We start from the raw sequence: 72,089 nt of genomic DNA on the forward strand, positions 1-72,089 counted from the left end.
CAGGTATGTTTCCAGATGTCTGGTGCATTCACTCTACTCAGATGATTGTTTCACAATATTTTATTTCTCCTCTAAACTCCAGTCTACAGCTTCTCCCTAAAACATCATTCTAGAAATAAAAAGAGCACTCAGAAGATAACTTCCTCATCTCATTCCACCAAGTCCTTCAAGCTCAAACATTGGTTCTTTGTACACAGCTTCCTTCCTGAATGACAGGTGAACAGCCTTTCTCTTAGATAAAGTCCATTCTTCCAGCTATGTTCTGGATTCTAGCTCCTGAAATTATCTGTTTCATTTCCCCTTCCATCAAGTTTTCTCTGTTCACTGGATTATTCTCATGACACTGCACATATATGACGTCTTCCTGCTTTTAGAAATCCTCTTGCAACCCTACATATCTCAAATTTTGAACACATTTCTCCACTGCCTTTAGTGACAAAAAGAAATAAAATCGTTTTTATCCTCATTGCCTCCATTGTTTCATGACCCTCTTTCTCTTGAGCTCATCATCATTTCAGGTCTTTATCTTTGCTATCCCACTGAAACTAACCTTGTTCTTGGTCAATAATGACTTTCATATGGTTACATCCAGCGGTCATGGTTGGCCCTCTTCTCACACAATCTCTCGGGAGCATCTGACCCAACAGTTTACACTTTCTTCTTTCAAAAGTCTCCCTACTTGGATTTAAGGACTTCACATTTTTCTAATTATCCTCTCTCACTGGTCATTTCTTCTTTGTCTCTTTTTTTGGATTCTACATATCTTCCCGGCTTCTAATTATTGGCATACTTCAGGGCTGCACCTTGAACCCCTTCTATTCTCTGACTGCAGTCATTTCTGGACGATCTCATCCAGCACCATAGGTTACTGTCACCCACGTATTAGTGCCCCCAATAATTATACCTGGACTCCAACATTCCCTCTGGTGTCTATCCAACTGCCTACATGACATCTCTACTTGATGCCTACTAATCATATTAATAGTGGTATCTGACAGCTGAACTCCTATTTGCCCTTCTTAAGTTGACTTTTCCATAAGTTCTTCTCAACTCTAAGTGGTATCATCATCCCAGTTGTTCCAGTCAATGAGCATGGAGTACCCTGATTCTTCTCTATCTCCCACCCACCAGCTGTCCATCAACAAATCCCCTCACATCTGACCTGGATCTCTCCTCGCTTCCTGAAATGTTAGTTCAAGGCCATGTCATCTCTCACCTGGACAACTGAGTGAGCTTCTAGCTCTTCTCTCTTCTTCTTTTGCCTTTCCACATCCATGTACTGACTGTACTGACTTGAAAACAGCAATAATTGTATTGTCCTCCATGACTCTGTGTGATGGATGACTCAGCTCAGCTGAGCAATTATTTGGTTGGTCTCACTTGGTGTGTTTAACACAGCTGCAGTCAGACAGTGATTAGGACACTGAAAAACCTGGACCTCTCTTTTTCCATATGGTCTCAGGGTTTGTCCTTATTGAGGCCTCAGAGTAGGCCACTCCAAAACATGCCTCCATGGCATACTGATTATTTTGAATTGAAGTTTCTTAAGTAATGCCCAATGTAAGAGGGACACCCTGACTCTCCTTTCTGTCTCCCTGAAAGCAAGAGATAAAGCTCTTATCTGAAAAGTGCACGTCCTGCATCTGGAGGTGCAGCCTTATCACCAAAGATAAGAAATCAGGCTGAGAATCCTATATAAACAAACCCTGTTAATTTTTAAATTTACTAGCCCAAGCCCAAACCCTGTTTAGACTCCTCACTAATCGGGCACCTAAAACCTGTTTCATTATCCTATCAATTCCTTAGAAATGTATTGGGGTTTATTGTCTAAAAAGTATAAAAGCTGCCTGCTTTGCCACTTCTTAGGTTTCATTTCTATGGGACCTCCATGTGCATGAATTAAAATTTGTTCATTTTCCTCTTATTAATCTGTCTTGTGTCGATGTTATTGTTAGTCCAGTTACAAGAACGCTTCTCCACGTGATCTCTTCAGTACGCTAACCAGGTTTACTGCATGGCAGGTAAAGGTTCCCAAAGTGACAGTCCTCTGAAAAAGACCTGGAACTGATACAGCATCACATCTGCAACATTTTGTTGGTTAACATAAGTCAAAGGTTAGGCCAGATTCATTGTGGTGGGAGAGGACTGTATAAGAGAATGAATTCTGGGAAATGTGGCCCATTATCAACCGTCTTTGGAGGCTACCTGCCATGTTCTCCGGAGTGATTGTTTTAAAACATGCAACATATCAAATAACTCTGCTCTCGATGCTTAAAAGAATTTTCATCACATTCAAAATGAATTTCAAATTCCTTCGTATGCCCTAACCAGGTCCTACCTGATCTGGCTCCTGGGTGCCTCTCTAATGTTATTCACTGCCACTCTCTGGAAATGCCAAACACAAGTGTACTGGCATTCTAAATTATCTGGACACTTGCCTTCATGCTTTAATTCATCTTACAGTTAGAGTCTCTGATGAACTGTAAGAAATGCACATCTAAGCAAACTCACAGGTGCAAGATGAGTGGTTAAGAAATTAGCATTGTCCCTGCAGAACCAAGAGACCCATAAACATCATTTCTATTACCTTCTATGGTTTTGTTGCTTATGAAGGCAATCACATTTATCACATCCCCTGAACACTGCATTAACAGGCAGAGCGGGGATTGTTTTCTTAGTTTTCAATTTAATAACCCCAGTCTGCACGGTGACTTGTCTAATGTCAAAGATGTAGTAAGTGGTGGAGCCAGAACATAAACTCATCCGCTCTAATTGCTTGCTCCGTGTTCTGGCTACTTTCTCATAATAAAAGGCTTCATAAATACGAGAAACTCTGAGGTGTCAGACCATCACAAAAGAACAGAATAGGGAAACTGCATCAATTTACACTTGCAGTGTGCTCCGTCCCCTCAGTTCAGTTATTGGATAAAAGTTATATGGCAAGGTGTTCCTTGACGTTTTCTTTTCTTTATTGTAGACAAAAACCAGAGACACATGAGCACAAATTTATAGTCTTCACAGAGATACTCTTTTTAACACAGGCTGGAATGAGTTGGACTTCTCTCTATCCTGGTATAAATCCATTTATCCAATATATTCACATTTTCCTTCCTTCGTTTGCCCATTCAACAACATCTTTATGTGCCTGGCAATCCATGTTGATATAATGGTTTTGTAACTGGTGTTACCACTGCCAAGTAGATAGAAGATGGGCTCTCCCTAAAAGGAATTTGAAGCCCAGCTGAAGGGATGAGAAGGAAATATTTAGCAATGTAAGAACAAAGCAAGAAATTTAGCCACAATGCAAACTAACAAAAGTAGAAGTGGGTGTATGAAAGACGTTTTTAAGTTCCATTGCCTCCTATAGGAAGGTGTCAAATTATTACTGGCCCTTATAAGCACAGGCTGTTTCTCACACCACACCCAGGAATCGGTAAACGGGGCTTCTCAACTGTTACTGGAAAAGTTATCCCATACAAATATTTGAGGGATTCTAGAAGACATAGTTATTCTTTTGGACAACTTCTTACCCACTTATTTGATCTAAATATCTGCAACGTGTCATCAATTTAGTTCACACTGATAAAGTCTAGTACAGAAATAACTTGCTTCATTTTGCAGACAAACACCATGCTCACTTGTTTAGCACTAAAGGTTAGAGAGAACAGCCCATATATTTTCATCATTAGAAATCTAACCATCCATACCAAGTTAAAGACACCCAGAGCAACCTCTCATGTATAATTTCAACTTCAAAGTTTGTTGAGGTGTGTCTAAATATAAATAGAAGTTATAGGAACAGAGTCAGGTATATTTCCAAAGCAGTATATCCATTGATGTATTGCTTTGGGAACAGACTGACATCTTGTCCATCAACAGCCATGTGAATTGTCTATCCATTTTGTGAGAACCAGTGGGGCAAGGCATCCTTGGTCTCAGTAGCAGGAGGAGTTGTGCTTCTACAGAGAAATTAGTTATTGAACTTTGTGAAACATATAACTGTTTATGTTCCTTTTTTGCAAGTATATAGCATTTCATAGTTATGATGGTTAATTTTGCTTCAGCCGGACTGGGGCACAAGGCTGAATTATGTGGTCAAACATTATTCTGTGAGGCTGTATTTGGATTAGATTAACACTTAAATCGGAGGACTCTGAGTAAAGCAGATTGTCCCTAAAATGTGGGTGGGCCTCATCCAATCAGTTGAAGAAATGAATAGAACAAAAGGTTGCCCTCCCCTGAGCACAAGGGAATTCTGCCAGCACATAGTCTTCAGACTTGAACTGCAGCATTGACTGTTTCTGGGTCTCCAGCTTGCCAACCCACCCTACAGATTTTGGACTCACCAGTCTCCATAATCATGTGAGCCAATTCTTAAAACAAGTATATATTATTTATTATCAATATTCTTACATTTATTTCTTTGCTACATACCAGATGCCAGACAATGTGCAAATCACCAAAACAGACAAGGTCCTGCCCTCATAGGACTTATAGTTTAGACCTGTGCTAATCAGTAAATACAGTAGCGCTAGACACACGTGGCTATGAACCACCTAAATGCTGCTAGTCCAAACTGAGATGTGCTGTAAGTATAAAACGCATATTGGATTTCAGACACTTAGTATGAAAAAAAGCCAAATATCTCAATTTTTTATATTGATTGCCTGTTGAAATGATAATAGTTTGGGCATATTGGGAGGAGTAAAATATATTAATTTTTTTAAAAAATACTGCCTGATATAACTATCTCTACACATGCACACAGAGAAAGGCAACTCTGGCAGAAAGACAGTGGGCAAATGATGACACAAACACAAATGCTGAAATGTGGTCCCAGCAAGTGAGGGAGCAGAGACAAAAGAACTGTGGTGGCAGTGCATTCTGGGAAAAGTAGTTTTATGCTCTATAGTAAGTCAGAGTATAAAAGAAAATTAAGAGGCCAAAAACAGAGAAATTATGATAAGCCCTAAAACGAGCTAAATAAAGGAGCTTCTAAATAAAATTAAACGCAAATATGAACTTTTTTCCTTAAAGAGAATCTGCACTGTGAGAAAAAAATATATATATAGACCCATATATACATCCCTTATTAGTTCTGTTTCTCCAGAAAACTGGCGAATATAATGGTACACATTTTGCATATTGTGCATTCTTTCGGATTTAACAGACTTTCCTACCATTAAAGTTTCTTCAACTCATTTCTCTTACCTAGTTTTATTTTAATTTATCTGGAGAAAAAGCAATGTAGTCCCTGACAGCCAGGAGCCAGCCTGGCATTCACAGCCAGGCCTTGGCGACTTCCTATGGAACATCATTTCAGAGAACACCAATGTCACACAAGGCTGATCTGTGACTCTGATGGAACAAGGCAAGGACAAGACCACAATCATGTCTGAATACAAACAACAGTACTAACATTGTCCAAACCACAAAAAGGTTTAGACATCCCCTTATCTCAGCTAACAGGAATGAGTACAATTTTAGCCTCAGTCTAGTCTTTTCCCCTTTTAGACAAGATTTATTAAGAGAGAATTACTCCCACTCTCTGACAGCATCCAATTCAGAACAAAGTCTACTTCCTCAACCCTATTAAAAATCGATAAACCCAAACCCTTTAAAAAGTTATTTCCGAAACTCTTCTACTGAGATGACTCACAGCTCTTGATGGTGTGCATTTTCCCTTGCTGAAACAAGCAATAAACCCAACTTGTTTAAACAAAAGTGTATTTCTGATGGTCTTTGGCTAAAGAGCATATTGACAACTTATCATGTATCATCAGTTGCCTTAAATTTTTTCTGGATCAAGTCGAGGCAGCTGCAATATTTAAACAATGGCAGCATAAAATGTAACCAATAATAGTTTTGTATTCTAAACACATTCTCAATGCTACATTGACTGATTTCAGTGTTTATCTTAGTATTTTATGATTACAATCCAACATTGAATATCAAAAGCACTCTGCCAATTGCTGTCTGGGAGCAAATTAATCCCAGGTAGCTACATTGTTTCCTTTCCCTGAAGAAAACTATGGGTTTGTAATCCTTGTAATTATAGGTTTTGTAAGTTTTCTGTAGGAAATACTTTTCAAGTACCACTGTTAATGCAGCCACTGAAAGAAAAAAATGGAGGGTTATAAATTCCAATTCAATTTAGGAGAAAATGGAATGACACAGTTAAAAACTCGGTTGATTAAAAAAAGAAGAAGTACAAAGAGAAAAGAGAAAATAACATGACAAAAATCCAAATATATATAAAAAAATTTAAGGTTCTTCTACTAGCCAAAATAAGACTTAATTAATGTTCCCATTGAAGAATTAAAATCAAGATGGAATACATAAAACAAATGCATTCAAGATGTTGGACTATGGCAACAAAAGACAATGATTCCTGAGGTGAGCCCGACAATTGTCCCAGCTTACTAGAAACTGAAGAGTTTCTAGGCCACTGACCCAGGAAGGGGGAGCCTAGACCGAGAATCTGAGTTGTGGGGAGATACAGCTAAGGGTTCAGGTAAAGCGAGGCAAATAGAATTTACCAAACAGAATTCTTGAGAGGAGAGCGCTGCACAAAGAACTCTGAAATCTGCAGATGATCCTTCTTGGGTATTTTACGCAGTACTGAACAATGCATCTGTTGAGGAAAGCATCAAAGGTCAGGGAAAGAACCCCTCAAAAAGGATTAGAAGGAACTGTGCCTGACACACAGGGTTGAAAACAATGCCCGCTCCTACCAGCCAAATGAGAAAACATCCTACTTTACGGGGCATTGGGTGGGATATCCAGAAAGTCCTCTATTCTGGTATTTAAAAAACACACAAAAGTACATAGATTAGGAAAGGGAAAGATGTTCCTGCAATTTTATTTACTTTCTCAAAAATCAGCCTTTGTTTTCATTGGTTTTCTTTGTTTTCCTGTTTTCTGTTTCACTGTTTTCCTTCCTGACTTGTATTCTTTCTTTTCTTTTGCTTGCTTTGGGATCAATTTTCTCTTCTTTTTCTAATGTCTTAAAGTTGGAAACCGAGGTCATTGATTTGAGACCTCCTTTTTCCCCTATCATAGGACTATAGTGCTATATATTTCCCTCTAAGCACTGCTTTAGCTGCATGAAGCAAATTTTAGTATGTTGTGTTTTCATTTTCATTACTTCAAAGTACTTTCCAATTTAGTTCTTTGAATTCTTTGTCCTATGGGTTACTTAGAAGATCTTTAAAATTTCAGAATTTTTTTAAAAAATTATTGATTTTAATTTAATTCCATTATGCTTGCAGAACACAGTTTCTATGAACGGAATCTTTGAAAATTTATTGAGATTCATTTTATGTTCCAGAATGTAGTCTATCTTGTTTAGTGTTCCACATACATTTAAAAAATTGTGCAGGTTTTGTTGGAGGAATATTCTGTAAATGTCAATTAGTTCAAATCAGTTGAGAGTATTATTCAAGTTCTCTATACCTTGCTAGTGTTCTGTCTACTTGCACTGTTAATATTGAGAGTAAATGTTGAAATGTTCAGCTGTAATTGTGGATTTGACTATTTTCTTTGCAGTTCTTCCTGGTTTTGCTTGATGTATGTTGAGGCTCTAATAAGATTATTAAATCTTCTTAATGGATTTCTTCCTTTATCATTATAAAATGGCTCTCTTTATTGCTGATAATATTATTTTAAAATCTATTTTTTCTGATATTAATATAGCCACCCCAGCTTTCTTTTGATTACTATTACCATGGCATATTTTCCCATAACTTTCCTTTTAATCTGTTTCTATCATTTAAAAATATATTCTTTATACTATTTTCTTACTCCCTTCTACTTTGGGGACTCCATCGTATATATATTAAGCCGCTTGAAGTCTTCCCATAGCTCTCTTATATTACCTTCATTTTGTTCATTCTTTTCCTGTATTTCATTTTGAAAATTCTCATTACTCTGTCTATAATTCTCTGATGTCTAATCTATTGGTAATCTCATCCAATGTATTTGTCATCTTGGACATTGTAGTTTTTATCTTAAGAAGTTTGATATAAGAATATTTATATTTTTTCACATTTCTACTTACTATGCTCAATTTTTTCCCAGCTTCTTGAACACATGGAATTTCACATTGTTATATATTGGGTATTTTTGTGTTTCTATGTATATTCTTAACCTTTTTTCTTAGATAGAGACAAATTACTCTGAAACAGTATGATGATTTTGGGTCTTGCTTTTCAACTTTCTAAGGCAGGATCAGAGCAGTATTTAGCTGATGATACATTTTCCCTACTAGTGAGATGAAAGCTTTTGTGTGCATTTCTTGATGCCCTATGAGTTAAGAAGTTTTCCACTCTGGCTGGTGGGAATAGGAACGATTCTCAATCCTAGCTAAAGTACTTCTTTCTCTACTCTTTTCAGGTAATTCTTCCTCTGATTTCAGATAGTTCCCTCACATGCATGGTCTAAATAAATACACACCTAAAGACTCGAAGGGGAGCTCTACAGCTTTCTCTATATGCAGTTCTCTCTTCTCTGGTGTTTTGCCCTGTCAGCTCAAGCCACCATGGTCTCCATAGACCCACAACCCTCTCTTCTTAGTTGAAGGAGACCAGCAGATTCTGTCTGGGTTTCATCTCCCTGTATTGTATCCTCAGGGCTTTCTGCAAGCAAAACACTGGGGCAATGTTCAAGTTCATCTTGTTTGGTTCCCATCTCCCAGACATCATTGCCCTTCATTGCTTAATGTCCAAAATTTTAAAAACCACTTTCATATATTTTTAGTTATTTCCAAAGTTATTTCCAGTATTTTTTATTGCATCTCCACTGGAAGCAGAAGTCCCAGAATTAAGGATTTAAATTTACAAAATACTGATGCCAAATAGGAAAGGGATCCAAGTTTAATATAGTATACCTTGATTCTGCCCAAGTATGTAATTATTGGTCCAAGACATAAACGATTACTAAGAATGATAAGAATTGATATTACCTTAATTTCTTGTTTCATACACAATAAAAGGAAAAAGATGTCTGATTCTACCCCTATTTTTATCTTCTCAACTGTGATGGTCTATTAATTCTCACATCAGCTACATCAAAGGAAGACCATATCACTAAACGAAGTGACTGGGTAGCTCTCATTTGTTATGGTCACATTTTTCTGCATTTAGAACAATACAGAGAATCACATTGGTAATCATTTGGGGAAGCAGAGCAGAGTCCATGGTGTTTCCATTTTACTGTTGCTTTATGGACTTCATATTGTACTTGGGCTGAAGTTCATGGTGGTTTTAATAAATGTAAACCCAGGGAACTCATAAGCCACGTCCCAAACTCCACAACTGTAGTTGTTCTTTATTTTGCTCTGCTGTGAGGAATGCTGACACATAGCCATATCTCGAAGCAATTTCCCACTCCGTTTGACTTATGTGTTTATTTAAGGAATATTTATTGAGTACCTACTATGTCAAAGCACTGTGTGAAACACCAAGTGTGTATGAGACAAAGAATAGTCTCCGTACTAATGAAGTATATACTCTAGTGAGGAAATGGATAATGCAAGTAATCAGATAAATAAGTATTTAAATGAAAATTGTATTCATTGCTATAAAAGAAATTATCAAGGGGCTGTGCTAGAGAATAACAAAACAATCAATTTTGATAATACAGGGAAGTCCTATCTAAGACAGTAACATACAAAGTGACCCACCGAAGGAAAAGAACCAATCACAGCCACAGTGCAAAAGGGAGCCGGCAGAGAGGTATGTTTGTGCTGAGATAATACAAAAGGAAAGACAAAGTTGGTGTGCTCAAGGATCTGAAATAAAGCCACTGTGGCTGAAGTACAGCAAGGGAGAGAACGGAACCAGATGAGGTTGGAAGCAGAAGCCATAGCACACAGGGTCCTAAGTGAAATAGTCACTGAAGAGTTTAAATCATGGGAACACCAGAATCATCACTATTTTCTTAAAAGATCACCCTAACTTCCACACATATGATAGATTGGAGGAAGGCAAAAATATAAGCAAAGACATCAACTAGGAGAACGATGTAGGTGTCCAGATGAGATTGAAAGTGAAATACACTGAGGTGCTGGCAGAGGTTCAGAGAGTGCGTGACTGTGTGTTTGGACACAGAATTTGTTTATGGATGGATATTTGGGGGTAAGGGGTTGGGGGCAAGGAATAAGCCTTAAGTATCAAGGTTCTGGTTTAACAAAGATGTCACTTACAGAGACAGGAAAAGACTAAGAGAGAAAAGTTTTGGAGGTGAAATCAAGAGTTCATTTTTGGACTCATTGAGTTTGGAATACCCAGGAGTTATCAAACTAGAGATGTTAAATAGCCAGCTGAATGAATAATTCTGAGGAGTTTGAAATGGAAATATAATCTTGGTCATTGTTAAAATTTAGATCATATTTGAAGATATGAGACTGGATAAACTAGCTAAGGAGAGAATGTAATATTGGGAACCTAAGACATATCCTCAAGTGTGACAGCTAATATTACATGTCAACTTGACTGGATCATGGGGTGCCCAGATATCTGGTTAAACACTATTTCTGAGTATGTCTGTGTGTCTGTTTCCAGAAGAGATTTGCATCTGAATTGGTAGACTAAGAAAATTTCATTGCCCTCCCCAATGTGGTTGGGCATCTTCCAACCCACTGAAGACCTGAATAGAACAAAAAGGAGAAGGAAGAGAGTATGTGCCCTCTCCCTCCATCTAACTGTTGAGCTAGAATATTGATCTTCTCCTGTCCTTAGCACTTCTGATTCTCAGGCCTTCAGACTCAGACTGGAATCTATACCATTGGCTCTCTGGCTCTCAGGCTTTCAAACTATACCACCAGGCTTCCTGTGTTTCCAGTTTACAGATGGCCAATGATGGGACTTCCAGCCTCCATAATCACTTGAGACAATGCTTTTTCAACAAATAGATCATAGATGTTAGGTAGGTAGATAGATAGATAGATAGATAGATAGATAGATAGATAGATGTAGAGATAAGTTCTGTTTCTCTGGAGAACCCTAACTAATACACCAATGGACTCCATAATCTAGATTTCAGACAGAGGAAGAAGAGTACCATCAAAGACAGGGGATAAAGGAGGACAGTGTGATATCATAAAAGCCAATGGAGGAAAGGCTTTAAGAAAGATAATGTGAGCAGATTGAGGAAAGGCACGTGTCGATCAGCTCTAAATGCCAATAACAATCTGGTGAAGAACAGTCTTTATGAAGCATTAGAAGTGACAGCCAGATTGAATAGGTTGAAAAGAGATAGAGAGTGAGGAAGTAGAAACTGAATGTGCAAAAAATAACTTGGAAAAATGATTTTGAAGGAAATCAATAAAGTAGGGTGGTGAATAAAGGGGGTCATGGAGTCAAGGAAGGGGTTTATAGAGATATATACATATATGTCTTTCCCGACTTCTCTTACTCAAGTAGACCCTGAATATTTGCCCTGGTAAGCATACGCATTAGGGAAAGATATCAAAGTTGCCCAGCATCATCAAGGACAGAAGGTTCCATGGTAGCTCACAGTCCTGAAAGACACATTCAGCCATTCGGCCTATGGATATTAGTGCAAGCCAGCCTATATTAAAACCTTATTAGTATCAACACAATTTTACAAAACAACTATCCGATCAAAAATAGCCTCTCTTTTTAACAAGAAGAAACACTTTTGACACAAATTCTCACAAAATTGCAGTAATTCATATGATGTGTGTAACTACAGAAAGCTTTCTTTCTCTGACTGTATAAAAGTAAGCACCAGCAGACCAAAGACAGAGGGTTTGACCTCAAATTTAACTTCGAGATGTGCTTTTCCTGCAATTTTACTGCAAAAAGGGCCAAACTCACAGGATGTTTTCAGCAAATACAGTAATTCTTCAGTTCTTTTCCCACATACAGGTGAGATATGGCTAGGTGAACAGCAGATAAATAAGTACAAAGAAGAAATGAGCAAAGCCCCTAGCTGCAAGGGAGCAGTTTAGAAACTAGTCTTATTATTTAACATAAAAACATAAAAAGTTTAATAAGGGACTATTTTCTAATTTAGTAGTTTCCATCCAACAATACCAAACGTATTCCATTCATTCTTACTGAACACAATGAAGTTAACCTGGTTATTTCAATTTTAAAGATGAAGAAACTTAAGTTTTATGGAAGTTAAACATCTTACCCAAGTCTACATAGCTGGCAAGTTATCAGAGCTAGGCTTTAAGTCCAGATTTTCCAAGTCCAAAGCCAATATATCCAAAGATCTAGCATAATGACCAGCAGCAGAAGGAAGTCATTAGAAATGAAGGCTGGGAACCAGGATGCCTGAGTTCAATACCTAATTCCACTCCACATTGACCTGTGAACTTGGGCAAATTACTTCTTCCGCTATATTTCAGTCATCTCATCTATAAAATGGGGGATAATGGTAATATTTACCTCATAGAATTGTTATGAGAATTAAATGAGTTTAAACAGTGCTTGGACCATACACCACAGTAAATGACAGCCATTAGCATACTAACCTTTTTTAAGAATGGTTCTTCTGTATTTGGCAAGGTCTCCCTTCTATTTAAAAGTCATCTTAGTGACATGAGCAAAGATGCTTCAGAGTCAGATCCCCTTAAACCATTTTGATCTTTTATCTGAACACAGACAACCAGAACTTCAATTTCAAAATTCTAACACAATCTTCTCTAGCCCATCACTGCTTATGTATTTATTTGCTTGTTGTTCAAGCTTTCCCCACCCCAACCCCCAATAAGTCGTTCTTTATCTTCTTGTAAAGAGAAGCGTAGTGACTAAATCCATCAGCACTAAAGCTGGGAAAGCTTCCAGGTTCATTTGGAGAACACTCCACAGAGCTCAGGGGAGTGTGATCTGTCACAATGCTGTAAGCTTGCTCCAAGTCTGCAGTATAGAAATTCACTAGCTAAAGGGAAAGCAAACAGGAAGGAGCAGCTGGGTCAGCCGGCTTCCCCATTCATTGCACAGTAATGACTTTGCCTACACTAATTGCCCCTTTCTCCTACAAATAAGAGAATTCAGACAAGTAGATGTGGCAGAACTGAATTCTAAGATGACAGAAAAGGACTCCTGTCCTTTATATGCCCATAGCCCTCTGTCCTTGTGGTTGTTACATGCAATAAAGGTCATTCTAGGGCAAGGACTAGCCCTTACTTCCCATCAAAATCTTTTCCGGAAACCTGGAGCATACAGCTCTGGTATCCTCTCGTACTGTGGCAGAAAAGCAGCAGTACAAGGCACATAAGTGAAATGGCATGGTCCAAGGGAGGTAGAGCTGATTTGTTTTGTCATAAAAACCCTTTCCACTGAATTTTTTGGAAAAGCAGGGGTAAGGACTACTTGACACTCATTTCTTGAATATTATGCATTCTGCCTTGTCCCTGTGATGGAAGAAGAGCAGACAAAGGAGGAACAGCAAACTCATAAAGGGCAATTAACAGTTTTGAGGGTTAAATGACATTGTGGCACATGCGTGTGCATGTCCGTGTTTTCCTGCAGTGGCTAGAGAATAAGTGATATTGACACTAAAGTATGACTTTATAGAAATTATTTTAGAGTTCTGGTGGTCATGTCTTAGTTTTATTATACATTTGGAAGCTTAGTAAATGTAGGGAATTCCAGGGCTCCTAGCTATGAGAATTAAATATTTAGAAAAAATTAAACATCTGATTTGCGGGTGTTTAATCTTTGGTATCATATTTCCAAAGGGTTAAAGTGGCAAAAGAAAAGAGAAGAAAGCTTCAACAAATGAAGAGTTTCACAAACTTCGCTGTCTTCCAATGCTGATATAAACTACTTCATGACTATATGCTTACCTGTGTGCCTGTAAGGGCATCACACACACAAAGAATTTAAGGCCAAGCAATTCAAATTGAAATAATATATATGTCTCAATTATCTGGATGCTACAAGAAAAAGTAAAAATGTTTCTGACCACAATAACTTTCATAATTGCTTTAGTTTTCCATTTCAATCATGTGGGTGTACACTATTTTAAAATAAGTTTTTTTTTCTTTTTAAGAAAAATCTTTGGCAGCCATTGTAATGAAGAACAAAATAGGCCCATTTATTTATAGGTTTTTACAGATGGACTACTAATACAGATGGTGTTATTAAAATTATGTCAAAGCAATGTTCACAGAAAAGTGGGATTTAAGTTCAAATATTAGAAAAAGTTCATTCAGAATGAAAAACAGTGATACTTTGAAAATCAAGATAAGACAACCTTCCAAATAACTTATGCAGTACTTCAACTACCAGCAAAAGAATTTAAGTGGTTGAACTTCCATTTCCAAATGTAAAACCTTAAATATATCCTTCAGTTCTTTTCCTTATGCCATGAAGTCTCAAGGACACAGGTGAAGGAGAGGAATTACTGCATCTTTAGCACTTGTGTGATGGGACAAACTCAAAAATACTAACAGAATTGGCTTCTAGAATACAATGATTGCCTCAGCAAATGGTTTAATATGGGCTAAATAAGAAAAATATGGCAAACTAATGTTTTTTAAATGGGACTTAAATATTTGACAAACTTCCTGAATAATCTCAAGCAAGTAGAACTCAATAGAAATAAGCATTTGTCTTCTAATTGTTGTCATAATGGAAACTTTCAATACCTTATTAATTATTCAATTATACTGCTCAGACTGGAACAGTACATAGATCATCAACCTTCGGTCTAGATCATCATTGAATATATTGCTTTCATTTCTCTATGAGTTATTGAGTAGAGTAAGGTTAAAAATACAAATTTCAGAGCTCCCACTGTTGGCAGAACAGTGGCATATGTGAGCACACCTGATTTGCAGAGACCTTCTTTGGCATTATACTTCCAAAGGGTTAAAGTGGCAAATAATGCCACATTCTAGCACCTGTGAGCCGAGCCCGGAGTCTCACATTCAAAGGTAGATTCTTAGTCGAGATGGGTCTGTTTTGAACTACATTTCAACCAATTAAAATCTTTTTTTTTCTTTAAACTTATTTGTCCTCAGCAATGTTTAAAAATAAAAATAGATTCTATGAAATATTTTCCAAAAATAAATGAAATATGAGTGAATTTGTTTAGTAATGTTTATTGCTCAGTATCCTTAATCATTTAGCCTTCAAAAGAGAGGAGAGTTTTCAGGTAGGTGTTATCCTTGAGCTCTCAACATTTTGATTCTGTCTTTTCAAGGCAGCCAGAAATCCAGAGCAAGCAAGAACAAAGAGAGTCGTATAGAGAGCAACAACCAGTTGCAGGCAGAACACTTTCGAAGAATAATGTATGCAATTTTAGAGAGAATTGGGAGACAACTATGCACATTTAATTTAAATCGCCAGTATACATTTGTATGAGAGAATAATTAAATTGTACGAAAAATTCTATTAGCAATGTCATTCAAGTGCCTGAAATGATCAATGCATGTTGGCAAAACTCATGAAAATAAGTTTTGTGGATTTGTTCATCTAACAAATGTTTATTAAGAATTTAATTTCTGCCAGAAAAATTTCCTGCCTTCATGAAATTAATATTAAATGATTAAAAAAAAACAAGTAAAATATATAATAGGTTGAGTCATGATAAGTGCTAAACAAAGCTTAGTGGTATGTAGTAAAATGAAGTGGCAATGGTGTGTCTGTTAGTTAACTATTACCACAATATTGCAGCATTCAGCAATATGTGTTTATTGCATGAGTGTCAACTATGCTGATCTCAGCTGGGATTGGCTGACTGTAAGATAATCAGGGTTGATCTCCCCTGAGGTGATGGGGGCAACTCAGCTCTAATCCACTTATTTCTCAGCCTCCAGCAGGCCAGTCTGAGCAGTTCTCAAGGCCTTGGAAGAAATATGGGAAAACAAATGCAGGCAGCCAAGGCTTTCTGAGACCTAGATTTGGAACTGGCACTCTGTCACTTCTGATCCATTCTACTGGCCAAAGAAAGTCATATTACCAAATCTAGACTCAGAGAACAGTGTAGGGTACTCCACTCACTGGCAGAGAGAACTGGAGACTTAATAGTAAATGGTATAGACACAGGAAGGGGCAAAAATGGGGCCAATTATGCGTCTACCAACGTGGCGCGTACTTCAAAAGAGTGGTTAAGAAAGGAGTTATTGATCCCTTTGATCCAATGATCATACACCTTGAGATGAAGGGGTGAGCCATTGAGAGAAATACATCAAGTAAAATGGCCATGATACAGTATTGGGAAAATTAGGGGAAAGTGGTAGAATCTGTGGTTACAGAGGTGGTAGAAGGAGGTGAATTTGGGCACGGATCTTACACGGCCTTATAGGCCCTTGAAAGATTTTTGATTTTACTCTAAGTAAGATGAAAGGCCATCGAAAGATTATGAGAAAAGGCAGGACATAGCTTAATATTTACGGGCATTAAAACAACGAACAAAATTCTGGGCAGGCTAATGGTTATCATGAAAATTGAAAGATTAATTGAGAGCCATAGAGAAATATGTACTTACAGACAATGAGAGCAATTGGTAGATTTTATATGTGGGATTCTAAATATAAAACTATTGTATAATACCTTGAAGGAAATTTAATGGCTATTCAAGGTAAGGTGATTTACAATTGCTTATGCTGTATTTAAAAAATAGCCTAGCTAAGCAGAGAGTTCACAAGCTCCGACCTTGCTTGTATTACTGCTAGGCTCATTAAACACTGATGTCTTTTACTTTATGTAGTGTATGCATTTCTGGAAAATTTTCTGGAGTTTTGAATTTTTAAAGTGAAGTAACTTCCCAATTGCTATCATTTAAAATATGTAACCCCATGCAAAAATGAATTAAAATTCCCCAAAATAAAAAAAAAGTCATAAACAGTAAGGGAATTTAATAAAGTAGCAGGTAAAAAAGTCAACATGCAAAAAGCAATATCCTTCATTTTATATATATATATATATAGCCAAGTAAAAGATATAATGGAAAGAGGCCACATTTCAATAGCAAAAAGGAACAATAACAATAATATAAAACATCTAGGCTACACGTAAGGAAGAACTATCCACAGGTCCATGAGGAAATCTATGAAATACTTTTACATGATAATGTAAATGTAAGCAGATGCAAAGATGTACCACGTACTGAGATACGAAGAATAAAGATTATAAATAGCTCAGTTTCCCCTAAGGTAATTTAGAAATTTAATACAATATCACTGGAAAAACATTAGGTTTCCATTAGGTTTTTCTTCTAAAGCTAGACAGGTTAACCAGAAAGTTCCTTTGAAAAGACAAACAAAAATGCTGTGAGAGAAGCTGGGAGTGGCTAGTTTTATCAGTTACTAAAATACACTGTAAGATCTCATAACAATGTGGAATCTGTTGCATAAAAAGACAGAGCGACTAATGAAACAGAAGAAAACATTCGGAAATAAGTCCAGCTGCATGCATATACACACATACACACATACAAAACATAGAATATAGTAAATGCGGCATCTCAAGTCTGAAGAGAAAAATAAACCTCTCAGTAAGTGGAATTACAATAACTGGATAGCCATCTGGGTAAAAAAAAAGTTAAAAATTAGATCCATTCCTTACACCATAAATGAGAATAAATTCCAAAAGTAGACTTAAAAAAATTAAGCACACTAGTACTATAAGTCAATATGGCTAAATTCCTCTATAATTTGGGAGTGGGAAAATTTGCCTCCTAGTTACACAAATTCCAGAAGTAATATAGGAAAATATCAATAATTTGAATACATAAAATAAAAAGATGCTTTTTGCTTGGCAAAAGATACCTTGAGCAAAAAAAAATAAAAAGAGAGAGAGACAGATGACAAACTAGGAAAAATAGTAACTAAAGTTTTAATACCCTTAATATATAAAGACTTCCTAAAATAAAGAAAAAAGATTAACAATCCTATTTTTTTAATGAAATTAGAAAACCGAACAGAGAACACAAAGAAAACTAAAGTCAAATGGCTCAACTCTAAGGAAAGATGTTCAAACTCACTGAAAAGAGATTAAAAAGTAGGACTACCATTATGTACTATTTCTACTCTACTAGCTGACAAAAATGCTAAAAGTTGAAACCACTGTTGTTAAATCGATGAAGAATCAAGCTCTCTTTTCTGTAAGAGCTGCAAAATGTAAAATTCCTATGGAGATAAATTTAATAATATCTAGCAAAATAACATGAATTTACCCTTTGACTCAGCAATAACTCCAGGAATCTATCTGAGACACACTGGAAAAAAATGTGAAAAGAACAGGGCTATTTATTGTACTAGTATTTGTAATAGCAGAAGTCTGAAAACTCAATGCATTTAATGGATTCAAATATCCATTGAAAAGGGACTGGTTGACTAAACTATGGTACATCCACAGAAAGGAGTAACTTACAGCTATAAAAAGGAATGAATAATATCTCTGCATATACTCTGTGTTATCTCCAGGGAAACTTACTAAAATAACAGATTATAAAATAAACATGCAAAAAGTATAAAAAACTGATTAGGGGAAAACATTGTTTGTTATACTTACAATTATCTGAGAATGGAAGAGATGTACTATTAATTTATAATTAATGTATAATATATAATTGTTTATAATAAAAAAGTATGGAAAAACAAATTTTTTAAATGATTATTTTTTTTAGATTCTGCATATAAGTGATAACATACAGCATTTTTCTTTCTCTTTCTGGCTTACTTCACTTAGAATGATAATCTCCGGGTCCATTCATGTTGCTGTAAATGCATTATTTTATCATTTTTATGGCTGAATAGTATTCTATTTTATAAATATACCACAACTTCTTTATCCAATCATCTGTTGATGGACATTTATGTTGTTTTCATGTCATATCTATTGTGAATAGTTATGTATCTTTTCAAATTAAAGTTCCCTCTGGATATATGCCCAGGAGTGGGGTTGCTGGATCATATAATAAGTCTGTTTTTAGTTTTTTGAGAAATCTCCATACTGTTTTCCAAAATGGCTGTACCAAACTGCATTCCCACCAACAATGTAGGAGTATTCCTTTTACTCCATACAATCTCCAGCATTTACCATTTGTGAACTGTTTAATCATGGCCATTCTGACTGGTGTAGGGTGATACCTCATTGTAGTTTTGATCTGCATTTCTCTGACAATTAGTAATATAGAGCATTTTTTTCATGTGCCTATTGGCCATTTGTATATCTTCATAGGAGAATTGCTTTTTTAGGTCTTCTGCCCATTTTTGGATTGGGTTTTTTTATTATTATTATTAAGTTGTATGAGCTGTTTATATATTCTGGAACTTATTTACAAAACAGAGATAGATTCACAGACATAGAAAACAAACTTACGGTTACTGGGGTAGGGGTAGGGGATAGGAAGGGATAAATTGGGAGTTCAAGATTTGTGGATACTATTATATATAAAATAGATAAAAAACAAGTTTATACCATATAGCATGGGAACTATATACAATATTGTATACTAACCTACAATGAAAAAGAAAATGAAAACAAATACATGCATGTACATGTATGACTAAACTATTACGCTGTACACTAGAAACTGACACAACATTGTAAACTGACTATACTTCAATTTAAAAAAATAGAATAAAAAGAATCAATGAGCAACAGCAAAGATTTAAAAAATAATTACCTTTAAGTCAGGGAGGAAGAGGAAGGGATCATGGGTAGAAAGTACCTTAACTTCTTTAGGATGCACTTTTTATATTTCACTCTAAGAATTTAAATTGCTGATGAAACATATTTTAGTAAGTTTTAAAACTAAATTGAAAGAATTCATACTGAAAGTCATTTTCAAGACTTGAAATTCTAATTAACTTTTGTAGCATAACATTATTTTCTGCAGCTATACATAACAGATATTTCGGCATGTGTGAAAGCAAAATGTGTGTGGATTATATTTTCATTGTGGTAAGTGCTCTGTTGTGAAGTGAAGAAGGAGACTGAGTTTGGTGAAGAATTCTTCAATTGGAAACAAGGTTATAAGACAAAAAAAATGTTTAAAGATCTTTAAAAATAAAAACCTCAATTGTTAATAATTGTGTAAGTAAATAAAAATGTGGTAGGGGTTCATTCTCTTAATGGCTATGACCACAAGACTCAAGTAGAAATGAAATTCCAGATTTTAAGAAAAATATTTAGGCTTATGAATCACTTAAACTAGATGTCTAGATGAATTGTTTGAAAAAGTTTACTGAATTGGACTCAGACACCACCTTCAGGCCCTTAAAAGAATCAAGTTCTTTAGGGCTGATTTTATGCTATTAAATATAGCATAACAATTTCAGTAATTCTTGCTAATCTTCAGACCACATACAACAAGGTATAAAACTAAAAGGCAAAGGATAAATTCTTTCATATACAAGCAGTCTTGCAAAACCCCCTTTGAAGTTGATTCTCACGTTTTTACTCTACAGAGGAGGAAACCCAGTATCAGAAAGCATGAGTAATTTAGCTAAGTCACAGGAAGTAAATAGTAGAGTCTGGATTTCTAGCTGATTTCTGATCTAAAGTCCAGAGCATTTATCCACTCTATCCCAGATGTCTCTCTTAAGTTTATCAAGTTGAGTTAGTTGTCAAATTTTTGCCTGTTGGTTTGTTTTATTTTTACAATGTAAGTAAGAATATCTGTTCCATTTCTCTGGATGTTTAAGCAACAAAGCAGAGATCAAAAATAATATTGTATTAAAAAGACTTACAGTCTCATTAGTTATACAAATTTAAATATTGGATAATACAGAAAACATCCATAAACTAACATATAAAATGTTCTTCTAGTGAAAACTTGGATCTCCTTCTTATTTCCTGAGCTTCAAGCCACTGTAATAGTTTTATACACAATATTTATGTCTGTATTCCTCATTACTAGCTGCTAATCATGTGTTCCATTAATGGCCAACCTCCAAAAAATCAGAACTAAGCTATTAAAATAAGTTTGGGATGATGGCAATTATACGAATAACTAAAGCCAGGATATTTTGAAATTCAAGGAACAGGAGGGACTTTCAGCACTTGCCTATGATCCATCCTAGCTATTACTGAATGCATTGCTTTGAAGTAAATATTTTTACTTTAAAAATGTTGTAAGATATGGGTTTTATATCAGTGTTAAATCTTGACTGATTGATAGATACGTTTTTCTTTCTTCAAATAGAAAATATAGGATAAGCAAAAAGTATCAACAAAATGCATATATTCGTATTATACAGATATAATAAGGCTCAAGGAAACAAAAGGTTATATGGTTAGAATGCATGTTATATAAAATATTTAGACTTGTAATAAATAACTCCCTTATTTACAGTACACCTCCTTTCACAAGAGACTTGAAGTCTCATGTAGACTTGAGACAACTCTGGTAGAAAATGTGCAAATATGGAGAAAAGGGAGAATGCCCCATAAGGCAACTAATATATAATAAAAGTTGGAATTTGAAGTCTTTTTACAGTATGTATCAAGTGGTATTAATTTTTCCTATAAAAGCTCTTTTCTGGGTTTCTCAAGGTTGTCTTGATATTTGAAAGACAAATTAAATTTGTTCTGCATTGTCCCCAATCGTATATTGAATAGATGAGAGATACTGAGATATAGATGTTAATACAATTTAAGGGAAGACTTGCAATTATGTCCAGAAAATCCTGCGTTCAAAATTGAGATAATAATTCTCCTTAATGAAACTTGAGAAAGAGTAATAGAAAAGAAAAACATCAAATTTCAGTTAAAAATATACAGTTGAAGCACAAAGCTCAAATTCCTACTTCATAGAATGATTACAATTTTTATAAAACAGAATGAAAAACAAATACTGTTTCTGGAGAAGGGCAAAAATAACTGAGTTGCTCTCTGACGACAATTCTAGAAGAAAAGTCACATGGCCAGTCCATTTGTCTATACATTTAAGTCCTAGCTAGTTGACAAAATATGCTGAGTTTAAAAGGATAATAATGTTATTATTAAAGTATTATTAAAGTTGTTTTGTTTTTTAAATTGTGCCATTTAAAAATCACTCAGATTATTTTAGATGATGTTATTGTCTTAGTTTGAGCTGCTATAACAAAATACCATAAACTGAGTGGCTTATAAACAACAGAAATTACTTCTCATAGTTCTGGAAGCTGGAGGTCTGAAATCATGGTGCCAGCATGGTCAGGCTCTGGTAAGGGCCTCCTTCTGGGTTGCAGACTGTCAGACTGTGGTCTTTTCATTGTACCCTCACGTAGCAGAAAGAGAGCTAGGGAGTTCTCTGGGATTTCCTTTAAAAGAACAATAATCCCATTCATGAAGTCTCCACCCACATGACCTAACTACCTCCCAAACACCCCATCTTCTAACACCATCCCACTGTGGGTTAGAATTTCAATGTATGAATTTAGTGGGGGGACACAGCATTCAGTCCCTAGCATTTATGAAATCTGCTAATGATTTTTCAATTCAATTAAAACGTTAACATGTACATAGACGTGTATATTTAACACATAGAGCAGGAAGGAGGGAGTCCACAATGTAGTGACTGAGCCTGCCCTCAGGAAAACTATGGTAGAATACATAAAGCTGGGAGAATAAATAAAGTATGCAAAGTAGGACGCATGCATACAGAAGATGACAGAATCAGCATTCTCAAAGATGGTGTTAGATTTGAATCTTGAACTAGAACTAATTAAATGTAATTTAAAAAAAATTTTTTAAAAGCCTATAGTGTTACACTCAGATCCTTCTAAAACAACCATAAATTTATAGGACAGGAAAAACATGACTCACCAGGAATAAAAGGTAAGTCCCTGTGGTCAAAAATAAGTGTATCCAGCTTTTAAAATTTCAGCACCTGGTCCAAATTAGATCATTAATAAATATTTGTTGAACGGACTTGTTCATGTTTAAGAAATTTTGCCAATAGTAGACCTAAGGAGATTCAAGACAGCAATGTAACTTCAAAAATAAAAAGTGAAAGGGCCTTCAAAATCCTAGGTTGGCAGAAAGAGGAAGTTTATAATCTTGCACAATGTTTATTGGTCAGGCCATCCTTAAAACACTGTTTTAGGAGCAGATAGGCAAACTATAATGTGACTAGAAAAGAGGCCACACTCCTGAAAAAACTCAAAACTATATCTTGTAAGAAACAGCCTAAGGAAGCTAATGCTTAACTTGAAGAAGAGATTGTTCAGTTATTTTCAAATATACGAAGCATAATCATAATGAGTTATCATTTATTAAGTAAGTACAATTGCATTGTGTCTCATTTAATCCTGCTAAATGTCATATGAGATATTATCCTCTTTTATCCACTGATGAGAAAACTCTCAGTCAGGTAAAGTAACGTATCTTAATTCCTACAGCTAAAAAGTTTAAGAAGTTACAAATCTAAGGCTGGCAATATGATTTGACTTCAAGGCCAGGGCTTATTATACTGTGCTGATTTGTCTTACACTCCAAGTAAACTTAGCCTGGTTCTGTCCTCAGAGATGGAATAATGGCAGAGAGATTTTGGCTCAATGTGAGTGAATTAATATTAGTTCATAGAAGAATATGTGCTGAGGTATTTTTATTAGTCTTTAGGAGATCTCTGTAATATTTTATTGCTGAAATCATACCCTTTAATATATAAGAGTAAAAATGATACTGAACATTGGCCAAATAACCTATGACTAGCAGGGTTTGCTGGTGTTATTTATTTTCAAGACAAATGATAAAAATAATATTGGAATTAAATGTTCTTCCCAAGCTCTCTACCTCAGCCTTGTCCCTGCTCCCCAAAAGTATAACTTTCTACAACCATTTGGGGCTGTTTAATGATAACGTTTATTGTTAGGAGATACACACATAGGCAAATATACCCATGTATAGATATGGGGATTACTTCAGAATTAGTGTTAACTTTACCAAAACAAAAACAAACAAAAAAAAACCACCTTACTCCTAATTGATTTATAAAATAGAAGAAGCATTTATGGATTTAAAAGTGTGTTATCAAATTTTAAGACGTATCAATATTCCTCAACTTTGTGTGAGCCATTCCAGTTCCAGATGTCGATGCAGTTTCTCCTGGAATTTCTACACTAGAAAACAAAGAAATGAGGCAAATGTTTGGTTTTCACAATCTTCTACTGAGAAGCACGTGTAGGAAGTTTGAAGATAAAAATCAATAATTAGTAATTCCAAACCTTTGAGATTTAAATATGGAGTGTCACCATTATCTTTCTTTGACTTTCCTGAATACCACAACTCCCAGGTTTCTGTGCACAATTCTTATACCTCTTCCTCATCAGGATAGAAATCAGATGCAAATAAAGCTTCTACTCTAAGAGAAATGAGGAATATGGAATAAAGGGTTTCCTCTATAAAAGTTTGTTTCTCATTTCTTTTTCAGAGAAGGAATCACTCTTGTTTCAGGCAGGTTTGAAGAATTGGAAATCCTCATTTAGCAATAAGAAACACAAGGTTACCTTTTTTTTTTTTTTGGAAGGTAAAAGGAGGATTTTCTTCTTTTTGAAGAAGAGGATTTTGTGTACCCTACCCCAAATGATTGCTTAAGCAGTAAGGACGGAAGAGCACTGGGGGGTAGGCTTGTCAAGGCTGCATCAGGCCAATGTCTTTCCCGTCATGTTACACTGAGAAAACGGCGCTGGAAAAACAGTGCTGTCAGCCCCCTTTCTTATGCTTTACAGCAGCCAAAAACTAACTCTCTGTTTGTCTCACTCCCCACCCCTTCCTGGTTCTGCCCCTCCTTAAAACTGTTGGCACAGACGAGTGCGGAGTAGGGAGACCAACTCGTTGGATCGCTTTGCGCAAAATCCACTTCGTTCTCCTCCCGCCGCTCCAGCCTCCGGATCCTCACAGCCCTCCCTCCCTTCCCCACAGCGATGTGGGGTTCGGGATGGGTCTGTGTACTTCTAAGGTGGGAGGGGGCTACAAGCAGAGGATAATGTCAGAAGCTTAGCTCTTTCCTTCTGCCTGACGCTCCTCTCTGGCTCCGCCAGTGCTGGTCTCTGTAAGAAATAGCAGGGACCGTGGCAGCGGCGAGAGGAAGCGGCGGAGGCGCGTGGAACCTGAAAAGTCCGGGTGCTCGCGGTTACCTCACAACGTGGTCCCAGCCGGCCGTCAGCACCATGGACAGCAGCGCCGTGCCCGCGAACGCCGGCAACTGCACTGATCCTTTTACGCGCTCTGCAAGTTGCTCCCCAGCACCTAGCCCCAGCTCCTGGGTCAACTTCTCCCACTTAGAAGGCAACCTGTCCGACCCATGCGGTCCGAACCGCACCGAGCTGGGCGGGAGCGACAGCCTGTGCCCTCCGACTGGCAGTCCTTCCATGATCACGGCCATCACCATCATGGCCCTCTACTCCATCGTGTGCGTGGTGGGTCTCTTCGGAAACTTCCTGGTCATGTATGTGATTGTCAGGTAAGGAAGGCGCCAGGGCTCCGAGCGGAGATTTCGGCGGAGGATAGCGGCATAAACGGGCATCTGAGCCCCCAGGCAGTGTTTGGCGGGAGGATGAGTGAAGGGAGGTAAACAGGGGAGAATGTGGAAGTGCCGGTAGAGAGAGTGGTTGCTGTTTGAGTACGAAAAGCCTACTTTTCAATTCTTCCCTCCGTTGATAAAGAAAGGCTTCAAAATTTCAGAAACAGAGAAGTTGCCTTGGTAAAAGCCGTAAAGCTCTGGCAAAAAAAAAAAAAAAAAGAAAAAAAGAAAAAGAAAAAGAAAAAGAAAAAAAATGCTCTATCTTACAGCTTGCTCATACTGAGCCAAGAGGGCTCTTGGGCAGTGTCCCACAGTCCCTTCCTTAGGAGCTGTGGAAACAATAATTTGTGAATAATAGAAAAGAAATTCCAGCTATTTTATCCCTAATTGGGGGGAGGAGGGGAAAATTTCCCTCTCAGTTCTTTTCAGAGATGAACTTGGCAACTTTCCTACTCCTGCTGATTCCAGAGTTTTTGCTGCACCACTGTCCCATCCCTCCTCTTCCCTGATCATAGTAGCCCTTACCCTACTCTTTCTTCTCTCCTGAGGCCACATTCATAGAGGAAGTTTTCCTGGTGTCTTTCCACAGTAAATAGTGTTGCTTTGCTGTAACAAACATAATAGCTGTGTTGCATAGACGAGTTTGTAGTTGACAACTTGCAGACTTGCTTAGGGGAGTTACAAACTGAATCAAGAATAGGTAGGGTGGTTCAGAACTGCAGGACATGACTGTTTTTCAATGCCTCCAAAAGTTGGAACCAGTTAGATGTGACCAAAGGTAGCATAATTCTGGATTATAAACTAATACATTAGAAGTTGTAATGGTTGCTCTGGAAAAAATAAAGTGTCTCTATCCAGTAAAATTATTTCAAAGAGTTTGTGGTCCACTTTTTATTTGCCCAGATGTCCCAGATTTATCTGGCAAAGAGTGTGCAAACTTTCAATATTAATTGAGACTGATGTAGATTGTGTTAGTGTTGATATGTATATTCAAATCCTACGTGTTAATATGGAATACTATATTTTCACTTTTGTTAAAGTAGGTAATTATTTTAAAGTTTTTAAATGGCTCCTGATTTAGGATTTTCTTCCCAGTAAGTGCTCTATGTAAGTAGTGAACATGGCATTTTCATATTTAGCTATGATATTGGCTTCATCTATTCAGCAAGTATTGCAGGTTTCAGTGGAGCTCTTTAATCATTTAACAATCATTTTCTCCATTATGCTTTCATTAACAAGGTGCAGCAAGTGGCCCGTAATTGATTCTTCCTACTTATATGTCTGATTTCTTTAATTAATGATTGTCAAAAAGTAAAACCAATTTTCCTGACCATTTGATGAGGAATAAGATAAGCAGTGTCTCTGAGAAAAGAGCACCATCTATTGAGAAGAAGGCTAATAACAGAAGGAAAAACCTGGAGGAGAATCAATGGAAGAACTGATTTTTAAAAACATTTAGTTCATGAAGTTCAATACGAAGGTTCATATCAAAGATCAAAACTGTCTCATTTTGCATTTACGATAGTAAAAAATCATTAAAGGCCTGACTCATAATGGGAAAATATGTTTTTCATTTCACCTAAGAAAATTCATAGAATTGTAAGCTTATAGGACTACAAGGGAACTCAGAGCTTATCTATGCTAAGTGAGTAAACTGTGGCACAGAAAATATAAATGATTTCTCCAAGGACAGATAGTTCATTAGTTCAGTATCACTGAATTGCTCTTAGCCAATACAATTTTCTGTTCATTAGAGTAGCAAATCATGATTTGAGTTAATTTAACTAAAAGATTGCCAGAGTAGGTTTAGTTAATAATGTGGAAATAATAAATTAATCCAAATTTGTGTCTGGAATCCTTGACAATAAAGGATGAAGAGAATTACCAAAGCATCTAGAAATCCTGCCATCTCAAGCATAATCTTTCATGCCCTTTTATTGCTTTTCTTGGTATTTTTCTTCCTCATTTTCCTCCCCTTTAGTTAATTCTTTTCTATAAAGAAAGAGCCACTAGACAGGAACTGGCTGTGAAATAAGCAGATTGGTTTTATTCTAGTGTTTAAGAGATTGCTGGTTGCAGTTCATCTTAGAAGCATTACCTCTGACCTTTTGATGACTGGAAAAGGATGATGACATTGTCTCTTACTGACAACATGATATTATGCTTTACTTTTCTGTACTGAAATTCTAAAATAAAAATGCAGTACAGTTTGAAAGATTCCCCCAAACACCCACCTGTAGCAAATTGGGTGTTTAATTTCAAGGTCAGGTCATCCTCTGGAAATGTGAAACAGAAAAATAGATACACCTCAGTGACCAGTGAAGTGATGAGGAAAGCCTCTGGGGACGGAAGACAATATATCTATTTAGCTGAGAATATTTAACTGGACTGTGGTGTTTTCACTACAAAATGATCAGTTGAAGGATATTTTTGCTCTTGTTAAAAAGGATGAGTGTAATGCTGCATCTGTCAAAGTATTGAGGTGAAATGCTTACTTCCTGCTATTATTTAAAACTCTGCAAATAACCAGATTAAGATAGTATTTATTAGACTTTCTTAATACATTGAGTGGATCATGAAGCTCAGATGACTATGGCAACAAAAACAACAAAAAAATAATGAGTAATACAGATGCCATGAACGAGCAAAGATTTTCTGTCCTGTATCTTGACTCCATCAACATCATACTTCATCAACAATGTTATTAAATAAATAGTAAAAATTAAGTAACATTCTTACGTGGTGCTGTTCTAAGGAGCATGTAGGAGGAAAAGAGATACTGTCACATGATCTAAAGATTTAAAATCCAGATGTTAAATGATAGATTATTGTAACTTTTCATCATCTGAAAGCTTTTTTGGTTTAAAGATAAAAACTGCTTGCAGGATAACTACACTATAAAAATTACCACAAATATTCTGGAAGATACGGTGATGAAAATATCATAAAATATGACAATTATTTAAAATGGGATGATAGTATATTATTGTTAAGAATGTTTTAAAGAAAAAAATGAATCAAAATAATACACAAAGTTATACCCACCAGGAATGTTTCATTTGTTGAAAATATTTGACCAAAGTATAGAATTAAACATACTGTAAAAATTGACATAGTCCCAGATGAATTTATTTTGTGAGATTTTTTTCAAAAACAATTTGTCAATGTAGTCACCAACATGGTCTATGCAGATACTGTTAAAAAAAGTATAGGGTTAAAAACTGTGAGATCTCTGTGGGCTGTGTAAACCATCCTTCCAAATAAAGCTCCAGTGAAGGGTGCCAAATTATGTGGCCTTCTTTTTTAAGATTATTTCTTAATTTGATGAGATAAACTGTCAATATGACTAGCTATCAAAGAAGAGCATTTAAATATATGCAAGATATTACTGTCTTTTATTTCACTAAAAAGTATTTCTGATTCTAAAACATGTCTTATGAGATCTATGTATTAAATATTATTAAATACTTGATTCAGGCTTAAAGTACAAAATGATCAATTTCATGCAAGTGTTTTCCCAAGCCAACTAACATTTCCATAATACTTATTTACAATATTCAGAAAATAAATTTTCATCAATTGCTGCAACAAGTATATCTGTTCATGAATATAACCCAGGCATAGTTTCTCCACTTCTAAGAAGGAAATAAAAATAATTAGTTTCTGACTACTCTAAAATGTCATTCAAAAGATAAATGCTGACAGTATTCACTTTGGCATTTTGTATGCCTTGAAGGAAATTTACACATAAAAGTTGAAAAGATTTCTTCTTCTAGTATTCCACTTTCACTATTAATCGAAATCAAATTGTTTTAATCAGCAGGAAAGGATAAACTCATTTTAATAAATAGTATAAAACAATACAGCATTTTAAAATATACTAATGATAAATATGAAGACTGAATGTTGTGTGAAATTTTAAGATATGAGAATGTCATATCTTTAGCCCTCACAAAATTTAACGTATATTTAACTGAGATAATGATTTAGGACAGTTAGTATCTAAAAATGTTTTTCAATGTAGACACTTACTTCAAGAACTTGGAAGACAAGATGTAAAGCAGATCAAAGAAGATCTGTTTCTGATTAATCGTGTGTTGGGGCCCAAGAGCACAGCTCAACTGCTACCCTTAGCCCCCCTCCATTGCTGTCCTCAAGGCACCTACATGGAATTTCTAGGGCTCCTAGATGGTGTGATGTTTTAACACAGTGGTCTCCATGCTGCTTCAGACTCTTCTTGAATCCCACCTCCAGCACAACTTTGACATCAGTGATTGGTATGGCACTCAGTTTCGCCAAGACAGAACTTGGTAACACTTCGCCTTAGCTGCGTCTATATCCCTCGCTTCTGCCCTAGCCCTGGATCTCCTCTGACTGCATTGCCCTCCGCAGGAATCAGCCTCGCACTCACATGTGAGGAAGTGTGAGGAAGTTGTCACCCCTGAAACAAACTTTGGCTGGGGAAATGGGAGCCCATGGACAAGAGGTCCCTTCTTCTTCCCTCTCCCTTTGGGTGCATAGTTCTGCACAGACCACAAGGCACATTGGAAGATCTGGGCCACACTGTGATCAGTTCAAAAATATGCTTGCTTTCCCTCATTTCCTGTTTTCCTCTTTTACTTCCCCACTTCTGTTCCCTTAAATCACTTTCCAAAATGATTCACCTTCACACTAGCTCTTGTCTCAAACACTGCAAAGCTCATCATTCCAGTTATTTTATAACTGGCTACTATATGTTGGCACAGTAAAATCTGATAAAAAGGTAGAGCTTTACAGACTCATTGAGTATAAGATTTTCCCCCAAATTAGAAATTCTTAACAAAAATTCTAAGCAGCCCCAATCAGAACAACCAAGACAGTTCATAAGCTAAACTTTTGCTTTCATTTTTCTCCCCTGCCTCAGAATTCAGAAAAGGCTTCAGTACATTTTGCTTTAACAGATAAGGAGTAGGCAACAGCCATGTATAGAATTCAGTTTATTTCTTGAGTTCAAGGTGATGGTAGCAGTAGCATCTCTGACGTGTACGGGATGTAGAACTTCCAGTGCCTTATAAAAAGTTATCTAAAACAAAAACAACCAGCCCGTTCCCCACTGATTACATGTTATGTAATAGCTGTGAGAATGCTTATAATAACCAAGCTCAAGAATACTTCAGGGTCCTCAAAATTGAGCTCAAGAAACAGACACAAGAATGTCATGTACGAGAAATATCATTTAATGAGTTTGCCATAGCAACTCCTTTCCTTAGCCATCCTCTCTGGTGTCAGGCCACCTTATTTCCTTCCCCACCAGTTTCTCAGGCTGAGGGTCCTTGAATCAGGATATAAATTCAAAATGGAAGAGTAGCATTGAAGAGAAGCCTTGCCTTGGCTCAGGATCCCAAGTGCCAATCATGGCTTCAAACTTCAAACCGTTTGGTGCCTCACTGCCCTCATCTGCAAAATGTGTGAATTAGACAAAAAATCTAGGTCTTGGTAACTTCCAACTTGGTAATGTTCTATGGTAACTTCAAGGACTGTTTCTTCATAATTTTTCTAGCTCTACTATCTGGAGAAAAAAACTAGTCATCTATCAATTTAAACAATCTTGGTTCCAATTCCATCCCACCCTCTTGGATTCTAAATGAGCTCAAATGGACTCTGTGAGAGAGAAAATGCTCTCTGAGCTGCAGATGTTGCAGTGGTCAATTAAGGCAATGAGTAAAACCGAAAGTCACAGTCAGCCTTTATTCACTTGCTGGGAGAGTAGAAGCAAAAGATTAAATAGGAAAAGGTTCTGGCTCCTCAGTGTTCCATTTCTCCCCCACAGAAAGGCACCAGGTCACATGTATGAGCATAGATGTGGAGGAGTGAAAAGGGGGAAGTCATCTCGCTGCATGGGAAGCCCCAAACAAAAGGATCCTGCTGTTTTATGGAGCTAAGGGCCAGGGCTAAGGAGAGAGGAAGGGCTCGGAGGAGGAAAGTACAGAGTCAGAGTGAGCAGAGTTTCTTCAACAACCCCAAATAAGAAGGTCTCAGCAGAGACTTGGGAAGAGCCTTGCCAAGTGCTCCTCAATAAAGACGCCTCCAGATGGAGGTGGTTGGGCTAAGGATGCATAGACACCCAAAAGCACGGCTGGTGAAGGTGGAGGAGAGAGATGGGTCCTTGCCCACAACACCCTCCAGACTGTATACTACGTGTGGTGGGAGGGGAGATTCTCCCCAAGAGGCCTTCCAAGTGAAGCCTGCGTGACTGTCTAAGGTTGGGTCCCAAAGGATTCTGACCTGGACCTGTTTTCTCAGATGCAGATTGAGCTTAAACCCTGATATCTCACTTCTCTCTCTCTTTCTCTCTCTCTCTCACTTTTTCTTTAATTGATGGAGAAATTACTTTAATATTTATTTACCTTCAGAAATTAATCATAAGCTGGATGTTGCATTCCAAAACTGATCAGGGAGAGACACGTTCCACCAAATGTAATCAAGTGAACCTTCGTAAGCCAATGGGCAGGGCATGTAGGGCTCCTACACATGATGGAGCGTAGGATGGATTCCATCGAACGAGAGAGATCATTCTATTCTGGGTATCAGTTTCTGTCCAGGCAAGAGTATTATCAAGCACAGTTTGCTTTTTAACTCAATCATGTGTTAGCTTAGCAGTTGCATGTAAATAGGTATGCTAAAGTGATTCAAATAGTAACCCATCCAGATTTACTCACAAGTATTAGTGTAATTTAAATTAATCTTCGAATAAATTAAACCAGCTTGATCCATTCACTGCTAGTTATGTTCTGTGGACTCACTTTCCCCACTGAATTAGAGAAGACTAAAGCTTGGCTTCTAGGGGAAAAACAGGGGTACGTGCCTGTGAGCCTCCAATCACAAGATATTCATCAACTAGTCAATACATTATGTTCTGTTAATGTATGTTTCTTTTTAAAGGCATCTTATGTAATATATATTGTCAGTTCATTAACTCTGAACTCATGATCAACAGCACGACACTAAACAGTACTTCAGCACTACACCGGGGGCCATTTTAAATAGTGAAATCACGAACAACAAAAAAATCAAATGCTAAAAATGTGGCACTAAATAGACCTCAGAGAGGAGACATTTACAGTCTGAGAGCTGAAATGGGAAAACAGAGTGTTGCTTTGTCTGACTTCAGCTGGGAGCCCACCCATCAGGGCAACTCAAATTTTTCTCCACTCCACCCATGTCTATGAAAGACCACAAAAGCCCATGGATACAGATTTTAGGCTTACAAGTAAATTTTAGCAAATGAGCATGTTTGCAAATACAGAATTTGTGAATAATGAGGGTCTACTGCACATGCAATGTTCTTCAAGGAAATATTTTTAAAACAGCTGAAGAAGAAAGTCAGCAAGCTATGTTCCATACTAAATATAATGGTGAGTTCACGACATGAAAACAAGTTTTATATTTTTACTATTGCTTATCAAAATCAGAAGACATAGCTTAAAAACAAAATGAATTTCCATATGATTCAATCATCCGTCTGTCATGAGATACCTAGATATGGTGCGCGGATTTAAAAACATAACATGATCTGTTTCACTTTGCATATTGCAATAAAATTCTCAAAGTTAAATCCATTCCCTTATATTTCTAAAAATAGAAGTTTAAATAGAATTGAGATTATGTACTAATCCCAAGTGAATGTCAGGATTATACTTACAATTTAGGACTTAGTTCAGTTGTCTGAGGTCTTATGCTTTTATGGCTGGTGAGGCTCTAAACTCCAGAAAGAAAACTTTCACCTAATAAATAGTATGTAACTGCACTATAGCCATATGATCAAAAATACCACTTGCTACTTTTACTCAAAAAACTTGGAAATAATTTTTAAGCCACAAAAATTCTTACACTAGCTTTCAATAAGAAACTAAACAGTCTATAATTTACACACCTGGCTCCAGGTGTGTAAGTTAGCCTGGTCCCTCCACACAGAGAAGGGTGAGAAGACACAAATAAAGTAGGCATGCAGTCTGGACCCTAAAAACCTATTTTATACCAAGATGTTTTTATGAGCCAATGTAAAGTTTGGATTTAAATGATTCCAAGGTAAGAATCTCACCTCACTGTAATGTATTCGGATATACATACAACTCACACCTATTAGATGAAGAAGGGTCACCTCTCAGTCTTGACCAGGGGGTGACAAATGTTCCTTGTAAAGGGACAGAAAGTAAATATTTTAGACTTTTCTATCACATGGTCTCTGTCACAACTATTCTCTCTACCATTGTAGCCCAGAAGTAGCCACAGGTGACATGTAAATAAATGGACATGACTATGTTCCAATAAAACTTTACGTAGACACTGAAATTTGAATTTCCATGTAATTTTCCCATGCTTCGAAACATTCTTTTTCTTTTCATTTTTTTCAATCATTTAGAAGTGTAAAACTACCTATAAACTTATTTTTGTTTTATGATTATTCTAACTGTGAAGCTATAAAAGCCAAACATGTAAAAACTTAGCCCCTTAAATATTTCTTATTAAAAATAATTTTAAAAATTGATTTTCTAATTAGCATTTTTAAAATAATTTTGCCTGATCTTTTAGGTGATTCTTATAAAAACCCATGCATTTGATTATCAGGAAAATAATCATGACATATGTTCTTTTGTTTACTCATTTTACAAAAATGAAATGATCCTTCATTCAGTACAAAAAAATGCTAACCCTCTTTTTGGTTTACTAGATTATATAATGCAAATTATTCCATAATAAGTGTTACCAAATTAATTCCTTGTAATAGCCTCAGATTAAAAACAACCAAGCTAATTATTATATAGATTTTTTTTAAAAAATTGAAATACAAATTAAAGTGTAAAACCATTCTTAGTTGACAGGGCCTATAAAAAGCAGCTGGGGGCCAGATTTGGCCCATAAGCTGTCATTTGCCAAACTTTGGTACAGTTGTGCTAGATAAAATTTATATTCTTGCAGTGATCATAAAAAAATAACTTATCTTCTTTGCCAAATTTGATTGCATGTTCTTGTTTACTAGATGGAGACAAGGCATTCTGTAAAAAATAATCTAGAACCAACTTGAAGTATTTTTCCAACATGAGAAAATATCAATACAAAAATGAAGTTTAACGCAAATCAGAAAAGCAGTCATAGGTTTTTATGACAGAGGATAACGCTTTTCGGAAACTGATGTTGCCAGTGGATTAAAATAGTAATCATACAGGATCATCTCCATTTCAGCCCAGGTGCCATCTTCATCCTCTAACTCCTCACTTGACCCAGACAATCCACAAAATTCATTGCCACCCTTAGCCAGTGATTAGAGACTACGTGCTTAGAAAAGAGCTCTTCTGAAAAAGTTCCCTCTATTTGATGTGCTTTATGGTTCTCTTAACTCAGTGCCATTTTCCAGGCTTTCTCACAGTATTTTCATCTTCGATCACCAGGAAAAACTGAAACTGCCTTCTGTAAATTCATATTAACTTCTTAGCAAATATAAAAATCTGTCCTCAAAGACACCTATGCCTGAGCACTCCCCCACCCCCAGGCACCCAGAAGATTGGCAGCTTCACTTCCCTCCACCTTTCTTTAGGCCCTTTGAAGCACAAAAGCTCATTGCTTGGATTATTTTTCCTCTTCTTCCTGACTTACGTAACTTGCTCACTTTTAAAAAATGTATTTTCTGCGGTTCTCATCAGTCACTTTGAAAAATGTTACTACTCTAAGTTCTAAAACTTAGACTGTCCAGCTGGATGAAGAGGACCAGGGTGAGCCTAGCTGTTTTGTAGTATTTGTAATCCCTCGACTTCTTGCACATGGTTTTGCTCAATGATTTTCTAAAATTCCCTGAACTCTCCTCCCTGTCTGATTTCACATTTTTAATTCAGTCCCCCTCTGTATCCATATGACTGCTTCTTTGATCAGTTGTGCTTAGAGCAAGCTTTCTCGCATCTATAGGAATTCTTTAGATAAGTCAGTTGGCCACCAGGTACAAGTTGGCCAGGAGAGTCAAGTTAGGGAGAGTTTTAACTGGATGATAAATAGTCCAACTGAAGAATGCTCCAGTTCCCAGACTCCCTTAGGTGAGATTTGGGCCTATATTCTAGCAAGAAACCCAGACAGGATAAAATGAATAACAAAATTTGGGTTTCCTTCCAATTTACTCATAGAACCTCAGAGCTATTGCATAAATCCTTGCAACACACTTAGACACAGAGAAGGAGAAAACCTCCCAGATCTTCCACTGCAATGGTTCTCAATCCTGGCTGCACATTAGAATCACTTGGGAAGACTGAAAAGAACAGAAAAGAAAGGAAAAGAAAAGAAAAGAGAAGAGACGAGACGAGACGAGACAAGAAGAGAAGAGAAGAGAAGAGAAGAGAAGAGAAGAGAAGAGAAGAGAAGAGAAGAGAAGAGAAAAGAAGAGAAAAGAAGAGAAAAGAAGAGAAAAGAAGAGAAAAGAAAAAAGAAAGCCCACTTCCACGTAAGGCTAACTAAATTAGAACCTCCGGGTGTAGCTCCTGGGCATAGGCAGGTCTAAAAGCTCCCCTGGTGAGCCCAATGTGCAAGTCAAGATTGAGGCGCACAAATCTGGACCAACCTGTCGATTTCATGGATGAGAAAACAGTCGTGTTTAGCAAGGAGGTTTAAGAGCTTTGTCTGTATGTTTCATTTCTCTGAACTTTGAGAAGCTGTTTATAGGATAAACCATAAATTAAATTACCTCCCAGAAAAGCTAAAGTTCAGGTCAGTTTTACTGGCCGGCCGGCTCCCTTCATAGCAGGCTTACTGGTGTGGAAGCAGTGCCAACCCTGGAACAAGAAGACTCTTGTTTGAATCTCTGCCCCTTATTAATTACCAGAGTCATATAACCTCCCTGAATCTCCTTAGTTAACTTTACTAAAGGAATAATAATCACATTCAATTTCACATGGATTTTTAGGTCCAAATTAGATAAGATATATGGAAATGAGTGATAAATTCTAAAAGTGCTTTAGAAAGTAAGGAAGTTTGTTATTTGCTTCCCTCCTACTCGGACTTTCTCTTCCCTCCTACAGGGCTCACACCACCGGCACATGGGATCTCAGCATTCACCTAGTGTTCTCGCTTTTCCATAGGTCAATCATATTATCCATTATAACACTTTGAAATACAGTTTATCCTTTTGGAATCGCTGTTTCTGCAGAGACAAGCAAGGCATTGCATGAGTGTCACTGCTGTCATTCTTCGATTCACTCCAGTGCACTGGATCATTCCAATATCATTTTGTTGGCAGCCATGATGATACGAAGAGAATTCCGAGGACAGACAACTGCAATTTACTTGGCTCCCTATTGATAAGTATTTATATATTATCCAATATATTTAATGGAGAAAAAAGACACAAACCAATTATTTTTGAAAACTTTGAAAATTGCTATTTTTAAGCTTAAATGTTTCACTTTTAAACTGGTGTTATAGTCAAAGCATCTGAAGCAGAATCTAAGTCTAAACACTGACTTATGTAATGAAATTCCTTTTTACTCAGCAGAGTAATTTACTTGAATTAGAATAAATAACTTACGATAGTGGTGTCCTCTGAACACTAGCTTAGGAAATTTAGACATTTAAAACACCATCCCTGTAAAAAGTCCTGGCTTCTGTTATACGTCTGACTCACTAATGACAGTAAAATTGGTCAGAAAGATGGAGCTCTTCATGGAGGAGGCATTAATGATGGTACAGTGAGTCTGCGTGAATGTCTATTCTTAACACCTTCATAATGGATTTTTCCAGGACTTGCAAAGCAATGCCTGCCAGCTTTTTAAATCAGAGTAGCAAACTCTCTAAAGCAAGCACAAGATAGGAAATAACACCCTTGAGGCTTACAGTGTCCCCGAGAACTAAGTGCACTCCAAACACAGGAACTGTGGAGAACAAGACCAATGAAAGAAAAGGCCTTCTTTGCTTCCGAGCTTTTTTTTCACTGAAATACTGGGTTCAGTGCCAGTGAAAGGTTAAGCATTTTGTGGGGGAGTATTAAATGTTAATTGAAAAATGCTGCTGGCAGTATAACCTGAACATCAGAACCTGACTGTGCCTGCCAAGAAGAACAAGAGGAATTATTATCAACATTATAATTTCATACTTACTCAGCCCCCATCAGCTCTGAAAAGGAAACCACATGGGCTGAATGAGATTAAATGTGAGCATGCTTCTGGTGATGTTGGTGATCCAGGGCCACTGAAAAAAGACATCCTCTTAAAAGCAGTGTTCATTGAGAGCCTTTAAATAGTCTTTCCTTCTGATGACAAAAGGAAGTTTATTTAACTACTCTGCAAAATAAAACATGTATTTAAAGAGTAAAGATAATGTCTTAAAACTGTACAGGGCTTTAATTTTTTCCTTACATGGATTAATTTGATTCTCATAAAAATTTGTGTGAGCATAGGCAGGGAAAACATTGTTAACGAAGCTAGTACTAAAGAAGATGAAACGAAAGCTCATTTATTTATCTGTTATGTTTGTTAGACAGTATGTAAAAAGCACTCTCCCAGAAGCTCCAAAAATACCAGTAAGCAAAACAGACCAGTCTTACCTTTCCCCAAGAGCACAGTCTAGTGGAGAAGAAAATTAAACTATTTCACCAGTTGATAAATAGAGTCCTGCATACGTTGGACCCAGAGAAAGAAAATCTCAAGAATCATTGCTCTAGGACATTCATCAGTGTGTCACTGACCAAAACAACGGGCAATTTCCTTCTGAATTCCCCGTCACATAAACACAGGTAGCAGAAAGCTCCAGTTCGAGGTTGGACCCAAAACTTCTGTTCCTTAAAATTACTATGCATTTTGTGGAGTTGAGGATACACGTATCAAGGGAGAAATCAACACCCTCTTTTGAAAAAGGATTATAGCTCGGAGAAAAAATGGACGTTTCCTGCCTATAAGCAAATACGTCACTTTTCCACAAAAGGCACTGGAACACGGGTACACAAGTCAATGCCACAAAGCAGATATTAATACACAGAATTCATGCCAATGATAATTTCCACCAAAGAGTACTACTCTCTCAACACTTCAGAAATTCAACAATAACAGCATATGAATGAATTATTAACATGCCCATTAACACGCCTAATACACACTTGCTTTAATTACCTTTTAAAACATATTTTATATAAAGATACAGGTCCTTTACCATATCAAAAATTTTTCTCTAACTCTGGAACAATGGTAGAAACCATGCTGAGATCGTCTGTCCACATGGTTGTTTGAAGTTAAGTTGATATTTGAAACATAATATATTGGTCAACATTCTAGTTAAAATAGATGAAGATGCGTATTTTAACTGGTCAGAACGTTGTGGGGGAGGGAGATAATTCATCAAGGAAAATGGCTGTGGTTTTGGAACAATCACAGGTTATGATGCATCAGTTATCTTTAGCACACATGAGACAACATGCTTAAAAAGTTAGTTACAAGCAAAACAAAAGTAATACTTTTATCAGTATAAATATTTAATCTGTGTCTTGTCAGAGAACAGTGCCTCATTAAATTTGAAACTCACCATCATCATCATCTTAACTAACATTTTTTGGAAGTTACTACACATTACACCCCATACCAATAATCCTTAAACATATTACTTTTAAAGTTTTTCATCTTTATCCCAACCATTTAAGGAAAATACCAATATTTTCCATATTTGACAGATAAATCAATAGAACTCAGAAAATTTAAGCAATAACCCAAATTCATCCAGCTAATAAATTGTAGGGCTAAGATCTGACTCAAGATCTGTAAAGACCTAAAACTTAAGATCTTTTAAAACTGCTATGTTTAATTGCACCAAGGCAAGATTTTCAAGCCAGTTATTGAGGCTTCATTAGGGTGGCTGGTTAGACTATTACCTTTCCTTACATATCATACTTCCCAGAATGTTCCCTACTTCACAACCTGTTCTTGACTTTTTCTTTGTTGATAGGCTGTGCTCCCACTGAAATGAGAATAAAGAAAATAGGAAAGGTGTCTTTCTGCAGGTCAAAATCTGGAGTGTTTCCTTGATATTATGCTGTGACATTTGGAATTGAACTTATGTCTCTGGGCAAACTGCATTCAGGTCTCTAATTGAGTCTGCCCTTCAGCCTGGAAAAAATAGAGCCCATTGATTATTTGTGGAACTTCTAATTACAAAAACTCAACTGTGATATAAAGGTGTTCTCATGCTTTATCCCGAGCAGCACAATTTTATGCTGTGACAGCACATGCTAATAATCTGTATCAACAAACTGGTCAGCAAACAGCCAATGTGCCAGACTCAGCGCTGAGAGCTATGGGTCAAGCTAGACTTCATGGTTCTATTATTCAGCCAAGCACCATGCCATTTTCATATTTCACTTTATATCAGTGATCCTTTGTTACATTTTTGGGGAAAAAATGCAATTTCCAATTTGGAAAATTATAAGCTCCTCAAGGATGAGATATCTTTTTTTTTCCTTAACATTCTTGTATCCCTGAACTTAACAAAGTAACGAACGGTGATAGGACGTAATGTAGCTGATATGTTAGTACATTGAATTATACTGATTACACTGTTAATGCTATATTTATGTCAACTCTCTGTGCTTCAGTGTTCCATTTCTGGTTTGTGAAAATAGGAACTTTCAGAACATTGTTCCTCTGAGTGTTAATAGTTGAAAGAAGCTTGGAATCCCCCCAAATAAATTTCTTATAGTACGGGTAGCTTTTGTTTAATTGGGGAGCAAACATATTTTTTGCATTCAAGTTGAGAAGAGAAGCTGAGTTCATCGACTTCTTGCCTTTTCCTTCTTCAACTTCATTGTCCCAAGGAATCCAAATGGGAAAGAGGTTATGAGGAGATAATAGTGATGGAGAAAATTTGAATCTGGAAGAATTAATTCTGGAAGAATCTGAGAAGAATTGATCTGGAAGAAAAGATACACTTTTAATCAAGGATTTTGCTAAAGCATCCACCTAATTAAATTCAAAGAAAACCTCCCTAGTCCATGCCTCTATCTCCCTACTGAGCCAAACACCAGATGGACAGGCTAGGGGGCAAGTTAGCTGGAATTGCTGCCAAAGGAAAGTAACCAGGCGTGTCAGTGTTACTCCAGAGAGCCTACGTAAGGTAAACTGATGCCAAAAGCACTAAAAATTCTCCCTTCTCACTTACGGTTCTCACCCAGAACTCTTTCCTTGCTTCTCAAATGTTTATGGAGTCACTTATGAAAGGCATGGAAACCTATCCTATTCATCTTCCATGCCAAATTCTTCCCATAGACTTCACTCCAGTTCTGTGCACATTCCATGCTTGAGAAGCAGATTGGAGAACAGGAGGTGTCCAGAGAGATTCCTAGCACATAGAATTTCACTTCTTGCTTCAACATGAGAGACTGAAAACTGGCAAACACTGAGAGAGCTCTCAGTGGTGAGTTTTTTTTTTTCTCCTTGCCAAATCATTGGACAAATGCTCCCCACCCCCAACCAGGAGAAGGAGGACGAGATGACAACAGCCTTAATACCAAGAGAGAAGCAGGAGTGGAGTTCTTCCCAAGAAATGGAAAGAGATAAATCACAAGATAACGGGGAACTAAGAAATCCAGATGCAACTGAGCAACGTATCACAGCAGAGGTCGCACAAGGTGACTAAAGGAATTTTCTAGCCTCTGGTATGGATCAACTATTTCACAGACATTTAATGGTATGAAGTTTAGGCCAAGAAAAAGAAGCCCTACTTCACAGAGCAGGAAATAAACCGGTAAAATTTGATCATTGCTATCAGTGAAATGGTAGTTAAGTTTAAAATTTGCCGATTTTAGTGTATTTAACAGAGGTTTGGATTTGTTTCTGGAAAACAGATATATGATAGACTAATTAGAGAAGCTAGATTTACATTTATTTCTGGAAAACAGACAATAGATGGACTTAACTGAGGTGAACTCTCTACTAATTCCCTCCTGTCCCCATCAGAAACAAAATCCTTGGCAGCACGGGCCAGGGACGTGACCCCAGGAAGCAAATGTAATATTTCCACAGGCACTCTTCATGTGATGAAATAAATTTTGAATCATTGCAACTTTCCTGACACCTGAAGGCAAGTTAAGTACTTCTCTCAACGCTGCCATATCACCATTACCTTGCCATAATATCTAGCGTACTGTTTTGAAAACCCTTGATTCTGATCTTTCACCAGACTGAAGGGCCCTCCAAGACATGCCTCAACTGAGAACCATTGCCCAGTACAGTACTTGGCAAAAATAAAAATGAAAAAGGTATTAAATAAATGCATGTTTGACTCAGTGTTGACACTGAGAGGGGTTTATGGTGAAAAAAGTCATTATGAAAATACAAATGTATTCATAAAAATTAAAAACATGCTTATGACTCCTGCAATGTTCTATTTCATACATAAGGTCCAACATAATTTTTTAAGCTAGAAGAAATGCAAAATACATAACTTTGATCACAGTGTTAAATGTAAAATGTTATCAGAGTTCGTCTCTACCTCTGAAGCTTACAGTGATTTGTTTTACTTTTTATATTCTTCAGATTAAAAAAAATAGATGTGCAATAGTATAATGAGGAAAAACACAATTAATATGAAAATAAAAGGGGAGAAAATTTCAGAAGTAACAGATAATCCTGAAAGGTAATAAAATGTCGCATCAGAGGGCTTTTCACTAAAATATAAATCAAAGTCATGTTCGGAGTTTTCCTATTAAAACATTGTTACATACATTAATTTGTGACTAAAAACGTTACCACTGCCAAATGATTCCATTCCAAGTGGGAGGATATTTCTATGTTGATTCAATAATCTTTATTGCACCATAAACCTAAAACTTCAAATTTTAAAAACGAATGGAACTTACTTGCTTTGCCAAATTAAAGGTTTATTCATGAACCGTATTTTCTCCTAGCAAGGGCTATTGAATTCTCCGCAGGGGAGGAAAGACATCTTCCAAAAAAATCTCTGCCTGAAAATACTTTTCTAAAAATCTCAACAAATTTGTTTTCTGTTTCCTAGAAAAATCCCAGCTTAGCACAATAGTTGAGTTATAAAGTATTACATAATTCTTGGATGGAAAATAGCCATTATAAATACACAATTTTACATAAGCCAAGATCTACAGGAACTAATTGTGTTACCTTTATTTTTCCTTCCATTGGTCCTAAAAGACTTTGGACTGCTACTGTTGCAGGAATTAATTGAATGCCAAGATATTTAGCTGTCAGCAGGTGCTATGACACATTAAAAGGGTAAACAGTGAATGCTCTTCAACAGTCTTGACAAATGAAATTTGAAATTAAGTCTTTGTGGATCTTAATTAAATCTTGGTTGCAAAACTCAGGAGCAATGAGAACATTCTTATTTCCACTCCCTACACAGTATCCTGATGTATAATTCTCTCGAACATGTTGTGCTATTATTAAACACTGCTAGTGGTTCTGTCTATAGGATGCACACACACACACACACACACAGGAAATAAAAAATCCAAATTACCCAGGTATTTTGCTTCCATAGCAATAAACACCCAGGTATTTCAACTGCACAATGTTAAGCATTTTTGTCCTTGACACCATTCTAAACCTCAGTTCTCTCAAAAGAGAAATAATAATTATAGTTGTTTTAGCTACTTATAGGATTTTTGTGAACATCAGTTTACACAAATGTATATAGAAGTGTTCGTAAACCTTACTGCACCTTATAAAAGTTATTATTTATCATATAGATGGCTTGTATTACATGGTGTGTATTGTAGCATTACAATGTAATAGTGAAGAGCATAAACTGTAACAAATAGATATGGATTTAAATTCTGCCTCTGCCACTGTTACTTTGAGCTAATTATTTAACCTCCATAAAAGTTTATTCAGTCACAAAAAAAAAGTGATAGTATGCAACTTTAAAGTCTGTTACAAAAATTAAGTAAGAGAATTCAAGTAAACTGCTTACAGCAATACCTGGCACAAAGTAACCATTCCATAAATGCTGGTTACAGTTGTAATCCAAAAAAAATTTTTGTAATTACCTCTTGCTTGCCATCATCATCTAATCTGTCTTAATGGTAATATAGTCACCCCTTTATAGTTGTGGAAATTGAAGACCAGCCATTTGGCCAAGCTCGTGAGACACTGAGTTCAGATCTATGAATCCTAATTCCAAACCCAGCATTCTTCTGACCAGGCTCTGCCGGAGTGTTTCACTCCTAACCTGATTAAGTAGCCAAATTGGGAGAAAATTAACATAAGCAAGGGGTAGTTTTAATTAATCACCACTGTGTGGATTCTCAGCATTTAAATTGGGTTGGCCTTGCTCTTAAGATTAAGTAAATAATTGGTATGACTTGAAAATTGCCAGGAATGGATGGTCCTTCCCTGAAAGGTAAGACTTTTACTCCTTAATCTCCTAATACTTTAGATTTTAATTAAGGGAACATCAGATAGTCATTTTAAAATGTAAAATATCTCTAAAAGATACTAAAAAATAAGCACAATAAATATAAACCAGTTGATTACAATGGAGCAAGCAGGTTTTTGCTTTGATGACTTCTAAAGACCCACATTCAACAGTGCTTGAAGGGTTGGAATGCATATAGGAGTTAAGGAGTTAGGAGGAGAAAGGAGTTAACCTGGGGCATGATTAAGATACAGTTAAAGATGCAGAACAGGATGATGGGCTCTGAAAGAGGGGAGAAGTCCTAAAAAACAAAAACGGTGAGATAGTATCAAAATGGGCATCCACAGCCCCACCTGGAATGGATTCTACCTGCTACAGGTGGACACTGGGTGAATGTATTTGCCAGGATTCCAGTGGTGCAGGCAGCTGCTGAAGCTACAATGCCCTCAACGTGGCCTGTGGCCATCACTGGAAAATTCCTAATGCTCGCCCCCAGTTGCTGATTGCTGTCTGCCTGCCGCCGCTGATACAAGCTCCTGACACAGGCACACTCTACTATCAACCCTCACCAACCAAAAGCCACCAGGAATACACCTGGAGACAAATGAAATTAGGTCAATTAAGCTCGCTGCAGCAAGGGAGACAGAACACCACAGGGATTCCAATTTATGTTTGGTGGTTTAGAAGAGGATTCAAGGACGCTGGGGTCTATCTAGATAGGGTGCTGTCTCAAAGCAAGAGGAAATTGACACATGGGCATCAAAGATTTCTTTTTTTATCTAGGAGGCACAATTAACAGAGTGGGGCTAGAATTGTCATTGAATAAGAAGCAGCAGTTACTTAATGTTAAGCAGGAAAGGGAGATATTTGGTATTTTGACAGTTATGGGTGATTTTGGTCTTATCTCTGATCAGGCAAGTTTACAGAGTCCACTTGTTTTTTCTTGTTTCATCACAGTCATGAACAGTCCTCATCTGAGGTTGATGTTCTGTAGAATGATGTTCCACAAAGGAATACAACCTGTCTGTCAGCAACTAGGCACTTGCTCCCTGAAAGCTGTCAGAAGTTTTCATTCTTTCACTATTACTCAACCTCATTACTGTTACATGTCTTCCTCTCTTCACCTCTGGCAATAGGGAAAGGATAAAAATAGAGATCATGTGGAAATAATAAGATGGAATGGGAAGGTATGATTTATTCTTAAGGGGTGGGAAACCCCTTAGGAACATGAGATGAACATAAATTTCATATTTAAAGAAATTATATAGAAATGGATCCCATTGCTCAGGCAAGCAGTGGGGTACAGGTTGAGCCTGGTCCCTTTACTCCACAAGCTTACAGACAAACCAACAAACTGGTAATACTAGTATAATCCACATCTATGTTACACAGCACTAAGATTTCATGTGCAGGCATGCAAAAGATTGAAATTCATTCTCAAGTTCATTCATAGTACAAGATTTGCCTTTATTAAATACTCAAACTAAAAGTGAATACAAAACAATCTTTCATTTTCAGGATGACTGAGAACAGACACAAGACTTTACTCCTGGCCTCTGAACTCCAGAACACCTTTCAAAAATTATTTTTTTAGAAATGTATGTTAACTCAATAAATCAATGAAGAGCCAAACATAAATTTTTGAAAATGATACAGAAATTCTTGGTGGGCAATATGAACACCTAAATGGTCATATTAAATATCACTCCTACTTTCTCTGCTGATGTTGGAACCTATTGAGAGATAGTACAAAGAAAATTAACTTAAATTGGTTGAAAGATGGAGTAGAAAAACAAATGTATGTATGCTCATGTATGGCTGAGGCATTGAGCTGTACAGCAGAAATTGACACATTATAAACTGACTACGTTAAAAATATATATATGCAAAAAATAACCAATTTTCAATCAAATAAAAAAAGTAAAATATGAAAAAAGTATAATCATGAATACAAAATAAGAGATGTGACCTCATGCCTGGCTGGAATTCTGCAGTGAGATGCCTCACAACGTTATCCCATGCAGATCCAGTCAGATAGTTACAGTGCGGCAAAAATGGTGTCAAGGCAGAGCTAGGCAGAGTGCAGTCCGCCCTCAGTATCTGCCCACCCAGAACCTGCAAATATGGAGGGTCCGACTGCACTATGCCATGGTACATAAGGGACTTGTGCATCCAGGGAATCCCCCACGGATGCTGAGCGACTACCGTATATGGAGAAGACCCCAAAATGGGGTGTAGATTAATGGCGGGGAGCACTATTGTGCCATCTAGCGGCAGCCCCGCCACCTGCAGTAAGTGAGCCCTCAGAGTGGCAGGATGTCCAGGGCAGAAACCAGAGCCATCACGCGTTGAATTTCAGGAAGAGCTGTGTCCGGGAGCGGAGTTGCGGCCAGGGATGGGTTCAGAATATGTGAGGTGCAGCTCAAAGCTCATACACTTTGGAGCTTTCTTTAAGAAAATGATATAAAATTACAAATAAAAATTAGAAATCAAAGCAAATAATTAGATTGAAAAATCATGAAAAGTGCAGTTTGAAAAGCCAAAAAGATACTACAAACATCACAAAATCTAGAAAAATTAAATTTTTACAGTTAACTTCCTGCCATATCTCTGTAATACTTTCCTAAATGTTAGGCAGCATGCTTTTCAAATGTCTCATCATTTGATAATTTTGCATTATCATTTTCTATAGGAAAGTAGAAAAATTATTTAATTTTTCCTCTGGCATAGTTGATCAAAATTTATTTATTTTTACTGACTCTATAGAAAAGTTTCTTTCTAGTCTACAAATGTATATTGAGTTGTAAATTTTTAGGCTTGTCAAATTTGGGGAAATTTCTATCAAGTTTGTTTCTTATATGAGCTGTAAGATTTATAAGGAACACATGTATCATATAAGTAAGATGCAATCTAATAATATATTAGGATACATAAAATATATGATTTCTATTCTATTTCAAACAATCACCATCAAGAGTTGTAGTCTATGAATAATTGCGTTTTACAATCAAATACAGTCATGATAGAAAAGGACCATTTTGTTTAATATTGATTAAAATCCAAATCCCTCATTTACAAAAAAAAAAATGTATGTCTGGTGATTAGAAGTCTTATCCACAGACTAGCTTCCTGCTCTGACATTTTAAAACTCATTTCTCTCCCCTGCACATTCTGATGCATCGTGTATAACATATTCATAATTCCTCTTTCTCTCCTTTCTTCTCTCCCTCTCTTCTTTTCTGTCCTGTTGTGGAACTTTGTTTTTCTCTGTCTTCACATTCTTCACATTTTACATCATACGAAAAGGCAGCTTTATCCACTTGCGTGATTGGAATTACCATCTAGAGGCTGACGACTTATAAATGAATTACTCCAGCTGAGCGGCAAATATATATTCAGGTGCTTAATGGACATTTTTCTTTCGTCCCACAACATAATACACTCAAAGTCAAACTCTCTGTCAATCCCAAATCTGCTTTTCCTCTCTCCCATCTATGTTAAATGATGTTATTGCCGTCTGTCCTTTCTTGCTTTCTAGAATTTGAATCATATTACGCCCTTCTTCCTTTATTTCCTGTTTCTAAAAATGTAGTTAACTTTTGTCTTCCTAATTATCTCAACTGTCCATTTGTTACATCTTATTCAATGATGTTATTGATCATTTGGCTATTAGTGATTGTGATGATGGTGATGGTAGTGGTGGCAGTGGTCGTGGTAGGTAAGAAAAAATAAGCACACTTTGAGAAGTACTGCATTCAAGAAGCCCATAGCAGGCGGCAGATGTCCAAAAGAGAGTTGGAAAGGTAGACACAGAACTTAAGAGAGAGGTTGTGAGTCAAGTACACAGAATTGATAGGTTTAAATCATGGATTGTGAGAGAGTAAAGCAAAGGAAACAGAGCAAACTCAGTTTGCCTTTTAAAAAATGATTCTGTTACAACATTCAATATAATGAGAAAATGTCTCAGAATTTTCAAGATACTCTCAGCATGGGCATCTTTGAAAAAAAAAGATTAAAAAGCTTTGTATGCCCACCTTGTTTTAGCTACACAGTGGGTTGAGTGTATCAGCAAAGCACAGCCAGAAATACACATGGCCCGCAATACAATCACAGCACAAAAGGTTCATTTTAGTTTTAAATGGATCCTAGAGAAATGGGGGTAGGGGTGGAAACAGGTCTCAAACATTTGTACATCTCTCTGTGCCTAGGTTCTTTCACCATAAAAGAAGGTGATCAGACAATGCGGTCTTGAAAGCCCTTTTCAGTTCTTACTTCTCATCATTCCATGACCTTCTATGGCCAAAACTCTTTTTAATTTGACAACAAATTGACAAGGCAAAAAGGAATATTCTTTGTTCACTTTTACTTCAAAAACCACTAGTTCCCTGATAAAAAAAAAAGTATGTTTCATCTTACCATAAAAAAATAAGATAATCCAAAGTCTTCTTTTTGTACTCAATTCCATTTACTGGTGCCCACCTGATGCTGGGTTCTCTGTTAAATGGATGATTTAATTACGTTTTAATTTTCTCATGCTGTTTCTCATGTCATACTTGTATTGAGTGGTTATACGAACATCACCACAAGCATAGATGAAGCCTCACATTTGTTGAACTAAGAAGAGTAGGTAATAATTCTGATAGCCTGTACCCTCTAAACATTTATAACCTAGAACATATGCTTGCACTTCTTCAAAAAGCTATTGTCTAACATTGATATTGGTAGAATTGTATCACATTTTGAAGTTTTCTCTTTTGTTCCTTCAATATAAAAGAAATACTAGGAATATACCATTATTTGATGTTAGTGGTAATGCATACTTGATTATTTTTTATGCACAAAACTTTCAGATCCTAACATAAAAGAAATTTCCTTTTCCATTAGAACTCCCATATTTGAAAGCTAAAGTGTTTCTAAATTTTAAAAACCAGGACTTTAGAATAAAAATAAACATTGTTACCTACAAAGCAGAGGGTTCTAGCTCCTGGGGTTGGAGTTCTGATGCTGAATTTTTTTTTTTGATGTGATTTGGTCTAAAGAGATAAATAATCTGTATTTCAGGAAACAAAACTAAAGTCACAGATAAGAATATTTCATCCAATTAAAAGGGTTTACATACATCAGAGGATTTAGCATGATCCTTTATATCTTTTTATCACACATAAATGTTTTTTATCACAGAATACAGGAATCAAGGAAACAAAACATTATTTTTTTTCACATACACTTACGATGAGATAAATGCTATTTATGTCCTGAAGTAAAATGTTCAGAAATCAAATAAAGCAGGAAATAAGCACTTCCAAAGAGCGTAATGCAAAAAACGGTTAAGAAAGTCTCTTGGGCATAATGGAAGAGTCTCTCCATTCATTTCCTTTCCTCCCTCCGCATTGATGGCTGGTCCACTTCTCTCCCCATCCTCCACCTCGGTTCCCAATTCTAAAAAGAGGATTTGAGGAGCTTTGCAAAAATGCATGCCATAAAATAAGAGAAATAAAGAAGAAAATAGACAAATAGGAAGCCAACAAAGAATGAAATGATGGGATCTGCAGGAGACTTAGCACAATAGAAATGCATTAGATTCTAGTGCCATTAGAATTCTATGCAATTATCAAAAGGTGCCACACATTTTGCTGATTTTTTTCTAGCACCAAATGCAAAAATAAAAATATTTGTTATTTGTTTCACATTTTCTATTTATAAAGTTCATCCATTGCTTCAAGAAAGCAGATTAAAAAAAAAGAAAGAAAGAAAGCAGATTTTTGCCCTTATTCCATTTGAAGGATTTTTTTTATCACAAATTGTCACTAATGGGACATAGAGTAGGAGGAAAGTAGGAATATAGAGAACAAAAAAAAAAAAAAGTGGGTGTGGAAGCAGAGAGTGTACCTACCACTCAGCCTAAAAGACTCTGATGGTCGTTAGACTCCCATGACAGACAGCAAGAGGCAATTGACCTCCGGAAGGAGGTACCGCACTGTTTAATTTCCTGTAAGCCTCTCAAAGTTTTCTGTTTAGGGGCAAATTAGCAAACAATAGTCACTTTCCTGTCTGCAGGGCTCAGAGATCTTCTTTAGCTAGCTTAAGCTTATTGAAAATCTGGTCATTGATTGCATAAAACCATTTTGCAATAAATGTAAATGAAGTGTTTTAGAATATTTTATAGCAAAGGGAGAAATCCCCAGTTCCCTCCTTCACTAAGCTAGTGGCGAATATAACAGAAAATAAACTAATATATGGTCTCTTTCTGTGTTAATAGCTAACGAGAGTATATCACTGGTTTTGGTCGTTTTCAACTTTTTCTCTTTCTCTCTCTCTCTCCTTGTTTCTCTCTCTCTCTCTCTCTCTCTCTCACACACACACACACACACACACACGTGTTTGCCTGAGACATCAGAATGGAATGGGTAATAAAGGAAAAATTCAAGTAGGTACTCATATGACCACTGTCCTTCCCTAAATAATAACCTAAAATGTACGACAAGTGCCTTTATTTTACAGTATTTATTCAATTAATCATGCGTGTTAAAAAAAATGACACTCTAGGGAGATTTCTCCTCCATTAAAAATGTGAATTTCTCTGTTGAGGGTTGGTGGACATAAAAGTCTTGGCAGACGGGAAAAGGCATCCTTCCAAGCACAAGGCTGAATATACGAAAGGGCCTCATGAATCCTTACCGAGTTGAGTATCTTCCTTCTTCACTGATATTAACAAAAGGTAGGGGGAGAAAGAAAGATAAACTCCATTTGGTAAAAACACCAAAGGGCAGAAAACCAGCCCCAAAAGAGGCAGAAGTCTCCTGTACACCCCAGATGCTTCCACTGTGACCGCCTGAAATAGGCAGCAGAAGGAATGGGAAATGCATAATGGGGAACGAAACTAGCAAGCTGGACTCTGGAATATGTTCTTCCTCTTTTCAAGCATCCTTGGCCAGTTTTATTTCTGGATGGAGACAGGGTCATCACAATTCAAGAATTAACTCAAAAACAAAAGCAGGACAAGAAAGGTTTGCAAAGCCTATCCCATTGGGTATACAGGAGTCATTTATTCAGTGTGGCTTCATTTAGCACAAGTTGGTCAAAATCAATAATGTTTTGGTAAGTGGTAATTGTTGGAGAAATGACATGAAGAATGGATCTGAAGGTAAATAGGCATTATAACCACAAAAAAGGAAGGACATTTACAAACTAAAGGTATGTACGCAACACGGGAGAATAGGCGAGCTGCCAGTGGAACGGGCTTCATAATGCCTCTTGCCTAATGCAGCATCTGGAAGCTTCATAAAATCACTTTAATGGGTCAAGCATTAAAGGTCCTGAGATGAATACATTTTTAAAACAATTGCATTGTAATTCATTTGGATTCATATAACAAATAAGCTATTCAATCATTTACAAAAAAATTTTTGATACATACATAGGACAATTTCAATAGGATAACTAGAAAGGAAAAAATAGCTTGGCCCACTAGCCAGAGGGAAAGACCCAACTGCGCGGGCACAGCAGGAGCAGGTGGTGTCAGGAAGGCCCTGTAGTCCAGGTGAGACTCCAAGAACGTGTCACACATCCATCCCAGTTCATTTTGCCCACTTTCCCACTAGACTCACTTATGACACATTAAGGAGTAATAGGTACAAAGGATGGGGAAAGGGTTGTGTGTTGCTACCCAGGAGTTCCACTCAGACCCACCCAGGTAAACTGAGCAGCACAGGTAAGCCTTCCTTCAGCTCACCTCTTTGGCACGCTTGCTATCTCTGGTTCGTATACACCTACAGCTTGTAGTGTGACTCTGATCTTCCGCGTGACTTTCCTGGGGCAATGCTCATACCTCCTATCAGAACAGAGGAGAAGGAAAGGCTCGTGTTTGCTGGACTGTATGACCCCTTTCCTAATCGGACTATCCCTTCAGATCAAAGCCTTCAGAGATATGCTGGAGGCAATTGGCATTTCCAAACCTTTAGCCTTATATAATTTCTTTCACTTATTTAGGAAACTGCTGGACTCTCTTTTATATGTTGCTGTGATTCAAAGTGTGAGTAATTGGGATAAGAATACTGGCTATCTTTAGAGGAAGGCCCTTTAGATAAATTGAGAAAATTAAACACCATTGCTCCTGTAAAATGCCAGTGGAAATAGCTTTGATAGATAAATGTTCACTTTTCCTTTTGTGATGTAGGACCCTAACCTCATTTTGTTTCACAAACATCTCATTCTGGAGAAGGAAAGGATTTTTATTTTTAACTGAAACGACCATACATCAGTAAGTACCTAGTGCTAAGATGAGCCTGAAGAAAAGGTTAGAAGTATGATGAGTCATCAACTGACAATAAAGAACCTGATTAGTTAACATAAAACATTCCACTAAAGATAAGATGTGAAATGTAAGGTCTGCTGGCTGGGAAAGTGACTAGTGCAATCAAGCGTGCCTCCACATCCTGCGGGTCCATCGTGTATGGTGGCGCTAACAAGGTTTTGGGAGATTGTTTCTTTTCTGCTTCACAGGAGAAATTCACGCTCATGAACAGCATTAAAAATTTTTTAAATTTCTTAAGCATCAAGGTCAGTTATTCTAATATCTTAAAAGTCATATTTTTTTATTTTGTTTTTGTACTTTGGAGGAACTTGTCTAAATTATCTTTTTATGTTTACCATATTTGGAGTCTTCACTAAAATCAAACTGATTTATATCTCCTCAAGTTCAGCGGCTTTCCCTACCTTTTCCTTTTTACACGACGTGAAACTTCTAAAGCAGGTCAAAAAGCCCCAAACCTGAAAATGGGGAGCATCTTTGGCAGTAATGCACCTTCTGCAATTACAGTAGACTAGATGGGGTGTCAGAATTTTAGAGCTCAAGAAATAATTCAAGCCTATCGGCTCAGAGGAGGTCCTTAAAATCCCCTTTATAATTTCAGCTTCCTGGTGTTTATTGAAACCAAAACAACAAGAACTTTCCCAGACACTGGATTAGGCCCTTAACAAATGCGCTTGTAACACTATCTCCTCAAACCAACTGCCATCTTGGACTGAATGAGTTAGACTCTTAATTTCATGTGACTGAAAAATAAATTAACATAAGCTAAAGATTAGAAAGAATTTATTGCATCATGTAAATAAAAAGTCCAAGGAAGACCTGACTTTAGGTATGGGTTTCCCTCTCACTGTCTCAGATCCACATCCTCTGGGTTGAGTTCATTTTCAGACAGGCTCTTCCAACAACTGCAAACCTTTCATCCTCTCAGGTTTAATTATTTTAAAATAATATACTCTTTTCCCAGAAGTCCATATGGTCTCTGTGGCAACTACTCAGCTCTGCCAATGCATCATCAAAACAGCCATAGGTAAGAAGTAACTAAGTGGGTGTGAGGATGTGCCAATGGAACTGTTTCCAAAAACAGGTAGCGGTCCAACTGAGTGTGCAAACCAATCCCTGATCTTGATTATGGCGATGGTTTCACAAGTGTGCACATTTATCAAACTTATTAAATTGTACACTTTAATTACACGCCTCCATAAAGCTATTAAACAATAAAAACAACACAAACGACCTTAGCTTCCCCAACACAGGTTGAATAAAGTCTTATCTTCCTACCGTGGTGCACAAGTCCGCCTGGGAACTAGCCTTTGTGTTCCTCCTCTGTCAGGTTCATTGTCAGTCCTGGTGGGATGTTATGTTTGTGAGGCCGAACACACACATCATGCCATTTAAACTCTCTGCCTTAATTTAGATCTTTTTCTCTCTCTGTCTGGAATGACCTACTCCCACCAACGGTAAGATTAAACTTGTGCGTCTACACTGCTAAGATGCCTTCTTTCCTTCCCTCTCTTACGCCTACTGTTCCCTTTGCTTCATCTCTCTGCCCCCATAATACTTGTATATTTGTGTGTGTGTATGTATATGTGTGTACACGTACACACATATACACTCTTGCATGGTTACATTGTTCTATAATTTTAATCATATGTCTGAAATTTTTCTACGTATTTAAAATTAAAATGTATTATTACCCAGTGTCTGAATACTTGACTGAGTGCTCCCTGTGTCTGTTACACCCATCACAGTGCCTGGCACATTCCAAAAAACAAACAAACAAAAACGCACATACACACACACACAAAAAAAAAAGCAAGGGGAAAAAAGTCAATAAATCATGGCAGCCTTTCTTATAACCATTATACGGGGAAGAAAACTGATATGTAGAGAAATTATATATTTAGTCCATAGGCATATGGTTATAAATGGCTAATCCAGAACTGGAAAATAGTTCTGCTGTATCTAACCTTTAATGCCTTTCACTAATCTTTGTACTTGTTGTTGTTTGTTTTCCGTTATTGTTTTCTTTTGTTTGGTTGGAAGCTTTACTGCATTTCACACTGTGACGTCTTTTTCTGACTCTGCCGCCGCTCTTCTTTCATTTCCTAGATACACCAAAATGAAGACTGCCACCAACATCTATATTTTCAACCTTGCTCTGGCAGATGCCTTAGCAACCAGTACCCTGCCCTTCCAGAGTGTCAACTACCTAATGGGAACGTGGCCATTTGGAACCATCCTCTGCAAGATTGTGATCTCCATAGATTACTACAACATGTTCACCAGCATATTCACCCTCTGTACCATGAGCGTTGACCGCTACATCGCAGTCTGCCATCCCGTCAAGGCCCTCGATTTCCGCACTCCCCGCAATGCCAAAATCGTCAATGTCTGCAACTGGATCCTCTCTTCAGCCATCGGTCTGCCTGTGATGTTCATGGCGACAACAAAGTACCGGCATGGTGAGTGATGCTGCAGCCTGAGGGATGGAGGCTCTGTGGACAGATATGCTGGTGAAGTCATGAGTCAGATAGAGTTTATGGACTGGTCCAATGCCATAGTCAAACTGTAGCTTTAATGATTCTAGCAAAATACTTTTGAATATTTTGAAGTAAGATTTTTTCCCTATCATTTTAAGCCAGTAAATATTTCAAAGAGAATATAATCCATAACCTATGGGTTCCTAATTTCTCTGCACTTCATCAGAATGATGGGAAATTAAGAACGTGCTCTTTCAAGAGCAATGAGAGCTTAAATCCAAAGAGCATTCAGTGGAGCCTTCTTTTAAAATCTCAAGTGTCCACCCACATGACAAATTTATCCCTTTAGGCTTCATTTCAGAATGAATGAACCACCCATCAAAAAAGTGGACTGAAAACAACCATTAGCTGGAAATTCCTATAGACTTTGGGCAGTGATTATTTTGTCAACAGAGACCCCACAGAGGATCTGGTTCATGGTGAGAGGTCCATAACTGCTGGCTCAATGAAAGCTTAATGTCATTTAAAATGGACAAGAAAATGAGATATTTGGAAAAAATAACTTTCCCTGAAAATCAACAGAGATCTGAGTTTCTTCCATCATTTCTTTAAATCTTCCCTTTCTGGCTTGGGTAGTCATAACCGCAAGTTAGCTCAGGTCAAGGCTATAAATTAGAAAGAGAAATGGCAATATTAATACCTAATGACATAATTAAATGTTGTGGCTAATTCCTCCTTGTAATTCTTTACTTCTAGGTTCCATAGATTGTACGCTAACATTCTCTCACCCAACCTGGTACTGGGAAAACCTGCTGAAAATCTGTGTTTTCATCTTTGCCTTCATCATGCCGGTCCTCATCATTACAGTGTGCTATGGACTGATGATCTTACGCCTCAAGAGTGTCCGTATGCTCTCTGGCTCCAAAGAAAAGGATAGGAACCTGCGAAGGATCACCAGGATGGTGCTGGTGGTTGTGGCTGTGTTCATTGTCTGCTGGACTCCCATCCACATTTATGTCATCATTAAAGCCTTGATTACAATCCCAGAAACTACTTTCCAGACTGTTTCCTGGCACTTCTGCATTGCTCTGGGTTATACAAACAGCTGCCTGAACCCAGTCCTTTATGCATTTCTGGATGAAAACTTCAAACGATGCTTCAGAGAGTTCTGTATCCCAACTTCCTCCACCATTGAGCAGCAAAACTCCACGCGAATTCGTCAGAACACCAGAGACCACCCCTCCACGGCCAACACAGTGGACAGGACTAACCATCAGGTACGAGGCTTCTAGAATTGGGTGTGCCTGCTGGGGATGACATAAAAATTTAAAGCTTTGCAGCAATCCAAGAGTTTAATCCATTAGAAGTGGATCAGTAACTGGGGAACTGAGGTCAGTAGGAGGACCAAGGGAGGAGGGGAGCAAATTATGATCGTTGTGACAGAGTCACTTCGTTATATAAACTGAGCTTTGTATATTTTGTACATATTCCTTTAGCTACAGAGACATACCAATTAGAAATCCATAGATCTGCAAAAATTCTGCTATCTTCACAGCCTTTTCTTCTATCCAAAACTAATGACTTCAGCACATTGTGGAAGTGACCCTAACCTAGAATTCTTCTCATCTCCCTCCATGTTAGGTATTTCATGCATACCACTCCAACGTCCCTGTCACTTCTCAAAAGCCAGTGGTTCTGTAGTTACAGCGGAAGTGCCAGCACTTTGCCCCGTGTGGTTAAGGATACAAGACGTTCCCAGTGACTCAGTGTCACAGCAAAAGCGAAAAGAGAATTAAATGACTGGCCTTAACTTTGTTAAGCCATTGATTTGCAAACTTTTATACCGGAACTCAAGAGCAAACACCAAACATATTACTCAATGATTAGAATTCAATTAGCTTTATAACACTCATCATACCAGATGAGGTTAGTATCACAAGGAGTGACTATTTGTTGGAAGATGCATTTCAATTCACAGAAGAGTACAGACGGAAGCCTGCGTGGAAGATTCAAGATTTATACACAACAGTACAATGACATGAGAAATCAAAAAAGAGGAAAGAGGAAAGTTCATTCCTCAGTTAGTGCTATTTTGTTAAGCCGCTGGTTTGGAAAATTTGGAGTCTGACCTGTAAAGCAAATCCATCTCTTAAATTGTTAATATTAATTTAAGTAAGTAAATTTCCGAATAATGATGCCAGCATCCCAAAATCACAGCCTGTGTAATTCCCTAACACAGAACTCAAATGCAGACTCCCTAGGAATGTAAATCCTCGTGTCAGAACCTTTTATAAAGCTCCCAGGGTCAGGGGGCAGAACTGTGAGGACAGATGGTTCCATTAAAATGAGCAGGGAATCAAGTCGAGGAGTTCGAGGAGAACCTGGTTCCCTGAGGGTGCAGCTGCTCCCTCCCTGTTTCTCTTCACTGTGCCCCTCCTCGCTGTCCCCTGTGACCCCCACTGCTCCCACCCAGCCCAGCTCAGGCTCACCCTACTAGCTGATCCCAGGACTGATGTAACACAGCCCAGGTGGATCCGCCATAGGAGACATCAAGCCTCATACCCTCAATATTCAGTAACACCAAAATGCACCCAGGAACTCGCAGCCCCGAAGGTAATGAGGCAACGATGGCAGACCTACTTCCAACCAAACGGTAATTACTAACTTATTATACTTCACTTCTGATTCCATTTCAGAAAGCAATGTCTTTGTACTCTGCTACCATATTTTTTTTCCACATCAAGACCTCTAAACCTACTCCTCTTACTAACCAGCTCTCCTTCTCAGTGGCAACAGCAGTCTTGTGGATAACTTAAAGAGGGTAGGGATTTAAATAGATTTTTCCCTAAGCTGAGAATAATACATTAAAGAATGCAATTTAAAACTCTCAGTCCTAAACTAAGGTTAAAGCATTTGTACATTGGAGCAATATATTTCTATTGTAGCAAAATGATGGCCCTTCTCAAGGACTGATTCTTTCTCCTTAAGCACCTGCTCATACCCTCCCTCTCCTTTCAGGCACCTTAGCGTGTGGCTGTGGGTATTGTAACCCTGGACCGCTGCTGGGGGCTCTTTTCACACCGGATCCTCTCAGCATCCTCTAGTTGCCTTGCTCTCCCGGAAATACAGCTCCCAGCCTGTCTGGTTTAGCGTCTTCCCTGAGTTCAGCGTGACTGCCCTTCAGGTGCCCCAACACTGCCCTTGACTCCCCTCCAAATCCAGCGTTTCACATCAGTGTGGTTCTTGCACAGCCAGAGAGAGGAGAAAGGAAGCTAATTGGGGAAGCTCTGTTCTAAGTGACTAAAAGGTTTGCTTCAAAATAACATCCAATTAGGGCTTATCTTCATTGCTGCCTCTATGAAGCAGCACGAGCATCAGGTAACAGCAGCAGCACATTAGCCCTGGGCTTGGCTGCTTTCCCAAAATGCCCAGTGGGGAGGGCCGGACAGAGGGGAGTGGCTGCCAGGAAAAGAGGAAAAGACACTCTGACAGATTTGAAAATTAAGGTAAATCAAAGATCCCTTTTACTAATCTCCACTGACGTGTCATTGTTAGAATAGAGGCAATTATGCACAGATATCTGAAACAATACAGACTTTGGTGATAGTTTCAATACTACACCAAAATAATAAAATGATTTAAGGGAAAATTGGAGACTATCGCTGTGTCTATAGAACATAGTTGATTAGTTGTACAAACCAAACATCTGACCAACAGGTTTTAATTTTTTTTCTTTTTTAGCGTCATGAACCACCACGTTAGGAAACAAAGCTAATTGGATTTTCATTAACATTTTAACTGCTTGTTTGACATCTGTACTGTTGTAGATGTCCTGCCTATGTAATTTGTATTTTTCTCCAAGAAATATATCATACTATATATGTCACACCTCAAGCACATTAGTCAACTTCATATTCTGAAGATCAGAAATCAAACATCAAACCTTCCCAGGGCGTCTGTATTCTGATAACTGTACACTGAGACCAGGTCCATACAACACAAAGTCAAGTGGACAGTTGGCAGTTATCAAGGTAATTTGATAAGCCATGTAAGAAAAATCTGTGCCCAAAATAAACTTTGAGTCATACTTAACACAGTTAAAAGCTATGGGGCCAGCTTTTGCTGCATAACAAATCATTCCAAGATTTAGTTGCTTGAAGCAACCATTTATTTGGTTTGCAATTCTATAGCTCAGTAATTTGGGCTTCTGGTTAGATGGTTCCCCTAGTCTGAGTGGGGCTCACCCTGTGGCCAACAGCTGCTGTTTGATGGGCTGTCAGCCAGCTGATCTAGGGTGGCTGTGGCGAAGATGGCTAGTTCCACATGGGTCCTCATCTTCCAACATCCATGTTCCCCTTGGCTTGTTCTCACGGTGATCACAGGTTCTAGATTCAAAGGGTGGGAGAACAGACTCTGCCTACTGATGGTAGGAGCTGGAGTCACATAGCAAAAGGTTGTGAATATAGGGTGGGGAGTCACCGTGACCACTTTTGCTGACCGTCTACAGTGGGCACACACTGCATGGGACAGGCACGCCCTCACATCCTGAGAGCCCACACCACATCTGCCTTGCTCCTTCTTGTACCTCCAGGATCTGCCTAGCACAGTGTCTGGTACAATAAAATACTCAGAAAATATCTGTTGTCAAAATAAATGAATGGTTGGAGGGCTCTTGATATTTCAGGAAATATGGAGGTGAGAATGACCCCTTTCTTACTACCGATTAACGACCTAAAGTGTTGTCACTCTGTCACTCTGACATTATATGAGACTCACTGTTCAGCAAGAGGGAAATATTCCCAGGAGGGTTCTTCTTTTTCCCCTCCTCCAGGTTTTAGTCCTCTGATCAAAAGTTAAACCTTTCAAAATTTTTCTTACATTTATGCTTGTCCTCTAATTTTATTTTTATTATTGTTTTTTCTTTCTTTTTATCGAAGAATAGTCAGTTTACAATGTTGTGTTAATTTCTGGTGTACAGTGCAGTGATTCATTTATATATATATGTATATATATATATACATATATATATATACCTTTTCATATTCTTTTTCATTACAGGCTATTACAAGGTATTGAATATAGTTCCCTGTGCCATACAGTAGGAACTTATTGTTTTTCTATTTCATACATAGTAGTGTGTATCTACAAATACTGATCTCCCAATTTCTCCCAACTCTTTTTCCTCCATGGTAACCATAAGTTTGTTTTCTGTGTCTGTGAGTCTGTCTCTGTTTTGTAAATAAGTTTACTTTTTATAAGAACCAGATTCAGTTCCCTGAAGCAATTATGTTCTGACTCAATACAGAAAAAAAAAAAAGATGGTCTCATATCCTTTCGTGCCTAGCCTGTCGCTCCAGCTGTAGCGCTCCGTGCCTGACTGATGTTCGGCATGCCATCTCTTTGTCTTCTAGATCTTCGTTAGGTAGGCTCAGGCATAGGCATTCATTTTCCATCTGCTCTCCATGCAAATTAATTTCTTTGTACATGCACGACCCCGTTGCTACCCTCATCGGACTCCACTTGGCTACAAAACACTTCCACCATTGGCTCAGATCAGTCCAGGTCCAACTCAGACCTGAGATGCTGACCACTACTGAGCTGTCTTCCCTTTCTGGTTTCCTCTCCAATTGCATTCCTTTTTTAATTTCTTTCTCTTTCATTATTTTGATTTTTTATTGAAGTATAGTTGATTTACAATGTTATTTCAAAGCAACTCAATTATACATATACATACACAGATACATGTATATTGTTCCAATCATATTCTGTAATACATTTTTGTTTGAAGCCTAGATTGCTTTTTAATGTTAAACATTAGATGAGAAAAGAAAAATCCGTTACAGCAGTTGGATTATTTATTATTTAAAGAGTTTGTATTAACTATAACCATAATAATTATGGTACCTTGCACTTGTATGATAACATGCAGATTAAAAAGTGCTTTTATGTGTCCTATCACTCCAGCTTCCTGTAATAACCCTAGTGGTTAAACATAAAAAAATAAATGTTCAGGGAGGTTAAATGATTATACAAGAACAAACCACCAATGAGAGGCAGAACCCAGACAAACATCTGCGATTCTAATATGAATCCAAAGCTTTTCCCTGCTCTCCCAAAAAATGCCACTTTGCACTCAAATATTAGTGTATGGTCTCAGTCAGAGGATCTCAAACTTTACTACAAGCTCCAGAAAGTGTGATCTCCGAGAAACTCTAAGAAATTCTGGTTCACTGAGTCAAAGTAGAGTCCAACAATCCAAATTTTGAATAAAACACCAAACAGAAAACTTTGATTTAAAATGTAAGCATCCTCCAAGTACTGCTAAGTTACTGTTTTCCCTAACTGAAGTGACCCATTCAGTCAGGCTGATTAATACAAAATTTTTTCACCAAATGAGTATTGTGTTTAGCAAAATAACGTAGTTCTCTTTTGACAAAGCCTTAGCTTTCTAATATATCAATCAGTGAGTCTTACAGGACAAAGTAACACAGTAGGGATAAAGCGCCATCATGGTACCTCTTGCTAACTCTTCATCAATATGGCAAGTCCATTGCTAAACCCTCAGTTTACTATTTTTAAAGCAGTTTCTTGATATTTTAATCAAAGTAGCAGGTCAAGAGATGAAGAGATGCTTTAGCATTTGTATTAACTACAAAACTGTATTATCCCCAGCTAAACTGAAACCACAAGCCTAATTTTTCAAATCAGCCACATCACTCCCAAAAGTTGGTTCTTGATTTTTTTACAAAACATCTGTGGAGAGCCAATTTGAGAAGGAAGAGCCTTTCAATTCCATAACAAAAGCCCCAAATGGGAATAGCTCGCAGAATTACTGCGTGTGTCCACATCAATGCATATTTTGTGAATAAGGCCAAAGTGGCTATTCTTTCAATTCTTTGGTTTAAAAAGAAAACAGTTCCGGTTATGAGTGTGTGAGTGTGTGTGAGAGAGAGAGAGGGCATACACGTGCAAGATATGGGTGTGCTTCCATGCAGGTGTGGCACTGGAGTATATCCAGGTTTAAAATTAACATTTAATATTAAATATGTTAAAATTTAATATTAAAATGTATAATATCTTTCATAAATAGCAGAAGAACTTGGTATATTTCTATAAATTGGCTACTATCTGGAAGGAGAAAATATTACTTGCTTAGCAATTTATTTATTCTCAGAAAATATTTGGCTTTAAGACTATTAGTGATAACATTTTGACTAGCTTGTATTCAGCATATCTTATTCAATCATATGAGGTGTAAGAGATAATAATCACTATCTCTACAGTTGAGGAAGCCGATGTTTAAGGAATTAACTTGCCCAAGGTCATAGTTAAAAAGTAGTGGCTGAGGAATAAATGTAGTTTAATTTGACATGATAACCCAGACCTTTAATTAACGTGCCCTGCTGTCCCTTCAGTCTGGTCTTCACTCCACTTAATGGTGGCTCTTAGAACTAAATTTTATCATTTATATACTGACAGTTTGAATGCCATAAGATCTTTATGTAGGCGTGTTGAGATGTATTCACAGTGCATTTGTGTGTTTGTGTGTAAAAGTAAACATTCAAAGAGATTAATGAATAGCAAGGGGAATTAAAACTTCAGCAATGGGGATCGTGGTTTCCATTATATGAGCTCAAATTATTTGACTAAAATCTTTTGCCATCAGTAAAGTCATGTTGACTCTCACTGAATGATGGCATTTGCTTTTCTACAAGTTAAGATTTTTCATTAAGGTCAGAGAAATTCATTTAATATTTTCTTAAGTTGACCTTTAGGATCATGAGTGCAATGACATTATCTTACTAGAGAAGGCAGCTTGGAGGGATGGTGGTGCCAGAGGGGAACAGGACAGAGAGTCAGGAGAAAGTTCTAGTTGTCACGCTGTGCCTGACCAACATGTGATGGAGGAAACCCCTTCGTCTGGCAAGAACTCAATTGCTTCAACTGTCACATTAGTGGGTTGAACCAGAAGATTATTCTGAATAACAGAACTGTACGTGAACACCGATACATCAGTTAGCTAGAGTTCTTCCTGACTGAGCACACTGATCTTTTAGGAAGGTTGAGTTTTAAAGACTGGATTAACTAATATAATTCCTGCAGCATTTTCTTGTGCTTGATGATCCAATTAATATAACCAACCGATAAAATACAGCAGCATCCTTTTCTTTAAAAAACTAACTCAAAATGATATGGCATTAATTTGGCTGACCGTAAGTGGTAGATTTCTGGTTCATAACCATTTACCATGAAAAAATTCTCACACTGAGATTTATTTCCTTTCTTCTATACCTTTGGGAGCTAACTATGAGAGACAAATAATTCATTCAACGTTCTACCACACATGTTCTTACATCTAGATTTATGAATTTGAAATGCAGTTTTATAATTTTTTTTTTGCTTTTGCATTTCTTTTCCTCACATCAAACAACGTTACATTGGAATGAAAATGACGTATCACAAACCAGACATTAACTTCTGAACATCATTCTGATTGCTGTTACCTCCTGGTCAGTTACAATAAATATTTGCAAGTTTCTACAATTTTACAAAAATTATAAAACTATTTTTGGGGTGACATTATGAGAACTAGAAATTTTTAGAATAAAATGTGTATAAATATTTCCTTTCTGATTATTATTTCCCTGTAAATCAAGAACCTAGAGCCACAATTTTTGTCTGCTTTCTCCCTGTACACTTCAGAATTTCTTTCTTATATACTAAGAGTTCCTGGCTTTGAAATGAATAGAAATTTTTCATGATGAAAAGAAATATCAGAACTATATTATCTCTAACTTCTACTTTTACTACAATAAAATTCCATATATATAGCGTGTGTGTGGATAAGGGAAGGCTAAAAACAGGAGTCATCTTGACTGCTAAATAATTGTAATAGTACTTTATCAAAACATGAATGGTTTTCCTGATACATATCAAAAGGGTAACAGTGCCAGTTTTCAAGACCCCATGTGAGTTTGGGCACCCGCATTGCAAGTGATGTTTGCTGAAGAAATGAATATCTATAAATATTTACCATATCTGGGTAGGAGATAAGTATGAATTTAGTGCTTTTTGCTTCACTGTGAATCAAAGGAAATTAAACACTTTTTCTTTCTGCAACACCTGCCTTATAAGGAACATATGCAAATAATTAGCCTGATAAATTGACTCCATGTAATTACAAATATCAAATAAATATAAGCTGAAAGTTTCATTATAACTTAAAATAACGGCCCTCTCAGTCCAAGAATGAATATGTAGAAAAATAATATTATTTTCCTATAGAGAGTGTAGTTTATTAGGAAGGGAAGGAGGGAAGGAAGGAAAAGAAACAACCCACAGAATACATTTTGTGTTAGAATTCAGCCACATTTTTCCTACTATTCCATTTTCCATATAGACATGGGAAGCCCCAGGAAAACTGGAAATCTACAAAATCTGTGAAGGCCAGCTTGTTTCTTTTTTTTCTATATGCATTATCAAATCATCAGATATGATCCAGAGTTTCCATATAATATGTCCAAGTCCCTTAGCATTAATAATTTTTTTAAGAAATGAATACATTTTTCTTGTGATAAAGTAAGTACCTCTAAGACATCTGACAAAAAAGTAAAAAAGTAAAGTCTGTGGAAATTGGCATTAACAAATACAACTACCTTCAGGAAAGTCAAATTACTAAAAAAAAACAAAACACTTGACAACAAGACAATGCAGTGAATAGTGGATGTGAAATGGAATATGGCCATATATTTGACAATGCAATCACCTATCTAACCCATCCTATAACTCACCAACTTAGTGAGAATATCTCATTCTTGCTGTTCTTTCTTCTTCTCCTTCATGTCAGCTAACATGTTTTTATATTCAAAAGTCCCCACATATAGTTACAGGTGAGCCCATTCGAATTTAAAACATCAATTTTTAAAAAGTGCTACTCTTTGGAAATAGATGAGGTACATGTCACTCACAGAACCTTAAAATGCTGCAGATGGAGCCTTGCAGAATGGCTAGCATGCACTTTAACAACTGAAGATCTTTCTGGTTATTTCAGAAATTTGGTAGAACAAGTAGCGTTTCCAATGGCTACGCTAAAAGTAAATATCAACATCCAAATCCCAATAATGCAGTTGAATTTATCAAGCAGACTGTAAAATATTCACAGTTCTTAGGCTATTGAAACTGAAAAAGAATATAGATCATCTAATTAAACCCCTTCCTCTTATAAATGGAGAAATTGTTGGCCAGAAACATACTTTTTATTGTATGCTTTTTTCTAAATTTAAAATATGATTGTGAGAGGTTTTTCAAACCTAATTTCCAAATAAAGTTTAAAAAAATTGCAACTAAGGAAAAGCATAATTATATTTTATATAAACTCTACTATATATAAATTTAATTTAAAATATCCACAGGTAAGGGCAAATTTTATAGTTAGATAAGAATGGCAGATATAATACACAATCTTGAAACTTCAGATGGCTCATTTACTTAGCCAGACTCTACCACTGACCAGATGAATACCCTTGGGCAAGTTTCTGAAACTCTCTATATTTCAATTTCCTGCTATATCAGAATGGTCATAACTATAAAGACTAACATTTAGTTTTGATGTGAATGTGATGTGTATTCGTCCATGTAGAATACATAGCACAGTGCCAGGCAACTGGCCAATGTTACCATTCTAAGCTACTCAGTGAGGTTTTACTATTTTCACCTCCTCCCTTCCCTTTCCCCCAAGAAGTTGAATTGCAGCTCTTGTAACAGAATTTTAAAAGAATGAATTAATGCTGCTAAAAGGGATCATAAGTTTGGTCTCTCCAAAGGCCTCTCAGTCTTGGCACTAGTGACATTCTGGGCCAGATAATTCTCTGCTGTAGGGAGATGCTCATTGCAGGATGTTTAATTGCTTCCTGGCCTCTACCTACTAGATGCCAGTAGCCCATGCCCATCACTCATTGTGACAGCCAAAATGTCTCTAGACATTGCAAAAAAAAAAAAATCAATTGAAAACCACTAAGGTAAAAATCAGTTGTGAACCACCGATTTAACCTGACCAAACTATGTTATAGATGAAGAAACATCAAGATCCAAGTTAGTCATACCCTTAAAGCAGTGCCTGAGAGTTGGAACTCGATCCCCGGTATCCTGACTTTAGTCTAAATCTTCTATGAAATATCACACTGATTTCTCAAAAGAAGGTTTTCTTCTGCACTGCTAACCAGTTGCAAAGAGTAAGATTCAATATTAATGGAAGACAAGAGGAAGGCACAATTCTTCAACCCTCATTTTATTCTGAGCCTTTCTTTCTGAGAAAAGATCTTCAGCCTGAAACACTATTAAGAACTGAAGACCAGGAAAGGTGAAGATACTGTAAGAGAACATCCAGAAATGAAGTCAAATCTCCTGGAGATCTTAAAACATGAAGGTAACTTGTCAAGGAAGCACAGTCAATGAAACACAAATCATAAGTTCAGAAGCAAAGAAGAGTAAGAGGATTCTTAGAAAACTAGAGGAAAGAAATAAGAGTCCCAATTTTAATGGTATTTTTGTGGCAACTGAAAGCCACACAGACAATTTAGCTTTGCACTAATTGCTTTTAAAACTTAGATCAGATTATTAAAGTATATTTTGAAAGCACTTAGAAAGGAAGTAGTGACCTCTAGGGGGCAAGTTCTCTAAGAATTAGTTACAGCAAAACAAATTTTATTTTTGTAGAACATAGAGAAATCATTGATACCTAGTATTAATAGTGTTTTTAACAAGAAATTTGATGAGTTCTTGTTAATTTCTGTAACGTTATCCTTTGGTGAATTATGATCTGGATACAACAGTTCAATGAGATAGACTTATAAACTTTGATTCCCAACCAACAGAGAAATGCTGGATAATCTAGGTGACAGGATAAGGAACCAAAGGTATTAGGAGAGAAAGCGAAAACTAAAATTATAGCAGTTACTAGAGAAAACTTTTAGTCCAAAAATCCAGTTGTAGAAAGATAGGATGTGAGTGATAGCAGATATTAAAAAATGTCATAGAGATTTTATTTCATGAATCAGCAGTATGATACAGACCACCTCAATTCTTGCAGTTAAAATCACATCAAAAGAAGTTGAGTGTCTAGAACCAAAGAAACATTTGTGTCGCTCTAATAGATAATACATTTCATGAATGAAATAAGCAAATTAGATTGTGTTCAGACACGAACAACCAAGAAGGTGAAAAGAGTTAAAATTCCTTAATATGACAAATGGTTGAAATAAATGCACATGATCATCTGGGAAACAGAAGACTCAAACAGGGCAAGATGGTTATCGTCATATACTTAAAAGGATCTAAGTAGAAAATTGGACTTTACCCAATACGACTCCGCTCGTTAAAGCCAATGGGTGAAACTACAGGGAAAGGGATTTCAACACAACCAAAGAAAGAATCTTCTAAGCTTTGAAATACAAGGATTTCTTAGTCACTGGAAGCATCACATGTCCAAAGAGGAGCATTTTGCCTACATGAAAGGGGATGTAACTAGAACTCAAGTGTTAAGATTTGACATTTAGGAAATCAAAACAAATGACTCTCTCACTTTTTTTTTTATAGTTTTTACAATCTGCAATAGAACACTACTACAGTGAAAAGATAGTATGTGGCCCATTAAAAAAAAATAGCTCTATAGGCAAATATTCAGAAATTTTGCATGTCTTATTTTGGTCATGAGGACCGATACTGTGAATTAGCATTTTAAAGGCTTTGAAAAGCCCTACTGTGCTTGTATATGTGTGTACGCTGCATTTAATTTTTTTACATATACTTGCATTTTGTTTTTTAAGCTAAATTTCTCAAATTTATCTAAGCGTAGTCTCAGTTTTTCAGGAGATGCCTTGTAACATCTCACCGAATTAAAGTTTCCCTAAGAGTTTCAAAAAGCCCGCGATAGATCGTTAAGTCCGAGTGAGGCAAAAATCAATTCCAAATTCAAGGTTTCACTAGAATAAATGGCCATGTCCCGTAATTCCAGGCACTAGCCAGGTTCTAAAGTTGATTACTGGTCTCTCATTTCCATTCATTTAAGATATATGGTCTAAATACAAACATGATACTGAAATTTTGTATCTCTGAAAATAGAACAGGTTGTGTTTTGTTTGGCTTTTCCTTTTGTTTTGCTTTGTTTTGAAGGCTGTCACTTTCTGGTTACAGTCCTAAATGGGGGGAAAGTCTGTGTAGTTTTGGGATATGTTTTCACTGATTTAAACCACACATTGCTAGGAATAAGCCTTATAACTGACATATTCTTTTGAATGAAACATCTTTGAGGAAACTATGCTTCTTTTAAAAGTGATCTATATTCAACTGCGAGAAGCACACCAAAGTTTAAATAATTGCACTCTTTCTTGTGAAAGAACGCAAGGTTGGAAGCCAGGGAACCTGGGTTCCCGTGCCAGGCTGCTGATAACCAGCTGTGTGAGCTTGGCATCCCATGCTGTGACTGCTTAGAGGATCTCTTCACAAGCAGGACTTTCCCAGCTTCTTTTGACAAACAATGAATAAGGACTCATTCCTCGGCTTGATTAATTACCCCATTCAGACTCTGGGGGCTGGCTAGCTTCTCCTAATGGACAACAAAAGTAACCACCAAAGCTTCCTTCTGTGAAAGAATTTACCATATTGAACAACAAAAAAAAATCATATTAAAAGCAGAAGGACGCATCTGGAATATTGAGTCTGGATCCTTTGAACTACCAGTTTCTTCCACCTCTCCCTGAACCCCCCTTTACTGGAGTGTGACCCAGTTCTCTATTATCTAGGTAAATAGAGATCTTTGCCTATGAGTCATCCGTTCCCGAAGTTTTTTTTTTTTTTTTTCCTGTGGCTCCGTTTCTATGGCTTCTATAATGAATGGGATTTTGAGGTCTATTACTGGCTGAAACACTGATCAGCTTCGAAAGTACCCAAGTCTCGTAGTGGCTTCAAGTGCAATTTTGGAAGACATCACAAATAGGAAAGGGGAAAAAAATGGAAGTGGAAGAGAATGCTACAAGGAGCAAAAATAAAAAATATTAAACTGGCTTTCCTCAACCAATACTTCCGGGTGTGTCACTTCACCTCTCAAGACCTCTATTTCCTCCCGTAGATTAACGGAATTGGAAAAAGCAATCTCCTAAATTCCTTCCAAGGACAGAAAGCACATGCCAGTTGTTGTATGGACAGAGATTAAAAGTGCCTTAAACAAACTTCAGATTCTACCTTAAAGCTTTTCAAAATTTTATTTTTCAAAATAGGCTAAAAAGTAGCTCAAAGGGATTTGCTAGTTGACTTCCTGGAGAAATAAAGAGTTTAAACAGCTGTTGGCAAAATTGAAAATCTGACAGTAGATTAAAATATTGTATCTATGTCAAATGTCAAATTTACTGAATTCATAACAGTGCTGTGGTTATTGTCAGAAAAGAAGTGCAGTCTGGGAAACTAGCAGGGAGTTGCAAGTTTCCAAAGGAAGTTTCTCAGAGAGTAAGCAGGTCAGCTTGTGATGACTCCATGGGTATCAAACATAGACAGTGTGACTCAGTGGATCAGAGGAAACAGCAGGAGCATCGGGACAGAAGCTCTGGCTGCCTTGCCCCCGTGTCCTATGGGGTGACACAATAGACCCCGATTGTCGCTATGCACACAGTTGATTGATTGCGCAACAGATGAGGGGCCCAGAGCTAGGGCTTCAGTACATTTTGTAGCAAGCAGTAAACCAACCCCTAGGAGCAAGCAGTCACAAAGAGATCATGCTGTGGTCCTCACGTGGTTTGGCAGCAAAGGGTCTTCCTCCGTGAGTAAAGAAACTACTTGGAGTGGGAAGACAGCAGCAGTTCAGCTCCGTCATGCGGAGCGTGCAGGGGTGCTTGGTGAACTGCCTTTCCCAGGAATTCACCATCAGCTCAGCTTACTCTCATCTGAACTCAGTTTCATTACGATTATGCTCCCCCATCAGCAATTTGGAATAGACACACTGACAAGGGCTAGCACCAGATCTGCTTCATTTATTTCAGTCAGTATTTGTCTAGGGCTGTCATCCATAGAATCTCGATCAGCAGGAGCAGATCAGTCTGAGATTTTGACGTCAGCCATGCGCTCCGGAATCCCAGACTCAACTGATTAAGGCCCAGAGAAGACTAACAGGTCTTATTTCAGGAAACCGTGTAGCCTCTTCCTCAGGATATGCATGGCTGCACCACTGTACTGTTCACGTAATTCAGACTCAGCAGGAGTGGCCGGCAACCAAACCGACCAGCAGGCAGTCGAAGGCTGATAAATGACGCACTTGCAATCCAGAGCTGAGCCTGACCTGTTGGCCCCCTGTGGCTTATTCCGTCTCATTGGCTATGCCTACTGAAGTCAAGGGTAAGTTCCTGACCTATCTCCAGAATGTGGGCTCCGATGCCAGGGAACAGTCCTCGCACCACTGCATGGATGCAGGGACTCATGTATCCTTCAAATGGGACAGCCTTCTTTACTTGGGGGGCCTAACAAAAGGACTGCGACCCAAGGAGTGGTGTCATTGCCAATAATTGCAGGAGGTCAAGGATGCACAAAGCCTCGCCCTGATGCCTAGCAGAGGGATATCCTGTGGCCCCCTCTCTCCCGCCAACAAACATAGAACTGAAGGGGACGGGTTCTGTCTCTGGATTTGGATCACTGTCACAATGACGTGGATGACCCCTGGAAGCAGCGACACCAAGTGCTTGCAATTTTGATAGTCACACGTGGCATAACCCAAGGGCACCCAGTTGTCAGGAGAAGCTTATGAATTGGATGAGCTTAACTGAAACCAGATTGCGTCTATCTGTGAGTGTTTGTACACGTACAAGGGCTTCACGTTTGGGAGCTGCCTTTGACAACATTAGTCATAGTAGAATGAGCCAGGGCCAGCGAGCCCACGGGGGCTCCTCTGATCTCACAGCACACAGGCTGGAGTGATAAGCCCTCCAGTAGGGCAGGCTGGCAATCTAAGCTGTGCTTGTCTTGTTGCACTGCGCTTCTGCACTTCACAGTGAACCATGTGATTACTTGGCAGGGCTGGAATTTGGAGACAACGAGAGTATGAATCATTTCTCCCCTCCCAGCACCTCCAAAGCCTGAGATAGTCCTTCTCCAACTGAAGTGGGTAGTCATGCCACAGAGGCCCCAAGGGATACCTCTTGTGGAGGCTGCCTCCTCTTGCAGAAATCTGTAGTTCAAAAAATCTCCGGGGCTGGGCTACTGGGAAAGGTTGTCACACTGCCTCCTGTGTCTCCTGCTGCTTAGGTCCTCAGCCAAATTTGGCAGATTTTCTGATAAACTATCAGACTCAACAAAATGTATACATAGATAAAGCTCTTATTGTCTCTAATACCTGAATAATGCAAGTAAGTGCCAAGCTATGTTTCTGGTAAGGGGGAGTCCTAGTGCAAAGAATATTTTCTTTACAGACTCACGAATCCACTTTTGAGTTGTAGTCCATTTTGCTCCCAAGATTTTGAGTTGGGTGGCTGATCCCTGTATCTTTTCAGAATTAATGAACTTTCCTGGGCTTTTGTGTAAGTTAGCATCTGCTAAATTCATTGGAGCTTATCAGCATATTATCGTCAGTGTAGTAGGACCAAGTCACTTACAAAAAGAGAGAGACTTCTGTGTTTTGACCCACACGTTGGTGACAAATAGCAGAACAATGTTCAAATAATACTGCAGCAGCACAGTATTAGTTTTATGTTTTAGAGGCTTAGCTAGGTAAATGATCTTGAACTTCAGGTGCCAAAGGGATAGAGAAGACATGACCAAAGTCCAAGATGGCATTCCAGGTGCCATCATGGGCAACTGATTCAGTTACAGTCATGATGTCTGGAGAAGTCAGAACTGCAGGGAATAAAACTGAGTTCAATTGGCAGTTATCCTCCATAAGCCTCCAACATCCCGTTAGCATTTTTCACTGGCCACACAGCACAGGGCTATGATATTACAATACTGCATTTTTCATAAGTCCTGTTGCATTTAAGTCCTTGATCATGTTGTGGTTTCCTTTTCTACTCCTGGGATTCTAAATGATCTCTTTTATAACATAGGGAAGGGAACCAGAAGCCACGTTATGATCAACGTGCAGGCATCTACCATTACATCCCTATAAGTGGCTCTTCCAGATCAGGACCATCTCCCCTGGATGTAATGAGCATTCACAGAACAAGCATATAAATTACCAGCACCATTTGCACATTCAGCCTTGGGAACAGCAGAAGTGGAGTGCAGCACGGGTCCAAACAGCCCCACCAAAAGGTTGCCGTCGCTTCTTTTCCTGTGTTACTCCTGAATATGCGATTCTCACCCCTCAAGAGAATCGTTAGTCATTTGAGCACAGGTGCCAAAAAGAGACATGAAAGTTTACGTTCGCCCCGACACTTACTTTTCTCCCCTACCCTCATTGTGCCTTCCTTAAGGGGTAAGGCCTTTTATCCTTCCTGGGA

At 37.5% G+C, this 72,089-nt stretch overlaps 1 protein-coding gene across 2 annotated transcripts; it reads left to right on the top strand.

Moving 5' to 3' along the window:
* Positions 1 to 24,722: 24,722 nt before the first annotated feature.
* On the top strand, positions 24,723 to 56,020 carry OPRM1 (opioid receptor mu 1). Of its 2 annotated transcripts, XM_072966077.1 has the most exons (4): positions 24,723 to 24,846; positions 24,949 to 25,377; positions 54,245 to 54,597; positions 55,372 to 56,020. In XM_072966077.1, exons 2-4 carry the CDS (start codon positions 25,085 to 25,087, stop codon positions 55,905 to 55,907), a joined length of 1,182 nt encoding a protein of 393 aa, XP_072822178.1. In that variant the 5' UTR covers positions 24,723 to 24,846; positions 24,949 to 25,084; the 3' UTR covers positions 55,908 to 56,020. The 2 variants fall into 2 exon arrangements, with proteins under 2 accessions (XP_072822178.1, XP_006197774.2); XM_006197712.3 differs by lacking the exon at positions 24,723 to 24,846 and having other exon boundaries at positions 24,936 to 25,377.
* The last annotated feature ends 16,069 nt before the right edge of the window (positions 56,021 to 72,089 follow it).

This window comes from Vicugna pacos, chromosome 8 (genome assembly GCF_048564905.1).
Source record: "Vicugna pacos chromosome 8, VicPac4, whole genome shotgun sequence".
NCBI lineage: Eukaryota > Metazoa > Chordata > Mammalia > Artiodactyla > Camelidae > Vicugna > Vicugna pacos.

Excerpts from the sequence above, each read along its gene's own strand:
- OPRM1 (XM_072966077.1), top strand. The coding sequence starts at position 25,085 with ATGGACAGCAGCGCCGTGCCCGCGAACGCCGGCAACTGCACTGATCCT. Across the intron at positions 25,378-54,244 it reads GTCATGTATGTGATTGTCAG|ATACACCAAAATGAAGACTG; the intron begins GTAAGGAAGGCG and ends TTCATTTCCTAG. Across the intron at positions 54,598-55,371 it reads GACAACAAAGTACCGGCATG|GTTCCATAGATTGTACGCTA; the intron begins GTGAGTGATGCT and ends CTTTACTTCTAG.